Source organism: Rhododendron vialii, chromosome 12a, assembly GCF_030253575.1.
Source record: "Rhododendron vialii isolate Sample 1 chromosome 12a, ASM3025357v1".
Taxonomy (NCBI): domain Eukaryota; kingdom Viridiplantae; phylum Streptophyta; class Magnoliopsida; order Ericales; family Ericaceae; genus Rhododendron; species Rhododendron vialii.
Genome location: NC_080568.1, coordinates 21,322,864 through 21,394,952, shown reverse-complemented (window position 1 = coordinate 21,394,952; position 72,089 = coordinate 21,322,864). Strand labels below are relative to the sequence as shown.

The 72,089-nt window shown below is 36.8% G+C and overlaps 3 protein-coding genes and 1 long non-coding RNA gene across 6 annotated transcripts in view; 3 read left to right on the top strand and 1 right to left on the bottom strand.

Moving 5' to 3' along the window:
* Positions 1 to 3,368, top strand: part of LOC131310878 (protein NSP-INTERACTING KINASE 3) — a 7,403-nt gene extending 4,035 nt beyond the window's left edge. For both annotated transcript variants that reach the window (XM_058338130.1, XM_058338129.1), the window contains 3 exons: positions 44 to 385; positions 1,550 to 1,941; positions 2,749 to 3,368. In XM_058338130.1, coding sequence (XP_058194113.1) covers positions 44 to 385; positions 1,550 to 1,941; positions 2,749 to 3,069 — 1,055 coding nt within the window. In that variant the 3' untranslated portion in view covers positions 3,070 to 3,368. The remainder of the gene's footprint in view (positions 1 to 43; positions 386 to 1,549; positions 1,942 to 2,748) is intronic.
* A 3,998-nt stretch (positions 3,369 to 7,366) lies between these two features.
* On the top strand, positions 7,367 to 8,251 carry LOC131311669 (uncharacterized). Its single transcript, XR_009195537.1, has 3 exons — positions 7,367 to 7,624; positions 7,873 to 7,898; positions 7,959 to 8,251. It is a non-coding gene; the product is annotated as an uncharacterized LOC131311669 (long non-coding RNA).
* A 22,440-nt stretch (positions 8,252 to 30,691) lies between these two features.
* On the top strand, positions 30,692 to 62,635 carry LOC131311216 (homeobox protein knotted-1-like 6). 2 transcript variants are annotated; one of them, XM_058338568.1, is made up of 5 exons: positions 30,692 to 30,811; positions 47,529 to 47,651; positions 47,736 to 47,847; positions 61,566 to 61,801; positions 62,323 to 62,635. In XM_058338568.1, exons 1-5 carry the CDS (start codon positions 30,707 to 30,709, stop codon positions 62,479 to 62,481), a joined length of 735 nt encoding a protein of 244 aa, XP_058194551.1. In that variant the 5' UTR covers positions 30,692 to 30,706; the 3' UTR covers positions 62,482 to 62,635. The 2 variants fall into 2 exon arrangements, with proteins under 2 accessions (XP_058194551.1, XP_058194550.1); XM_058338567.1 differs by lacking the exon at positions 30,692 to 30,811 and adding an exon at positions 46,500 to 46,975.
* Positions 62,636 to 63,216: 581 nt separating this feature from the next.
* On the bottom strand, positions 63,217 to 70,058 carry LOC131311215 (cysteine-rich receptor-like protein kinase 2). The gene is made up of 8 exons (XM_058338566.1): positions 70,031 to 70,058; positions 65,429 to 66,242; positions 65,209 to 65,322; positions 64,868 to 65,007; positions 64,534 to 64,744; positions 64,177 to 64,411; positions 63,810 to 63,960; positions 63,217 to 63,699 (listed from the first exon to the last, which is right to left on the bottom strand). The coding sequence occupies exons 2-8, from the start codon at positions 66,198 to 66,200 to the stop codon at positions 63,358 to 63,360; spliced, it is 1,965 nt and encodes a 654-aa protein (XP_058194549.1). The 5' UTR covers positions 66,201 to 66,242; positions 70,031 to 70,058; the 3' UTR covers positions 63,217 to 63,357.
* Positions 70,059 to 72,089: the final 2,031 nt, after the last annotated feature.

The following is a 72,089-nucleotide window of genomic DNA, read 5'->3' as shown; positions in this document are numbered from 1 at the left end:
TCTAATTTGGCTGCGATTCTGCACTGGATTTATGACTTGGCAGATCAATATGATCCAGAGGTACGCTTGGGCCATTTGAAAAGGTATACCTTCAAGGAACTCAGGGCGGCAACTGATCATTTCAACTCCAAGAATATCCTAGGGAGAGGAGGGTTTGGAATTGTCTACAAGGGTTGTTTAAATGATGGGAGTATTGTGGCTGTCAAAAGGTTGAAGGACTACAATGCTATTGGTGGTGAAATACAATTTCAGACAGAAGTAGAGATGATAAGTTTGGCTGTCCATCGGAATCTTCTTCGGCTTTGGGGGTTCTGCTCGACTGAAAATGAACGGCTACTTGTTTATCCGTACATGTTGAATGGGAGTGTAGCTTCTAGATTAAGAGGTTAGTAATATTGAGCCTTCTCTACTTGTAGTCAGTTGTGTATTCCCTCTGTTGTGGTTCGTCCTTCCCTTATTAGTCTTGACATATCGCTTTAACAACAAAGCCTAAAATGATCATTGAAGTTTGTTTCTTGACTAATTCGAGGAAGTATGTCTTTCATTAACCCTGGATGATTTTTAATGATACCTTTCTGATTCTTTTTGTAAGAAGTTCAGTGGCCCTCTTAGAAATTTCCACTCACAACCTGCAAAATGGCCCATTCAGTTTTTCATTTATTGGACTGGCAGAATACAAATTTGGTCCTTTCGGATAACTTAGAACTAGTGAAATGTCACCTAGTCATGGGCGAACGAGACACATAGGAAAGAAAAAAGACTTTCTCGTTGGAGATTGGATTGTTCCTCTCTGAACTGGAGGGAGAAAATGTCCCTCTGTAATCATTCTTCAATTTGTGAGTTCAACTTTCTGCACCTCGTCTACCAAAAACGTGAATCCGACTTCAATTTCCTTCTAAATCTGTTGGTATTGTGAGAGGACTATTGCACCATTAGTTCCACTTTCAGCAGTTTTAACTGAAAAAACCATCGCTGCTGTATCTCATCAAGTGTCACATGCTGCAACCACCTCCACGTTAACGGCTTCTCACCATATCCTTCAAGCCATGGACATGTTTTCTTCTTCTGCTGTCACCATTTTTTGAGGGAACAAACCCTGGAGAAACTTGCATGCATCCAAACTTAGACAACTTATCCTTGACATTAATTGCATAATTATGATATTGACCAGTCATTCCGCTTTTGGTATCAGTTGCTATCCATATTGGGGAATTGACTCAACGTTATCTTACTGGAACTTGTTTAGAGGGGTTGGAATTTTAGGATGAGGAGCTTGCCACCAATATAGGCATCGCATTGAATCACTCCAAAGATGTGTACTCTGTCTAATGTACTCTGAGAAATCAAATTGCGCATGAAGTTGTTCAAGTCTTATTTATCATAAACATGTTCGTTTAGAATAGGTGCTAGTATTTCCTTCGGAGATCAGCTGTCCCCTTGCAGTTTTTACAAAAGCTTCTTGTTGAGTTCATTACCTTTCTGCGCCATCATCCTTTTGACATATGCTGAGTAAATTATGTCATTCAAACCAATTTGGTTTTTTTACCAGATCATAGTCATGGTAGACCAGTTTTAGACTGGTCCAGGCGAAAGAGGATAGCTCTGGGTACAGCAAGGGGCCTACTATATTTGCACGAACAATGCGACCCCAAGATTATTCACAGAGATGTTAAAGCAGCCAATATTCTGTTGGATGAAGACTTCGAAGCAGTTGTTGGAGATTTTGGGTTGGCAAAGCTTTTGGATCACCACGATTCTCACGTGACCACAGCTGTCCGTGGCACAGTGGGCCACATTGCTCCCGAGTATTTGTCAACTGGCCAATCATCAGAGAAAACAGATGTGTTTGGGTTTGGTATCCTTCTTCTTGAGCTAATTACTGGTCAGAAGGCATTGGACTTTGGGCGGGCAGCAAACCAGAAAGGAGTGATGCTGGATTGGGTATTTCTTCCTCATTTCTCTAATTAAGACATTTATTTTTTGGCAATTCTATAAATGCTCTCAAGGATAAATCGAAGTGGTCTATTTTGGCATACAAGAAGTTTTTTTTATTGAAGTGTTCTTATCTTGGCGCCTAAGACATGACACAAAACTGACAGTCCGGCCTGAAACTTTTTCAGAAAATGGACACCTTGGGGTCACATTAACAAATATGTGCGGGTACATTGTTGTATACTGGATGCATAAATATTACAAGGCAAAATAAACTAGTAAGGGCTCTAATTGTAATACAGATACCAGTACATCTTCATTTACGTACGTCATTACTCAGTTCAAAATAGCATCAAAGACTAAAAAGTTCCAACAAGAAGTGTTTCATCATCGTTTCACACGTGTCATTATAGTCTAGCTGCGATTTTCTATCCCATAAAAGACTCTTCTGAACTTTAACTAGAGCCTGCTGACACCGCCTACTTATCCCGCAAATGTCCATAGAGTATTGGAAGAGTGCCCAAGCAGAGTGTCGTAACGGAAATATAGAGAATGAAGCTGGACACTTCTGATTGGAGTGTCAGACTCGAGAGACACATGTCAAATATTAGTACGTAATCATTGGCGTGGTGTGCGTGCTTCATTGGTGGTCTTTTTTTCACCTTTGTATACCTGACTTTGAGGATAAATTCCTCAACTGTGCAAAATTGCTTTTTCGTTAACCTACTGCAAGAATTTAGAAAATCATTGTAAGTTTATCAGATTATCTCTGAAATTTTCAATATTTTGGTCGTTGAATTATTTTCTTTGGTGCAGGTAAAAAAGCTTCACCAGGAGGGAAAGCTAAATCTATTAGCGGACAAGGATTTAAAGGGCAATTTCGACCGGTTAGAGTTAGAAGAAATGGTTCAAGTTGCACTTTTATGTACTCAATTCAATCCTTCTCATCGTCCAAAAATGTCTGAAATACTAAGGATGTTGGAAGGAGATGGCTTAGCCGAGAAATGGGAAGCCTCACAAAACGTTGAGACACCAAGGTACCTCCGGTCATATGAAAATCCTCCTCAGAGATACTCAGATTTCATAGAAGAATCTTCACTTGTGGTTGAAGCAATGGAACTCTCTGGTCCCCGGTGACAAATACCAACTTATCTTTTTTTACTTTTTTACGGGTTTTCCACTCTATACAGTTTTTTTTGGTGTCGTTTAGCTACGAGGATTCGAAGTGTTATTTGATTGATGTTGATAGCTGTTGAATGAATGTATTGATCTGTAAAAAGGGGAAGTAATAGATAAGCATCTGGTTCTTTGTTGGAAAGATTGGTGTAGTGCTTGAGTTGATGGTGCCTTTCTAAAAAAGTTGGAATCAGGCTAGGAACTTGTTTGTAATTACGAATGCAAGCTCAATGGCATAGATCCACATGTATTTGAGCACACAGTCAATGAATTCTCTCTCTCTCTCTCTCTCTCTCTCTCTCTCTCTCTCTCTCTCTCTCTCTCTCTCTCTCTCTATCTCTGTGTGTGTGTGTGTTCCCAGAGCAATCTGGTGCCAGCATTTTTACACGTACCACAATACAAAATGAATGATTCCAGACAATTCAGATATAGGTTATGACTGGTAAATAGCTTTCTATGACGGTTGCCATGGAATTCTATTCCCTCCCAAAAGCCTCAATCCCTCTTTTTTGCTTACTTGTGAAGCAATCTTTGGGCAGAAGCAAATATAAGCCAATTTTCTGCTTCTAATTAATCCTCCTTTTTGCTTCTCAAGTTTGCATGGCCTTAACAAGATGGAGTTGATGTTGTGGATTCGACCCAAACCAACACATATCACGTGAAGACTAATCAAGCAAGCAAGAAAGCACGAGACAGTGGTTCCTCAATTGGGTATAAATTCTTGATTCACACCAATTTTCACTATGTATGGCATGAACAAGATTACATATGTGCTGCGCGTCTGGTAGACATATACGTATCCTAAGATTTAAAAAAAACAATTGCCGTGATACCCATGTGGAATCCGGTCATAGTTACAGTCAAGCAGCAAACCAAGTCCAATTTAGACTTCACAAACCGAACGGTTGAAGGATAAGTCTAAATTCGTTAGAAATAGAACCTACATAAAGTTTCAAGATACAAGTAACACGTGAGAGATAACTGATACACTAAAAAAAACCCACCACAAAGCAAGAACTGAACGAAGGTGATGATAATGAAACTTGAATGACATAACAAACTAACAATGAACTCTGGAAGCTGATGGTAATGAAACTTGATTGACATCTCCTAAGGGAATGTATATTTTTTTTTCTTCCTTTTGGATATCCTATTGAAATCAAAAGATGCATGCACCATTGACATTATGTGTTCCTCACAGAATTTGCGTCAACGCAATATCACATCAACAATGTCCATAGAATTTCACTATGATCGGTAAACAAAACCACCACGCGCACCAAGTCTGCAAAGAGAGAGTGATTGAGATAGAGAGATGGATGCAGTTATTTGGACCATAGAACAATACTGATACATCAAGAACACCAAACGCAACGAGTTTGGCTTAACTTATGCTTAGAAAACACACACTACTTTATTGCGATCCCACACAAAAACTACACCTCCACAACCACACAATAGCCATAAAGAGTCCTACAAGAAGTCCACCGCCGTTTTGTGACTTGCCGGTTCGTTAGGCCTTAACCACCAGTACTTGTGCCACGATTTAAACGAAGCTCCATCTGGTGGCTAAGCATAGACAAACTGTCTCGGATTCGGAGGAGGGCTATATTGCATATCCCTCTTCTCCAAATTGCCCTGCTTCTCAAGACCCATGAATGGATTCATCCCAACTCTATATATAGCCATATCTATCAGTCTCGATTAAGAAACTGATAAATTGGTCTTCTATGGGTGTATCCAAAATGGGCTCTCAAAAAATCAAGAGCAGAAGTTAGTCTATGCCCACATTGGGTTTAAATAGCCGAAGATTAAAGTGCTCATGACTTTTATTTTGTATTTTTTTTTTGCCCTTTTGGAAATTCACCACAATAGTTGCCTTGTTAAGAAATTCTACTTTATGTCATGCACTTGTTCAAGTTGAATGACAATCTTACCCTTCACCTTACATGAGTTCTTGCTAGTTAAATCAACGATGGACCAGTGTCGATCGCGTGGATAATTCGGTTATAACAGGGCTCCGCTAGCGGACGGTGGAATTGTTCCCTAGTGATTAGTTGAGCTAAGCGTAAGTTGGCACAGGGAGACTTGAGTTATCAACAAGAAGTGGATGATTTGATTAAGGTTGTTAAGATGTTTGACTTATAGTTAATGAAGGTCGGAAAAGGAAATATAGAGGACAAATTCATAAACAAATCCTTATTAGTAAGTTCTAGGTTTTCATAGAGCGGATTTCGTGGAAACTTAATTTGCAGAGATTAAGGCCATGTTTGATAAGTGAGTTAGGGGTTAGGATAGGATTATTAATTCTGGTGTTCTTCTAAACTCTTTGTTTGATTGCACAATAGGGGTTAGAATTAGGAATACCATGGTATTACCAATCCTCCCAATTCATGGGATTATCAATACCACCTCCCACTAGGTATTACTAATCCTATCCCAAGCTCTGTGATGCAAAAAATGTCCTTGCCCATGATATTTTCTGTTAATAACAGTAGTACCCTTATTAGTACTTACCCACGTGTACGACAAAAATCCTAGGTTTTGCTTCTTTTCTTTTTTGCCTTCACATGAGCACCATTTTTGCATTACAGACATGCTAGGGATAGTTGGGAGGGTGGTGGAAGCTTATGAGTTTGTCAGAAAGTTTAGGCTCACTGCACATGTCCACCGCACTCGTGTGGAGCCACTTTGGATCCCACAAAAATACAAAAAAATGTTCTTAAATTTTAATTTCTTATGGAGCTTTATAAAATAATCAGCTCCAACGGATATCGTTAAATATTTTTATTCTGAATTTGTAGAGTGAAAATTGCTAAATTGCTCAATTTCGTCCCTACGAATTCAGAAAAAATACTTACCGATATTTGTAAGAGCTGATTTTTTACAAGGCTCCATAAAAAATTATTTTAAAATTTGTGGATTTTTTTGGTATTTTTGTAAGACCCAGAGTGAGCCCCACACATGTGCGATAGACTTGGTGCCTTGATCGTAGCACTTACCAACTTCAGAAGTTTAGGATCTATTCTCGTGGCTTGCAGAAATCATGGAGAACTTGAATTAGGAAAAATACATATGCAAATACCAAGAGCAAAATACATACGGAGAGACCAGGTTATGAAGTGGCATTGGCAAAATACACAAGAAATTGGTTTTTCACCTATGGGTATTATTGAAAAATGCAATTTGTTATCCCATCCCTTGATATTCCAATCCCATGATTTAATCCTTATACAATCAAACACCCACTTGAAATTACATTTGAGATTATCAATCACATCTCTTTACGAATCCCACCTCCTTACTAATTCTATCTAATCGAGCACACTTATCAAAGAGAAAAGGTGATGGTCTCCACATACATCCAAAGAAAAGGTGCATTAGCCAGATAGATCAACTTTTTTTTAGTGCATTACTTTTGGCCGTTGGAGTGATCTTTTTTTTTCCCTGTTTGAGTCCACTAATACTCATGCCCATCTACTACTTTCTCCAACTCCAAATCCTCCTAATTTCCCACTAATTCCTTCTGTCGTGGCTGTCAATTCCACCAAACCTCCATTACTAGCTTCAGTATCGGCTTGTAGGAGTAGTACTTATTTTTCAAACAAAAATGATATACGTACCGACCATTTGTAGGGAAACCGTACCGACCATTTGTAGGGAAACCGTACCGACCGGTCGCGCCGGGCCGTCTCCGGCCACCGGACGGCCGATCCGAGCCGTCCAAAAAATTTAAATAAAAAAAACCGGGGCTTGCACGGGAATTAACGGCATCCGATGTGTGCATGGTGCTTGATCTAAACACCCATTTTTTCATGTCCGTTGATTCCCGCGCAAGCCCCTCGGTTTTTTTTTTATAAAATTTTTGGACGGCTCGGATCGGCCGTCCGGTGGCCGGAGATGGCCCGGCGCGACCGGTCGGTACGGTTTCCCTACAAATGTGTCGGTGCACATAGCATGACTCTTTTTCAAATAAGTAGTGTCTGTATTGTGACGTAAAAATGGAAATAAGTAATTAAAAAATAAGAATCTTAGCGAAACGAGACTTAATTTATGTCTGGTCATAAATACACGTAAAGCGTTTTTTTTTTCTTTTCCTTCTAGGGATCGGGACTTCAAAACTTCTTCTTGTTATTGTTAGTTGAGGACACGTGTCGTCACCTATATGGGCTGCATTGCATGGCTGTGAATTTTGAAGCCAGTAGTGGATTTCCATAGCTGTAAATTGAAAGAGGGAGAATATGAAAGTAATACCCGTATTTGTCTTAATAGTAACTTTACTTTAGTTGTGTATTTAGACAATATAGAGAACAAAACAAAAGAAAAGGCATTCGGTGCCTTGTGCAATGTGTAGAGCATTTTGTGTGGGCATTGCTGAGCCTTGAGAATTAAGCTGGAGGTGGAGCTCATAACGTGAACTTGGCTATTTGAATTGATGACTAAACATCAGTTACTATATAAGTTAACTTGAAGGCTTGAACCATTACGGTGGTAGGAAAACTTAAAAAATAGAGTAGTGCTAGCTGCACCGACAGTTTCCGTAGGAAAACCGTACCGACCGCCGCGCGCGGCCGTCTCCGGCCACCGGACGGCCGATCCGAGCCGTCCAAAAAATTTAAAAAAAAAAACCGAGGGGCCTTACGCGGGAATCAACGGCATCCGAGGTGTGTAAGGTACTTGATCCGAGCACCCTTTTTTCGTGTATATATGTATATTTCCCTACACTTTGGTCGGTACACATAGGATTTTTGAAAAAAATAATAGTCATTCAGAGAGCAAAGTTATGGACAGTGGGTTGAATTTTGATGGTGATGAGATCTTGTACGTTGTTCTTTGAAGAGGAATATAAGGTGGGATTATATCTGATGGCAAAGTGATTTAAGGGTGAATGTGAGATACATGTTTCTTGTACAATATTAATGTTAGGTTTTTGTTGGTTGTGTTATGTGCAGTGACCGTATGTTGTGGAACTGTTTGGTATGTGACGGGGTGACTAGGCTAATAACCTATGCCAAAAGACAAGTTGGCCAATAGGTTGTGGTGAGGCTAGTGAGGTGGTACGTCACTCGTCATATACTGAGGAGGACCGGATATGTGATTCCATTTATGTGGAATATGTTATATTTGAGGTTGGTGTTAATACGCAGTGATTGATGTTGTGCAGTTAATTTAGTGTTGATATTGTACACGTTATTATGTCAATTTAGTGTTGATATTGTACACGTTATTATGTCTTACACACTCCTGGGATCCTTTGGACTCCAGCTTGCAGGTTGGTTAGCGGGTCAGGTGCAAGCTTGTCTGAGTTGCTGCGAGAGTGGGTTGTTGTTTATTTACTTTAGAGAGAGTTGTAAATTATATAGTTCATGGAATAAAAAGAAAAATTGTGTTGTTATTATATCGTGACGCTTGAGGATCCGGATTGTTACAATAAATATCAAAATTACATCAAACTGGAAACAAGTTCACAATCATTAGTTTTAAATAACTTAAGACATTTTCATTTCTTGACTGTGACGGATGATTTACGCAAATATTTGTGTTACATATATGCAGCAGACGTGCCTAAAAAATTTAAATGAGAGACTCGGATTCATTCTGGGTGGTGTCCCTCTGCACCAAAGTTGAATCTACATCATACATTATTTTTTCAAGCACTTCTTTGGAAAAAAAAAAAAAAAACTAATTAAACAAAATTTTGTGCACTTTTTATCTTTTTCATTAGGAAAACGCAGATCTCCTCCTCATAAATGCAATCAATGCCCAGCAATGACACTATACATTGATCTTTCTGAACAATTTTTTGGAACTTTTCTCTGTGCCTCTTTATCTTTTTCCCTTTTAGGAAAAGGCAGTGATCTCCTCCTCAGAAATGCACTCAATAATTTTACACACTGACCCCTTCTTCTTTTTCCCCCTTTTCTTCTCTGGCTTTTCCTTTATTTAGGAACCACCAAAAGAAGTGAAGAACCATAACTTTTATCTTTCTTTTGGGAGAATCTTTGATGGATTTGTTTAATGAGTCGATCGATTGACAATCCGGTGGACTGCCAATAAGTTAAGAATGACAAAACACTATGCACAATCGATATGCATCTTTTACACTTTTTAATGCACTTCACACATTTTTCCGTACATTTTAATACACTTTTTTGAACGTAACAGCCCAATCGACTGTATTTTAATTATTTCCCTTCTTTTAATATGTCATAAAGTGTTGCTATTGCATATCATACTCCTTATAGAGGATAATATAATGTGTGTATGTGTATGTAATATCATACTCTTAATAGGGCAAGAGACGGCAGCTGGTTCATCATAAGAAAAACATATCCCTAACCATTATCATTGTTTATGAACATCATACTTTAGGTTAGATGGGAATACGTGGGAAAGCCATTATAGAAAGAAAAATATTCAACTTTTAGTCCCATATAAAAAGTGATCGCATTTTTATTTTTGTTTTTCAATTGATAGAGGAGAACGAAAATATAATTTCCACTACAAATACAGCAAATGTGTAGAGAGTGGAGCTCATTGATGCGGACCTAACTGCTGGTCGGTACCCGGATCTGCATGAAAGGCAAACGGAAATGCAGTAGCAAAGGCACGGCTCAACATTGACGGATCAATCTGTGCTCCGATGGTTGGCCTAAATAACACGACTCGTCATTTTGTGATGACCAAAGGGCTTTTTCGGCTTTTTGGCATCGTATTGGGCCTCCGAATCCTTAACTCCGTCGGTTGAAAAAATAATTTATTTACTTAGAGTATTATTTAGTCAAGACAAGTCTCACTATGGGCAAGGTTTAAGCTGGAATATCCGAACTGGACCCCTTCTGATCTTTTGTCCTTTCACATATTCTGAAACACTCTAGTCTCAGACTCTCAGCCACTCAAGCAATAAGCACACGAATTTCCATTTCAAGTTGGTAATCTCGTGAGTCATCAGGAAATATTTGGAACCTTCAAAGAGGTCCCATTTCTGATAAACATAATGCAATGATAGAGCAACCAAATGCTGCCCGCTTCAGCAATCAGCTCACCCGGGTGGTATAGGTTTGGACAAGTGGGCATGAGAAAATAAATAAAAAGTTTGCCCCCAAGAGATCCCAAATACGATTTCCACGAAGGCCAAATATTCCAAATCTTGTGCTCATTGGAGGTTTGCCTGGCCATTAACTTCACGGTCTCAGAATTAGTCGATGTGTCAAGCTCAACTGCTCATATGACCTTTACACCATACATTCACGCGGAGTTCATACAATTTGTTATGGGTCTCGCCTATATGCGTGGTACTACGAAGCCCTTAAAACATCACGTGGCAATGCTCCAGCCTCCGGGAGCAATTAATAATTTCTTGTAGTACGTGTACTCTACCAAGCCTCCAAATGGGCTTAAAAGATGAAACTTTGTCCGGTCACGACTTGAAATGGGCCTATAGTGACGGGCCAACTGGTGACACCTTGTGCCAATAGAAAGCATTCCATTCTTGAGCAGACAATCCACAATTGGGCCACGGCCACAGGCGGTCTGCCCATTAACTTCAGGTCCTGAAATTAGATGAGCTGTGCGCAAGCTGAGCCGAGCATTAGATTATCAAAAAATAATCCATGATTGGCTTCACCTCCTGTGACAGTTTTTCCTTAAGTACTTGTACTACACATGGGTGCGGTTGAACTTCTTCCCCAACACCTACGTGGTGTGCGTGTGCACATGAGTGTGAGAATGGATGTAGTTGTAGAATGATTGTTGCTAGAAAATCCAATTCTGAATAATCGCTGGGTGCTTAAGGAGATAGGGAGTTCAACATATAATAACAACAAAAATAGGATTGGAAAAAACGACAGAGAAATAATACTCCTAGAAATTTTAATAGTAACAGCTGATAGGTAAAGTAGATAATACTGTTGAAGTTAGAAATAAATAGTGGCTGTCTAAAATACTCGTATAAATTTGGAATGTTGACCGGCTAAATTGGCTAGTTGTTGTAAGCATATTTATGTTGAGTGTAATTTTGTTCACCCGCCAAATGGGCAAACTATGGCAAGATTAGTTGAGTTGGTTTGTTAGCTCATGTGTTTCCCCAATGGTGGCCGGTGTTTGAGCCCCACGGAGAGCAGGTTTGGGGTTCAGAGCTATGGAACCCTTGTTGACTAACATACTAACTCTCCACTGATATATAAACTATGGCAACGGGGGAATATCATTCATTTCTCTATGGGATTCATAGCATCGAGTCTCACTTAATTAGATGATCTAATCTGTTTTTTATTTTTTCCATTTTTGCCAAGCGATATACAACAGCGAGGCTCTTATCTGTACAATTTGTAGGATTCAATCTTGTAGGACTCTTGCAAAACCTTAAACCCATTTGAATATCCATACGACTTGCCGATAAAAAAAAATCCATACAAGTTTGATTGAAGCATTCAATTCTTGAGGTAAAATTACACTGTATATGTTAACATTTTGAACCAACACAATTAAGTATTGTTCGATAAAAAAAACTAACTGATCATTTGGGATTGAGCTAAACCGTACAAATTGAGCGAATTTAATCACCGAAACATGCTCGTTACACTTCTCACAGAGTAATGTTTATTCGCCTAGCTTGTAAGCAGGTAAACAATATTGTACTCTGTTAACAACAGGGACACTACCGGTCTATGATAAGCGCGTAAATGTTCACATTAGCGTTTCCTAATTTATCATTGCTAAGTCTTTTTATTTTATTACTTAGTGTTTTAATGCTTAATTTTTGTGTTGTAGGTATTCGGAGAGTTTGATATAAAAATATGCAAAATTTAAATATTAAACAATGTTCGACGTTGGCCCGTTCGAATTCAATCAAGTGTAAGATCTGAACTGCAGTCGGAGTAATTATTCGCAAGTCAAATTGGCAGAATTAATATTCACTTAAAATTGGACTTAGACTTATATCTACTGGGTGGGCCAAATGGTTCACAGTTAATTTGACTAAATGGTGGACCCCCCAAAGGCAATTCATAGGCTGATGATTTGGCATAGAAAATCACAGTGTATTTGCATAAAATAAAGTTGGACTTGTGAGTCGAGGGCTGCTTCTCCCCCCCCCCCCCCCCCCCCCTGACACACACACCCCCCGGCCCCACCTTCTTTTTCCCAATTGACCCCTCCCCCCTCCCCTCTCTCTCTCAGTCTGTCGCTTGCTTTTCTTTTTTTCCACTTTCTGCTTCTTTTTTTCCCTTTTCTTTTCCAGTTTTTTTTTCATTTTCTTTCTTTCCGGTTTGAATTTTTTTTTCTTTTTAATAATAGGTTCAAGTCTAATTCTAGGCTTTGTAAAGTAATTGAAAGAAAAAAAGTGTTTCAATTGATCATGTTTATCCCACTGTTTTCTTTTTCTTTTTTTTGTCCTTTATAGATTAAAAAATATAGTTACGAAAATAAGTGTTTCAATTTTCAATCCGTTTGAACTGGTGCAAAGTTGTTATTTTTCTAATCATTTCATCCTAAATGGTCATAATAAATTTTTGGCTCCAAGGGTTTTCAATGGACACCATAAGAGAGTCTTAAAACTAAATAATGAGTCTTAGGGAGTTTGTTGAAAAGTCTTAAACCAAAAAATTCATTATGACCATTTAAAATAAAATAATAAAAAAATGATATTTGCTCTGATTTAATTGAATTGAGAATTAAAGCACTTAATTCTTGAATTATATTTTTAAATATACAAATGGTGTATTTATAGAAATTAAATAAATAAGATATAAGTAATTAAATAAAAAAATAAATTAAAAAGTATGGGGGACCCGGGGGCTCTGCTGCCCCCATTGACATAGTAGCCCCTAAAACGTTTCCGTTTTAGTTATAAAAAAATAGAAACCATCCATTTGCAATCCTATGGAGTATAAACGTGATTTGAAGCAACATACTACTGAATCAGTTAAGAGGATCTATGCTAAATAATGGTTAACAAATTTATAAAATTGTACTATAGTTAAAAAAAAGTAATCCTGAATATAATATTTGTATTATGGATTAGTATGTCGTTTGCAAAATACATTTCGTAATTAGTTCCCGAACACTAATTGTAATCTTAATGAATTTTTTGCTTTACGACCTTTCAACGAGCAACCTAAGACTCATTATTTAGTTTCAGGACTCTCTTAGGGTGTTCATTGAAAGGCCTTGGAGCCAAAAATTTATTACGACCATTTAGGATGAAATGATCAGAAAAATAACATCTTTGCACTGGTTCAAACGGATTAAAAATTGAAACACTTATTTTCGTAATTATATTTTTTAATCTATAAAGGACAAAAAAAGAAAAAAAAACAGTGGGATAAACATGATCAATTGAAACACTTTTTTTCTCTCAATTACTTTACAAAGCCTAGAATTAGACTTGAACCTATTATTAAAAAGAAAAAAAAATTCAAACCGGAAAAAAAGAAAATGAAATAAAATGAAAAAAAAAACTGGAAAAGAAAACAAAAAAAAAGAAGAAAAGAAGCAGAAAGTGGAAAAAAAGAAAAGGGAGAGACAGAGAGAGAGAGAGAGAGAGAGGGAGAGGGGGGCGGGAGAGAGAGAGAGAGAGAGAGGGGGGGCGGGGGTAAACTGGGAAAGGGAGGTGGGGTCGGGGGGGGGGGGGGGGGGGGAGTAGCAATTTACTTGTGAGTCCAACAGGAAAAAGGCACATGTGTATTTGCTTTGTTACAGTGGGCCAAGGGGAGAATAGCAAGAAGGGCTTTTCAAGTGCTTCACGGCTGGGGCACTATCATAAAACGAGGAAAAAGGGCTTTAGGAAGATATTCGGACGGGAGAAACGAAGAACGGGACTGCCGACTGCCGAGATTCAATATTGTCTAGTTTTCAAGCTTTGTTCGATTACTCGCATTTCGATAACTCGTTTTAATTTATGTTTTTAATAAAAGTTGTTAATTTATTTTTGTTTGGTTTGGATCTCTGGTTTATTTTCCGTATCGAGTAGCAGGCTTCAAATTAGAGTTTCTTTTGTTTCTTGCGCAATGATTAGTGAGTAGTCATTTAGGTAGGGTCGCGGGCTGATTAGCACATTGTGGTAAGTCCGGGCATTGCTCCTATTTTCCAATAATGAAAAAGACAATTTTAGATTAGTAAAATACTTTCCGTAGACGAATCCGGACATTGTCGAAACCCATGTGAACGGGGGAATGGAGGTCCAAAACTCATTTTTTGCTGCGCATGAGTAAACGGAAACCATTAGGGTTCGCATCTTACGGGGTATCTTTTATAATCTAAAGTTGAATGTTTTTAAAAACACTAAATGGAGCAGGTAAATCCAGACTGGTTGCGAGTGCTATGAACCCTACGACCGTACCTCCTTTAATTATTTGAAAAGTACAATCAATTTCTAGGTTTTAATTAATCTCCGCATAAAAAGACCGGGATGGCTACCTAAGAGTCAGTTTAAATAAGTAACAACCCGAGTTTTTAGACAGCACACATTACCGTCTCTATGGATTCGACTCCGTTTTTACCGGATATTGTGTTACGTCGGTTTTCGCCCTACGCTTGGGGCAACCCATTAATTTAGGACTAGAAAATCGTCAAGTATTTTTGGCGCCGTTACCGGGGACGTCAACGTGTTTTAAGAATTCAAGTAATTATTTTTATTTGTTTTATTTTTAGTTTTTGTTTTGAGTTATTATAGGTTGAGGTAGGGCTGCAAACGAGCCGAGCCGAGCCGAGTTTTAGAGTGTTCGAGCTCGGCTCGGCAAAAATTTAGTTGGCTCGAGCTCGGCTCGAGCTCGTGACGAGCTGCAGAACTCGAGCTCGAGCTCGGCTCGATAGGTATTTACGGAGCTCGAGCTCGGCTCGTTCGGCTCATTTATGAAACAAATATATATAAATATATATATAAATAAATATAAATATGTAAAAATATATATATATAAATATATTATATAATCGAGCTCGCGAGCCAATTCGAGCCGAGTTTCGACTAGCTCGAGCTCGGCTCGTTTATGAAACGAGCCCAGGACTCGAGCTCGAGCTCGGCTCGTTTTTGTCTTGAACCGAGCCGAGCCGAGCCGTTATCGAGCCGAGCTCCGAGCCGCTCGCGAGCGGCTCGGATTGTTTGCAGCCCTAGGTTGAGGTAGGCAATTATCCATCGGAGAAAAGCAATTACCTCTAATCTGTTTTTTTTTTATTATTATTTTTGTAAAGAAAAAAAATTGTCCATTTTGCAAGGTATTATAGAGGTTATGCAAAACAATTTAATTGTTCATTGTCACTTCCTGTATTTTATGGTTTAGCGTCAGAAAATTCATTTTTGTATATTGCTAACCTTGAGAAAGCTTTTGCTAGCGATGAAGTGGCTCTTTTACATGTACTTTTTAGCATCTTTGCATGGTAGTGCTCAAGATTGGTTTAATTTTTTGAGACGTCGGAAAATTCATTTTCGTATATTGCTAACCTTGAGAAAGCTTTTGCTAGCGATGAAGTGGCTCTTTTACATGTACTTTTCAGCATCTTTGCATGGTAGTGCTCAAGATTGGTTTAATTTTTTGAGTTCAAGATCGACATGAAGTGAAATTGCAATACAATTTTTTAAAATTTTCAATCCCTCATATGAGACTCATATGCTTTTATAAGAACTATCAGATTTCTATCAACAAGATGATGAGTCTTTTTCGCAGTGTTGGGAGCAATTTAAAAATTTTGTATTCTTTTGGTCAAGTTTTAATTATGAGCTTGGCGGTTTTCTGGCTACCTTTTGCCATGATTTAAATCCTAAGATATGCCAAGTGGATTTTAGGTCCACTGACGAATTTCTGGATAAAAACGCTGAAGAGGTTGGGATTACCTATATGAATTAGCCCAAAAACTCGCCGAGCAAAAAAAAAAATTAGCCCAAAAACTCCAATTTTGTGAGTTGACTGAAAGTTCTGAAGATACTAATTCTAATGCGAGTGAAAAATAGGAAATAGAACCACTTGTCAATAGTAAACGCTATATGCCTTTTAAGGAGTCATTACCAATAATTGCACTGAATAATCAAATACTCTTAGCTCTAGATGGTGCCACCCCTCCAATTGAGTCTCCATTTTCAAGAGAGTCAACAATTTGAAAATTGATTTAGTTTGGGCTATACACTTGGTGGTACTTAAATGTTTAAAACGAATTCGACAAGTGTGCTACTCGAAGTATCTTATCTTGTGGTATAGCCGAGTTCAATTATTGATAAAATGTGTAAAATGGAATGCTATGTTCATTGTCTTAACTCTTGTTGGCATGATAAATGTTCGGTACCCGCGTTTGGCTGCTCGAACATAAATTTTATTTTTTTATTTTATTTTATTTTATTTTATTTGGGTCTGGTATAGCCACCCATTTCTCGCTTGATAAATGAGGAGAAAAGTAGTATCCGTGTCTTTCACGTGAAGAAAGTTAATGTTTTTTTTGTCTTTTATTTTATTTTTTGCGTTGTTTATTTCTTTTAGTTATTTTTCTTGCTGTCTTGGAGACCAACATTTTGCAAGTTGTTCGATCCAAGTTGGAGGGTCTTCCCCCTCTCTATAGTTTACTCTGCTTAGCCCTCCTTTTCGAGGTGATATATCTCTTCTCTTTTACGTTTCTGTTGTATCTTTATTTTTCTTATTTTCAATGCGGACATTAAAGAGTTAAAGTTAGGGGGATGGTTCACTTTGTTCTTAATTTTGTTAGATTCAATCAAAAGAAAAAGAAAAAAATTTGAAAAATACAAAAATAGTGGAATTTTTTTACATGAGACTGAAAGCGATTGAGATTGGCTCTTCATTGATTGAGTTGGAGATATGATAGTCATTGTTTGATTATATTTGTGGTGGCATTGTAGTTCTTTTTGCTAGCTTGTCGCGAAAAATTTGTCATGGCATTTATTATTAGCACCTTGCACTTCACTTTTATTTGGGCTTTGGTTACTTGTGAGTTATGACTTGATTAGCACCCAAGATTGTATAATCTTGGGGCTTAAATCCTCTAATTTGTAACTTTGATACATTTAAGTAGTTGTTTTTATCCCATTTTGCACGTAAGGTACGTTTTTGTGTATTTCAGGTAAAACGTGCTAATAAGGCGATTTTGAACACCAAGGGACGTCCCGGGATGAACCAAGCGTCCAAATGCCCGCCGGCACTCATTCCATCGCTATCGAGCCTAAACGGTCCTATAAGAAGTCTTGGAGAACGGCCGGTGGTCAAATACGGCATGGAGTGAGCCGAAGCTCATGAAGCAAGGCAAACGTATCATGGATGGTTCCGAGGGCATCCAAGAGTACAAGGCCATAAGGCATACCTCCACCAAGTCCCGTTGATCAAGAAATCAAGCAATGAAAGGTCGTCGGGTCACACCAAGGCATGATAGCCCCAGCTGAGCCAGTTCTGCAGTTTTTGCAGCAAGGTATTGGTACCTTGTTTTTGAGGTACCGGTACCATTTCTCTGATATTGCCAACAGTTGAGTTGGTACCAGTACCATGCTTTTGAAGTACCAGTACCAGTACCAATGCCCTTCGGCTAGTACCTTTTTGCTGAATTGTTCAATCTTCCATTAATGGAAAGGTTCTACTTTAGGCATGTTTTTGGGATATTTTGGGGGCCTTTTGATTCTTTGTATGGCTAATTGTTTAGGCCTATAAATAGCTTTTTATGCCATATTTGGCAAAAGATGTACTCTTTTACACTTTTAAGTCTTTTATGTTTGAAAAGCTCCTTAGTTATTGCTTTCAAGTTTTTGCATTCAATTCCTCAACAACTCAAGTAGGTGGTGCTTGTACATTAATTTCTCGAGTGTTAATGTTATAGCTTTAAGTGGGATCTCTATATAAATCAAGTTTGTTTTCAATTCTATCGGTTAATCATGTTTTCAATTCTTAGCATGCTTTCTAGTCTTTTTATTATGAGTGAGTAGTTAATCGGTTCGGTCATGGGGTGAGGTACACCCTATGGATTAGTCGTTTAAATGGTTTCTCTTAACTTTAGCTTAATCTCAAGGTTTTGAATGAATTAAACCCATGATTTCTAGCTTTGATCATGGGGTTGGTGGCTTCTTTGATCAATGAAGTCTATCGCCTTATGCTACGTGCTTGATAATCCTACGCGTGCGAATGATCCTTTTTCATCTCTCACTTGCGTTAAATGAGTTCAATTTGAATTAGAGCTTTGAATTAAGTTATAAGTAGTTTTCAGCTTTTAATTCTTCTAGTGGAATCCGGACGGTTTCGGTCCACTCATGAGTTAGATGAAGAAACCGTTTGACGGCTAAGTTGTGGGTAAATCAATCCCTTTGACTCGACCATCTTAACCTAGTTTATTTCCAAGTTTAATTTCGTCAATCGAATCCAAACTCCAAAGTTGGCTGCTTGAACGCCGCAATCTTTAAGCAACTTCTATTCCAAATTCGCTAAAGAAGATTTCTCTGTGAGAACAATCCGGTCTTCCAGTTTAAATGCTATCAACGACCTAACCCTACGCTTGGGGTGTGAGCCTTTCTAAGAGGTTAGGTTGCGACGAAGCATGACTTGATTGTTCTCGATGGCTAGTTTAGTGGAGACTTATGCCTATGTGAGTTTAGAGCCTTGTATTTTCTAGGAGTGGTGTCAAATAAACTCTTGTTGTCACAAAAGAGTAAATTTATTGTGGATCTCATTATTTTTGTTGTCAAGTGTTTGGAATGTTTTGAATTACCTACTTATCTCTTGGGTTTGAAAAGTTGCATAGTTGTATTACTGTAACGACCCTGATTTTTAGTAAATAAAAATTTTACTATATATTTGAATTTTATTTTTAAATACTTTGATTGCTTTTAAAATTCCTTTTAAATTTCTATAATTCATTTTAATTAAATTTCAGTCCTTAAAATTTATATCTCTTAACTAAAAATCCTACGGGGCAAGTAGAATTAGTTTTCAACTAACTATCAACTCATCTAATTACTTTTTCCTAACCCTAGATGAACCTTTTAACATTTACCTATTGGACAATAAAAGTTAAGAAAATTTTTATCCATTGGACAATAGAAAACATAGATTTTCCACCAAAGGTACCATCCTAGATTGTTTAAGTACATATATAAGACTATATATAGTCCTATGTACTTCATAGACTATTATAAGCATGCTTAAAGGACTTTAGTCCTTTCAAGGTATTATTCTAGAATATATTACCTCACCCCTTTAACCATTGGTCAATACATGATAGGGTAAATTTTACCCATTGGATAATAAGGTTAGTCTACCAACAAGTACTAGAATTTTATTAAATAATCACTTCCTAGATTTCCCATGTGATTATATCTTTAAAAATACGTATATGTACCTTATAAATCTATTGCCCTAGATTTTCTAAAGATATTGTTATATATAGATATGTGTACTAAAGTACTCTAATATAATAATGTAATAGAAACATATGCTTATTAGATTAGTTTATTAGGAAATCTTGACCTTATAATTTTTTATTGGATACTTGAAAATCTTAGTAGATTACATAGTACATTATGTACTTCTTTATTTATATATATACTTGGTCATACATATATATACTCAAATCTAGTACTAGAGAGAGAGAGAGAGAGAGAAAGAAAGAGAGAAGAGAGAGAGAAAAGTAAGGGAGAGATTTGAAGTGTACCTTGTCTTGATCTTCCATAATCTTTTTACACCCTTACAATCTATGATTATACACTTCTCCAAGCAAAATCTATCTCCCATTGTCCTTATATGTTCTTTTAATCACTAAATCTTTGTACAAACTCTACTTTCTTCCACAAGATCTTTCCAAACCAACCCTAGAAGTACTAAATCTAGCCATACAAGCCTAGAACTAGGTGGGAGATGTACAAGCAACTCTTAACCTAACCTATCAAGCTTTCAATCAAGCTTGACAAGTGAAAAAAATCAAAAAAAAAAAAAATATATATATATATATATATATATATATATATATATATATAGAGAGAGAGAGAGAGAGAGAGAGAGAGAGAGAGAGAGAGAGAGAGATTGATTTCAGGTGGGAGAGGGAAAGAGGAGAGCCTTGGCCTATAAATAACAAGCTCACCCAAGACATTTCTCACACCTTTACTCCTTACTCCAACTTCTCTTTAGAAATTCTAAGTTCCAAAGTTCAAGTTTCTTAAAGTTCTTGAAGTTCTTGAGAGCTACCACCAAACCACCTCCAAAAACCACCCCTAGATTCTTAAAGTAGCCTAGTTTAGTTAGCAAAGTTGTTTCTAGGAAGAGTCTCACACCTTCACTCCTTACTCCAACTTCTCTCTAGAAATTCTAAGTTCCAAAGTTCAAGTTTCTTAAAGTTCTTGAAGTTCTTGAGAGCTACCACCAAACCACCTCCAAAAACCACCCCTAGATTCTTAAAGTAGCCTAATTTAGTTAGCAAAGTTGTTTCTAGGAAGAGTCTCACACCTTCACTCCTTACTCCAACTTCTCTCTAGAAATTCTAAGTTCCAAAGTTCAAGTTTCTTAAAGTTCTTGAAGTTCTTGAGAGCTACCACCAAACCACCTCCAAAAACCACCCCTAGATTCTTAAAGTAGCCTAGTTTAGTTTGCAAAGTTGTTTCTAGGAAGAGAAATTCGAAGCACTTCAGAGCCGTTACGCCGCCGATTCGCAAAATCGACGACCTATTCTCAAAACCGACCAACCGCCAAGAAGAAAGGTAAAGTCCCTTTGTCCACTAAACTCAACGTATAACATAGAACCGTATGTTGGAAAGTATAATGTAGAATCTTCTTCTACCCTATCTTTAATTATATAAGGTTGTCTATCGTCTAAAGGGTTTGAAATGCATGATAGTTAGTAAACTTATTCTCGTTAATGGAAGTATGAGCACGTTGGAATAATCAACTTCTACTCTAATAAACATGTGTTATTTTGAATTTCTCACAAAAGAAGAAAGAACGATTTTTCAAAGGATAAGACTTTATCGTTGATAGAAGTATTCGTATTTTGATCTTTAGATGGTTATGAGCATGTGTTATGAATTATTTGTATTACTTGTTGTAAAACATAAGTGATTTTCACTCTAAAGATGTTCGTACATGTGACGTTATGCTTTAAATAGTGGTTTGAGCATGATTAGTAATATAAAGTTGGATGATCTTGCTAGTTTAGTTTCAAGATTACAATGAATGATTTATAATTACGTATGTGAAAAGTCCTACCGCGGAGTCGTTGCATGAAAACGAGACACAGAAATCGAGAAAGTAGAAACAAGACACCTAGGGTGTGGTTAATGAAAATGCGTGTTTTTGAAAAGGTGAAATGTTTTGGAAACCGCAATGTGGCCGGACGTGGTAGCCCATTGTGTGGTGTGTGTTTTGTGTGCCAAAGGGAACTCAGTGCGGCAGAACCATTGTGAGGATACTCGGGAGATCGGAATGGCAGAACCGAGGTTGGGTGTGTTAAAAATAATTTTGAAAACGTTGATATGGTTATGAAATGTGGAAATTGGTGACACGATCTACGAAGAGTCGCGTAGGAGAAACTCGAAAAATCATAGACACCAACGTTAGTTGAATAGTGAATGCGGATGTGTCATTGTTAACTGTTTTGTCAAATATGTATGAACTATGTACAAAGCATTGAATTTATGATCGTTTGCTCGTAAGTTAAGGGTTAGTGGGTATGAGTTACTCTATTGAGCTTTTGTAGCTCACGGTGTTACCTTTGGTGACCCTGACATATTATATTGATGGCGTTGTCAGATCTTATAGATAAACAGGGTGAATTCTACACCTTGGAAGCCTTTGGAGCCGAGGAGTTGACCAAGATGGAGGAACAGGCGGAGTAGTAGATAGGAACCCTAGTTCCTTCCCTTATTTGAATAAAAGTACTCTTTTGAGATTTATGTTGTAATATTGAGCCAGACTCTATTTAGATTCTCAATGAAATTTCCTATTTAACGTTTCCAAAATTCGGAGCATTACAATTACCCCTTGGAAAGGAATATAGGCAATCTTTGCTATTTTAAGCCGGTTTGTTTCTTCCTTTCATATATTTATCTTTTATGAGCCCATTTGAGCCTATTGCATGCTAACTTTTTTCTTGTTGAGCTCCACCATCTATATTGTGTCTTGAGAATGACTAGTTAATAATGTGAAGATGAACTAGTGAGAAAAAAGGGATGAATGGAGTGGAGAATTATGATTAATTGGTGGGTGATCTTTTATATTAAAGAAATAAAAGTCAAAGAAAGTGAAAAAATAGAAGGGAAAAAAAAGTAAAAAGGGAAGACACCAAATTATTGTGAAAATGAGAAATACTAGTTCTTAATGTGAGAAAGAAATGTAGGAAAGAGAGATGCGGCGGAGTTGAAAAAAGAAAAAGAAAAAAGGGGCACACATTATTATTAATATTTGGGGAAATGCTACGGTGTCCACCCGCCGTTTGAGATTTTTTAGGGATTTTAGGGATTATGCCTTTATAAGATTTTGGTTATACACATCACTGGTCTTGGTTATGCTTGTAATGGTCGGTTATACCAAAAATTATGGTGACTCCAAACGGCGGGTGGACACCGTAGCATCATCCTTATAGTTGTCCTATGTGAATTGTATGGTCATTCTCGGACACTTGAATTTTTACCTAGCCTTGAAACATTTTCTCTTACCTGACGTTATAACTAGAATTGAAGTCCTATTTGATCCTAGGGGCAATAGACTGTGGATTGGTGGATATAGAGATTTTCCAACACTTGGTATTCCTTTCTTGAGATCATGTGTCCACTTTATAGAGCGTTCTTTTCGTGTCATTATGTGCGGAAGTATTTTGCTTTCATTTACATAACGTCTTACTTCGTTTGCTCCGATGTAATGGAATAATACCCCAAGCGTAGGGCCTAATACGTCAGTTGAAGCATGATAATCCGGAAGTTCGGGATCGTACCCAAGGGAATAATTAATACGGCTTTGCTGGATTTGTAGATACAAGTAAGGGCTTTCGGCTTTTAGACAGCCAATTTGATTTTACGTGCGTAGTGAAAAGTAAAAGGGCTAAATTGGAACGCGAATAAACTAAGATAAAAGACAGGTTAGGTCTAGGAATTACTAAAACTCACGACTCAAGTTAAACTGCATTTCTCACCTAAATACACGGTTCAAATACACAATCATGGTTTCCGAATCGGGAAATAAAATGGCTCGATTACCAAGCTAGTTCTAAAATTTATTTAACAAATGCCTCGTGCATCAGAGCTCCAAGTATCATGTGTGGTAGGTAGGCGATACTCCCACCTACACATGATCAAGGAGATTAACACCTTAGCGATTTGACAAATAAATCCGAACCCCGCATCAATGATCGAAACCAAAGGTTTAAACTTTATGGTGAAAAACGCAATTCTACTTGAGCCATGAGGCGTTAATCACCCCATGACCTAACCTTGGTAAACTATTCACCCATATCTATTGAGATAGGAGCAAGCAGAAATCTACTTAACATAATGAAATAACAAGACTAGAAAAAAAATTGGAGATTCTGATAGATCGGGAGTAAAGCAACAACTTTAATTAAAGCGACAATATCAAAAACTAACAAATAAAGGCAGAAATTAAAATATTCAAAGCTGAAAATGAAGGACACTCAAGAACAATGCAAAGAGATTCAAAATCTATTCTAGATCTAAAAGTTGTACTACTCAATCTATTCTACTTATTTGTACAAAAATGATGACATGCATTTTATACTCTGGGGCTCCATGCGCAGAATATACTGCGAGATGCTCTGAAGATTCGCCCCTAAGGCCCTCAGCATCGATGGCAATGGGCTTAAGCTGCGTTGCTAAGGGGCTCGGCATCGATGTAAGCTCGTACATCCCATCGATGCCGAGGTAGGTAAGGAACTGGGGTACTAAGGGGCTCGGCATCGATGTAAGCTCGTACATCCCATCGATGCCGAGGCTGTTATCTCCAACGATTGGCCTTCCTTGCCTCGCCTGATCTTGCCTTGCCTTGCCAATTCTGCTCTGCCTTGGCCTTGCCTTGGCTGGGTGACTTCTGCCTTGGCTCTGCCTGAGCTGTTTCGCTTCTGCCTTGGCCTTTGCCTTGCCTTGCCTTGGCAATTCTAGCCATCGGGTCATCCTTGGCAAGGCTTGTGACATGCCTTAGCCTTTAAAGCTCCTTATTTGGTGGTTTTCTGCAAAACGAAACCAGCACACTCTACAGGCAAACATCGTTAACAATAACTAATTAATAATTAAATTGAACTAAAACTAGACACTAGCGCACCCTACATTACATTCTCGGGTGCTTATCACGTCTGCCCGCACATATTAAGAGTAATATGCACATTGTTTTGAGTGATTTCATTTGTTGAGTGCATGATACGGTGAGATTTGAAGTCGAAACTCGGTCCGGAGAGAACTTTTGGTTATTTGTCACTTGTGACCGAAGCCCTTGTTCACACACACAAAGTATATGTGCCGTGAATCATTTTTATGACTTGATAGTATCAAAACTGCTTATGTCGTTTTCTCTTTGCGATGGCTTCATATTCTATACTTGAGATGTCATTGAGTTGTCTTACAGGTTTTCGGGTTTCTTGTAAATTCACGGTATTTTGTGGGTGATCACTGCTGAAAATCCTCACGAGACTTTACTTGTCCTACCGGGGCCGCCTAGGTGTTTAAAATAACTATCGGTTTTAATTTGTTTTCTTAAGTTGCATTTTATTTTCTTTGCTCGGGACTAGTAAAGTGTAAGTTGGGGGGTGTGACAAGCGCGTAAATGTTCATATTAGCGCCTCCTAATTTATCATTGCTAAGTCTTTTTATTTTATTACTTGGTGTTTTAATACTTAATTTTTGTATTGTAGGTATTCGAAGAGTTTGATATAAAAATATGCAAAATTGAAATATTAAACGATGTTCGACGTTAGCCCGTTCGAATTCAATCAAGTGTAAGGTCTGGACTGCAGTCGGAGTAATTACTCGCAAGTCAAATTGACAGATTTAATGTTCACTGAAAGTAAAAGAATTAGATTTGGACGTATGTCTACGAGGTGGGCCTAATGGTTTACAGTTAATTTGACTAAATGGTGGACCTCACAAAAGCAGTTCATTGGCTGGTGATTTGGTATAGAAAATCACAGTGTGTATTTGCATAAAATAAAGTTGGACTTGTGGGTCCAACAGGCAAAATGCACATGTGTTTTTGCTTTGTGACAGTGGGCCAAGAGGAGAATAGCAAGAAAGGGCTTTCCAAGTGCTACACGGCTGGGGCACTATTATAAAAGGAGGAAAAAGGGTTTCAGGAAGATATTCGGACGGGAGAAACGAAGAACGGGGCTGCCGACTGCCGAGATTCAATATTATTTAGTTTTCAAGTTTTGTTCAATTACTCGTTTTAATTTATATTCTTAATAAAGTTGTTCGTTTGTTTTTGTTTGGTTTGAATCTTTTGTTTATTTTTCATATCGAGTAATAGAAGCATGTTTCAAACTAGAGTTTCTTTTGATTCTTGCGTATTGATTAATGAGTCGCAGTTTAGGTAGGGTCGCGGAGTGATTAGCACATTGTGGTCAGTCCGGACACTGCTCCTATTTTCCAATAATAAAAAAGACAATTTTAGATTGGTAAAATACTTTCCGTAGACGAATTCGGGCATTGTCGGAGCCCATGTGAATGGAGGTGTAAACGGCAACCATTAGGGTTCACATCTTATGGGTTATCTTTTCTAATCTAAAGTTGAATGTTTTTAAGAACATTGAATGAAGCAGGTAAATTCAGACTGGTTGCGAGTGCTACGAACCCTACGACCGTACCTCCTTTAATTATTTAAAAAGTACAATCAATTTCTAGATTTTAATTAATCTCCGCATAAAACGATAAGGGGTGGCTACCTAAGAGTCAGTTTACATAAGTAACAACCCGAGTTTTTAGTCAGTACACATCACCGTCTCTGTGAATTCGACTTCGGTCTTATCGGATATTGTGCTACGTCGGTCTTCACCCTATACTTGAGGCAATTCATTAATTTAGGACTAGAAAATCGTCAAGCAATCCAGAAATACAAGAAACAACAAAACAAAGCAAAGAAATGAAACCAAAAAGGCCGCTCAAATACAAGAAACAACAAAACAAAACAAAAAAATGAAAACAAAAAGCTGCTCAACGCTGAGCGGTTTTTTTGGTTTCTTTTTTTTTTTTTTGTTTATTGTATTTCTGGACCGATAGTGTCCCTGTTGTTTTTTCTTTCTTATATATATGATATGTTTTCATTTCCTAAAAAAAACATTGCCTTAAACGCATAAAAACAATATTACTCTAGCTTTAAAATGTCTCGGACCAAAACTTCTACGAATTTAGCCAAGCGGACATGAGATATATAGCAAATACTTGCTTGTTCTCCATGAGATCATTAGAGTTGCTTGTTCTCCATGAGATCATTAGAGGGCTTGTCCGGTCGTTAACTTGAGAGCTCTAGAATTATTTGACGTGCATATAAGCTGGTCCCAAACTTTTGGTTTTTAAAAAAAATAAGGTACACGTTTCTTTAGTAGAAAAAATTGAGGGGTGGGTTTGAGATGCCTTAATGGCATCTTAACGTGGCCTTAAAACCCCAATCATAACACGATAATTATTGACTTAACCGACCGTAATTAATATAACTACTCACATTATTTTTTGTCGGGTTCTTTTAATAATCCTGATAAGGCAAGTTACACCTTTTCGCTTTTAGAGTGCCCCTTTGTCCCCACGTTTTAAACGTACGTGGCTTAAGGCTGATCGTGTTATGTCGCATGAAAAAGGTCAAATGTTACTAGTAAACAAAATAGTACTAATCATAATTAGCCGAGAAATGCTAAGTGCAAAAAAAATGAACAAAGAAAATACCCTTAAAGTATACATGAACGGTTCAGATGCACTGCACAGTAAATTTGAGTCGTTTATGTACGTTTTAAGAATCTTTTCTTTGCTTATTTTTTTTGTCCCTAACACTCCTCTGATTAGCCATACAAAACTTCTGATAAGCTTCTCTATAAATTGACGGTCAAGGATGCTAGTCTTAGATTTAGCAGTATCTAATTATGCTTTTGACTGTCCCCAAGAGATTTGACCAGGTGTGAGAAAATAGATTGCCCTCCAAGTGTTAAGTTCGAATCTCACAAAAGGCCAAATATTTCAAACCGTATGTTACTGGAAGTTTGTTCGATCGTTAATTTTAGAATACTAAAATTACTCAATTAATGGTGTGTGCAGGTTAACTCAGAACGTCCAATTATCTAAATGTATGCTATGACTGATGATAATTAAGACCGGACCTATAGGATTAGAGTTTTGAGGAAGGTTTTAAAGTGTAATAAGTGGAGAGAGATGGATGAAAAAAATTTATTGAAAACCGTGCACATAGATTTTTTACCTTCTCAAGATTATCTCATACCAAGTTGTGTGGTCCCTTGCGTAATATAAAATATTAGTGTTTGTCCGTATCTACGACACTGTGCACCCCGGTTGGAATTGTCCGTGCTTATGGCATTTGCTAGCTAGTGACTCAAATACTAAATCAATTCATTAGTGTGTAGTATATGATCATCTTCTTATAGCTTGTTTTTTTTTTTTTTGAAATGTTCTTATGGCTTGTTTGATAACCTAAATTCAGTACTTAAAACTGAATCAATTAAATAATAAGTGATTTAATAAATTTGATAACGACATTATACATTGCTTAATAAATTAAGTGCTACTTAAAATGTAGACTAAAAAGTTGAAAAATATTAAGTAGCTTTGAGCTACTTAATTCTGGTTAAATTCATATGTACTTGCATTTAATTACCACAACCACTCCCACCACCACCAGCTTTCCTCACTCCACCACCACCACCACTTCGCCACCACCACCACTACCACCACCACCACCATCACACCTACCACCACTCCTCCACCACTTCACCACCAATCCACCACCACCACCATTACCACACTGTCGCCACCACTACTACCACACCATCGTCGCCGCCACTACCATAATGTCACCATTGCACAATTATCACTATATCGACACTACTCATTGTCACCATTATACCATCACTCCACCACCACCACCACCACCGCTCACTGCCACCATTACATCACCATCACTGCACCATCACCATTACACCACTATCATCAGCACTCCAACACTACCACCGCCGCCACCACTCCACCACCACCACCACAATCACCATTCTACCATTATTATAAGTATATTGTGACCATTAGTAAATTAAGAGAGAATCAAAACTAAAATTAATTTATCATTTTATTAATTCAGTTAATATGTTTACCAAACAGCTTTTCAACTTAAAAAATTCAACATTCAGCTTTCAGTACTTAATTTTTCAGCATTCAGTTTTAGTTTTCAGTTTTATCAAATAGGCCCTTAGTGGCACGAAAGAGAATTATCCGTACTTACGGCACTCCCCCACTAAACTTTTAAGCTAGCTACAAAAAAATATCAATTTGCTTATGGAATCTCAGTAAATATCAAGTAAAAAAGTTAAAATAGCACTACTATGCCCAAACGATAAGAGTTGAATTTTTTTTTTTATTATTATGCCAACGACAAAAGCTGGGTAAAAAAAAGAGATGACATTTTTGTAAAATATTTAGAAGATTGTGGCCACTTTCTTAAGAGAGTTGGAAAACACACATCTACTCTTGGATCAAACAAATCTAAACCGTTGTAACAACTTGTCCCCACACCCTTTTATTTTATATTAGAGACAGAGATGGTCCATCATGGTTCCATTTTAAATATCTGAATTATTCATTTCGTAGGTTTAGATATGCATATTGTTCATGTCATGAAAAAGTATGTTGATCAGAGATCAATAAATTTTTTAACCGAATCATAATATAAAGGAAAGGTCAAAACTCGATCATCCGTTTCATTCTATCTAATATGCTTCGTTCAAATAGATATGTATCAACGTGTAACCGACTTTATGTTTGCATGGATGACAAATTTATCTAAGAATAGTACAAAATAAATGAATCGGATGAAGCGTCCTCAGATAAAATGATTCTCTCTCCGGACGTTGTCGGTCGAGGTAAATTAGTTTTATATATAATAATTCTTCTTGTCCGATGCCCTTGTCATTGGTCTCTCCAAATTTTGTTAAGGTCTGGCGGAGCGACGGTTGAAGATTTTTCTAGCCATATACGTGGAAGATTATCACTGGCATGTATAATCAGTTGACAATTGCTCCATGACACAGGGAATAAACAATAATAAAACAACAGGGAAAAAAAGGCAAAGTTCATTCTATTGTGCCAGTGGACCCGGCTTAATTCTCTGCCGGTGGACAACAGATAAGTCTCCGTAGTTTCATTTTTGCATTTAACGGTTTAAATTTTAAAATTTGAACCGTTAAAAATACTTCTAAACGACTATGATCATGCGGACGACACTTTGTAGTTTAACAACAGACTACGGAGAAACTAGATTCTATGCCAATAGTCCTACAATACACGTGTTATCTAGATTCTATGCCAATAGTCCGACAATACACGTGTTAGGTAAGTCAAATGCTTGGAAAGCGACATTTTGAAAATGTCTGAATTGATTCTTGATTGTAATTATTTTAGGTTTGAAATGACAAAACAAGATTTTGTTGTGTTAATAAAAATTTTCTTCTCATTTTCACAACTCAATACTTTTTCTTCTCATTTCTTGTGATATCCAGACGAAAAAAAAAAATTTCTAAACAAAAATAGGGTTTATTATATAAGATAGTTCATATACTTTGATTTCTGTATTAACATGTATGAAGAAATTAAATTGAAACAATTCATCAGAACCTTTTTTGGTTCTTATAATTCAGGATAGATCCGAAACTTGTAAATTGAGCTAGCTGAAAGGCATGCTCTATGCGGAATGAGCTTTTGCCCCTTTCTAGAATATAGTTTGTACCTTTGTGGTGATGTTCTTTTAAACTTTTTTTCAATTTTTTTATTTTTGTTAATTAGAAAAGAATCGATTCTTAAAAAAGGCACCATGCAAAGGATTGCCTAAATTCTCAGAATATCTTGTTGCTAAATTAAAATATACATAAAAAGTTATCTTAAGTTTTTAGCGTAAGTATTTAGAAAATGTTTAACAAAGCTGATTCTAAAACAACGATAGAGAATTTTCTAATTAAAACAACTAAAGAGTTTTTCCAGCCCCCAGATAAAACCCGGCTAGATGAGTGGGGCAGCAAGACTTCCAATTGTAGCTAGCTCTCTATATATAGGACTAGCTAAGAGGCACGTACTCATAACAAAATGGCAATCTCCTCTCCATCTCTCTTTCTTTCCAACCCTCTCTCTAAAATGTAGTATATAGAAATAGAAGGTTTAAGAGTTATCACTTGAACAGTAGGTTTCCAAACCAAGTCTCAATCCAATTAAGTTCGTAGAATCTACCCATTTCGCCATATCCATTTAACCGACTATTTCTCAATAGTCGTTTGCGTCTGTAAATGTACGATGCATGCCTGAGTCTCTCGTATATCGTGTAAGATACACATGCATCAAACCAATTTTGTCCGGATTCGATCACCGTAGCACTGGTCTAAAATTTTACGCACAGTTCTGCTTCCCTCTTCCTGTATATAGTCTGATTGTATTATGGGGTTTGAGATACATCTACAGAAGGTCCAAGGTAACCTGGCAGCTGCTGGAGAAGTCTCAACTGGCAAGAAATGGGTTAGGTCGTCCTCTCCATGTAAACAGGTATGCTTGTGTATTGGTGGATATTTGTACATTACAATTTACACATCTGGCAAAAGAGAAAATCTTATTTATGGAGGAGCAATGAATAAGGTTTACGGCGCTCAATCTCGACCGTCCAAAAGTGTTTTGGACGATCCAGATTAAAAACAATCTATTAACGTTCATGGATTACGCGGAGCCGTAAATAAGTTTAAAACATATTTGCACATTTCCACAACAATTAGGGTTAGTCAGGGCGCCTGGTAGGTGTGCTACTTACACAATTGTTCAGGGTTTGACGATTAGGATCAAGTCGTAAGAAAGTATTTTCTAGTCTCTACGTGCATGACCTGCTTTTGGCTGAATCTGGGGGGAATAAGTTAAGCTGCGCGTAATTAGTTAATTAGCCCGGACACCTTTGACCGTTAATATATAACATATTCTGCACATTTTAAATTATTTTTTCTGATAAATTATTCTCATTAACTGACTTCATGCTTCAACGAGTAATCATGAGTCAAGAGGTTGATCCAGGGATTCTCAGGGCCCTAGGTGAATCCATAATATGGGGCCCTCTACCATGCCTTAACCGCATAAACAAATCATCGTTAATGCCTCGCTAGTTTTGCAAAATTACAACTGTCATTCACTATCTATAGCCTCTATATTATGTGTTGTGATCTCAATAAACTCCAATTTGTTTATATAACAATCTAAAGTAGATAGAGAGGGTCGCATCCAAATTTCTTGATCTTTTGGACCGTTTTGCGGCCCAACGTTGGTGAAAAGGCACAAAAATCTCATGATTGAAGCAAAATGGCCCAATAATTAAGGCCCATCATTCACTATACAATGGGCCCCGGTTGTTTTCCCCGATTCCATCATTTAGGTATGTGATTCGTCTAATTTGCTGCTTTAGGAAATATAACTAATTTGCTTATTACTTTTAATAGAAAATTCTGTTTTGATCGCCGTTTGTTTTGATAATTTTCCTTATTCAACTAATATTTGATTCTACAGTTTACTGTAGTTTTCTAGTTTAGTCTAGGATTTCCATGACCCTGTAAGTATCATTGTAAGCCTTACGGCAAAATTTGGTTGTTGTGGAATTAAAGAAAACGAAATTTATCTCAATATTGTCTGTTCGAAGAGGGAATATCTCTTGTTCAGATTTCTTAGTGTTTTCTTCTCGCAAATAATTTTGTTTGTCATACGCTTCCTTGCATTAGATTTATCTCAGTATTGTTTGTTAATTCAGAATTGTTCGTATTTTTTTTCTTGCAAATAATTTCGCTTGTCATACGCTTTCTTGCATCACAATCTCAACAATAAGTAGAATGAACATTATGTGATGGTCTTTGGCAAGAATACATTGATATTTACACTATCGGTACATATAGCAGTTCTCTCATTTTCTTTTCGCCATGTCCTTAAACATATATCTCCCATTATTGGTTGCCATAATTTTTTGCTACTCTTCCCCATTTCCAATTAAAAACTCTATTAAATTCACTTTCCATTGTCATTGGATTACAATATAAATAAAACTATGAGTTCTCACGCCGTTCACACCCCAAAAAATAAGCGCTACGTGGTCTCATTGGAAATGACTGGGATAGTTTAAAATATGTACTCTAGCTAATGTAAAAATGACATTTTTTTTTGCTAAAAAGTAGTTATTTCTCAAAATACTTAGGTAAAAGTAAAAAAAATAATTTACTTTTCCGAACCCATAAAAATTTGGTACAAAACTAACAAATGCGACAAGAATTTAAATAAATATAACTCTCATATTTAAGTTAAGTTCAAGAAAACGGGGCCTTAAAAAAAAGTATCTGTTTGTGATTGTGCAAAGAAAGGATAGGAGGAAAAGGGGGGTTGCAACTTGGTGAGGAATCACAAACGTTATGGTCCGTATGGTTTTGGTCGGTCTCTCTCAATAGACGGGTTCAAAAATACTCCACTAGCTGATTCGGTGGGAATGTGGTAGATCCGTTGATTACATCTAGTTAAAGTAATTGTAACGCTAGTTGGGAGAATTGCGGTGATGGCATCAAACAGCGTGCGACTAGGGCTGTAAATGAGCCGAGCCGAGCCGAGTTTTAGAGTGTTCGAGCTCGGCTCTGCAAAAATTTAGTTGGCTCGAGCTCGGCTCGAGCTCGAGCTCGGCTCGATAGGTATTTACGGAGCTCGAGCTTGGCTCGTTCGGCTCGTTTATGAAACAAATATATATAAATATATATATAAATAAATATAAATATGTAAAAATATATATATATATATAAATATATTATATAATCGAGCTCGCGAGCCAATTCGAGCCGAGTTTCGACTAGCTCGAGCTCGGCTCGTTTATGAAACGAGCCCAGGACTCAAGCTCGAGCTCGGCTCGTTTTTGTCTTGAACCGAGCCGAGCCGAGCCGTTATCGAGCCGAGCTCCGAGCCGCTCGCGAGCGGCTCGGATCGTTTGCAGCCCTACGTGCGACTAAAATTTACTTACGTTGGAGACACCAGTTTTCAAGTTAGGGATTTCTGATTTTGCTACGGTCACCTCCCCTCTTCAGATCGAATAACGACGATCCGAGTCGCTTAATGTAATCAGAACGTGATTTTAAAGGTGCCCGCCAAAAATCGACAAAAAAAATAACCGGGAAGGGCTTGATCGAATAGTTTTTTTATTGAACGGTTCATTTAAAAATTGCTCAAATCAAGTCATTCCGGTCATTTTTTTGCCAATTTCTTATTGATATCTTTAAAATTACGTTTTGAACATATTGAGCGGCTCGGATTGTCACAATTAAAGAAATGGATAATTAGTAGAGAGAGATAAAAATGAATGATAAAATAATAATTAGAGAAATAAGATAATAGTTGGAGAAAGAAATAAGATAATAAATATTACTCCCTCCGTCCCTTTTTAAGTGTCCTGCTTCGTAATTCTAACTTATTAAAAAGACATCATCATTATACCTTTCACATCAACTTTTTCCTCCACTTTCCCTACTTACCCATCATCATTACACTTTTACTCACTTACTTTTTAAAAAGAAATCTACTTTTGAAGGATAAAATAGACAATACACCAACTTTTACCCACTAACTTTACAAAATGGACACTTATTAAGGGACAGCCTAAAATGAAATACTGGACTCTAAAAAAGGGACGGAGGGAGTAGCAGAAAACAAAAGCTAAACTGAAATGGCAAACAAACGCAACTAGTTAGAGCCTCGGAAGAGCAATATAAATAAATAAAATGTGACTCTTCTTTTTAATTTGAGCTCTTTAAAATTTAGGCCCCGTTTCGGAACGATAAATAAGTATTTATTTTTTAAGAAAGTAATTTCAAGCTCAAAAATCACGTGCTTACGCAAATAATTTTTTGATCACTATGGATCTTGTTTGATAGATCTCATTGAGATCTTTAATACGGTGCAAAAAAAATTAAAAATTTATTTTTCATTTACATTATTTTTGAATTTAAAAATGTGAAATAAATACTTATTTTTTAAGAAGATATTCTGGAACGGGGCCTTTAGTAGTACTTCATGTTTATTTTTTTATTTGCGTGATTGACATTTGACGAGACGAATGCAAATTAAGAGTGGAAAAATCGACAAGAAAATCTTTCTGCAATAACTTTTTTATTGCTGTTTCGTGAAGAGTTGTTTACTTCGCTCAATTTTCGTCGTCCAAAAATGCTTTGGACAATTCGGATGTTAATGAATTTTTTTGGAAATAGTTAAACCTTTTTTGTAATTTTCTTTATTAAAATTCAAACTATCTAAAATACTTTTGTACGAAACTTGGGGGTGCTGTAGTGCATCCCCGCACTACACATGTAGTGCGGCCAATCCGGCCGTCCATCTCGACAATGGACAGCTTGAATTTTCATCCTAACAATGAACAGCTTGATTGACCGCACTACACAATGTATTGCGGTGGGTGCACTACAGGCCCTTCCACTCCTGAAAACAGCTCCTCCTAGAAAGAAACTCTCCCAAAAAGGGTGTAGTTCGGATTAATTTTTTTTATTTTAATTCAAATATTTTGAAAAATAATTATTTTTTAGTAAAATAAATGAAATAAGTTGACTTATTTTCCTAAAAATTGATTATTTCCAATACTTAAGTAAAAGTAAAAAAATTTAACTTTTTCAATTCCTCTTATCGAAACAAATCAATAACCGCAAAAGTTTAATATAAAACTAATACGAAAAAACGAAAAAAATAGGTAGGAAGGGAGTATACAGTATATCTGCAATACTCCTAGAAAGCTAAACGCTCCTGCAAAGTATCTCATTCCTGTTCTTTTTTTTTTCCCCTTCCTTTATGTCCAATCATGCAAATTGATCGATCATTCTTTCAATCAATCAATCAAAACGTCTTTGTCTCTTACGCATTCATTGGCAAACCAGAAGATGGGAAGATGAACCAACCAGAATTATATAATTAGCCTTGTTCTTTTCTATTTTCAAAAAAAAATTTCAAAAAATATCCCTTAGATTTTCCCTACTTCCAACATTTCTCTTTCTATCTCTCTCCACTTATTACCCTTATTATTTTTCAAAAAAAAATTCAAAACACAAACCAAACAAAACCAATTTTAGAACTTATCGAGAACATTGACCCAATCGAAAATCATATTAATTGGATACCATTTGACTAAATTTTGAAATGCATTAAGTTTGTAAAAAGTAAGTGTGTAACACTGGATTGCAACTCATATGCTCTCTTCGTCCCAAAATGTTAGACCTTTTTGGAATAAAAATTGCTACTTAAATTATATTCTCGGCGAGCTCTAAAAAATGAATGATTCTGAATCATTGTTGTGGACCCGAGAATGGCCCACGAATGCCCCAAACTTGGTCGGGACTGGAGGAGAGGGAAACTGGACTGGATCTCCGTCCAAATACTGTGCGTACATACACCTTGCATAACAAAAAGGATCAAAAAAATTTAAGATTAATGAACGAGTAATCTGTTTTTGTAAGCAGTAAGTCTGTCTACATAGATAAATAGTGCACAGATTTTGTTGTAGGGCCATCACGGGTCTCACGCAAATGATCCAAACCGTTCATTAAATGTAAAACATTTTTTCAAGGGCCTCTAAAAAAAATTAGCTCGATCCAATCATCTAACTCTTTGTGATCCCAAAATCTGAATGAAAAGCTTGATGAATAGATCGAGCACCTATAGGTATCGTATTAAGCTGATATTTCGCAAAGACCGTTGAAAAAATATTTCACATTAAATAAACGGCTCGAATTATTTGTGTGGGACCCGTGGTGGCCCCCACAACAAAATTTGTGCACAATTTGTGCACTATTATTTGTGTAGTTAGCGCTGTTGTTTTGTAGGACCCTCTCGAAAGCCCTACAAACCCATCTGTGCACTATGAGTCTGTTCCATGCTCTGACTCGTGGGAGCACCACAAGGCCTAGCTCTCTCCATATTCAACATATCTCTAGTCTCTTGTTACTCCCCAAACAGAAATTCTACACACACAGCAGATCTGTGCACAAATTGTGCACAGATTTTGTTGTGGGGCTCACCACGGGTCCCACACAAATCATCCGAGCCGTTCATTAAATGTAAAACATTTTTTCAAATATCCCCGTAAAAAATAACCTCAATCCAATACCTATAGGTGCTCGATCCAACCATATAACTTTTCATTATCCGAAAATCTGAATGAAAGGTTAAATGGTTGGATGAAGCACCTATTGGTATCGGATTGAGCTTATTTTTTACGAGGACCCTTGAAAAAATGTTTTACATTTAATGAACGGCTCGGATGATTTGTGTGGGACCTGTGGTGGGCCCCACAACCAAATCTGTGCACAATCTGTGCACAGATCTGCTGTGTATGTAGCAGGACTCCTCCCCAAACTCTTTCTTCCCAATCCCAACTGGGGATCCTGCGGTCAAGTGTGTTCTCAAAATAAGCAGAAGTTTAGCAAACAAAATTATTTGGGACATCTCAAAATATCGTCTATATTTTTTTATTTGTAATGGCTTTTTAACATACAATGTGGATCTTATTTAATAGATCTCAATTGGTTTTACAATATAGAAATTTTAAAATCATCATATTATAAATTAAAAACTATAAGAATTTTTATAAATGGTATGACTGCCCAAAATGAACTGTTATTTATGGACGGAGAGAATATATATGTTTAAGCTGTCCATTTTGTAAATAAAAAATTCTCATACTTGTTGATGTTCGACCAATATCATTTTTGACAAAAATATCTTCTCAATGAATGAAAGGTATACAACAAAATTAGCTATTTGAATCTTTTGGGTTTAGATGTGTCTCTTAATCCATCTAGTTGTAATTCTTGGCTTCCAAATGTCTGAGATTCGAGTCTATTGAGGTCTCGTTCTGCTAAGATTTTTTATTTTTTAAGTTTTATTTTACGAGACATGTTATTTTTATAATATATTACCTTTAATTTAAAAAATAAAAATATATTTATTTTAATTAGTGAAAGATACCCTGAGTCTATTGTTACATGTCAAACCTCCTTTAGTTGTAAACCTCATTTTCTTCTAACCTCATTGATGTATAGTACAATAGTGGCAATAAAAGTCTAAAAAATATAAAGAGAATAAAAAGTACACAACGCATTAGCCCAATGGTACACTGGCCTTCGGATTTTACAGCCCTTCAAGTCCCTCGGGTAGGCAAGATGGGTTAAGGTCCAGTCCAGTATTTCAAACCTTCAGTCCAGTCCAGTTTTGAGCCTTTGTGGGCCTCTCCTAGGCCCACAACAAAGATCGGAATTGTTTATTATGTAGAGCTCATCCAGAATGGTATCCATGCAAAAAATTAGCTTGATTTAACATCGATAGACACATGAACAAAACAGATTTGTACAAGAAAAATGCGATGACAAAAATTAAATTGAAACTCATAATTACCCTTTTTTTCTTGTACAAATCTGTTTCGTTCATGTATCTATCGATGTTAAATCAAGCTAATTTTTTCGTGGATATCATACTTGACGAGCTCTACAAAATGAACGATTCTGATCATTGTTGTGGGCCCTGGAGGAACCCACAAAGGTCCAAAACTAGACCGAACTGGAGGTAAGAAATACTGAATTGGACTTTAACCCAGGCAAGATAGATCACAACTCTTCCGTATAATTTATAATTTTTTAAAGTCGTGTAACGTGTTTCCGAGAAATTATTTTTGTAGATTCTAAGATTCTAGTTTTGCATTATCAGTTTCGAGTGTTACTAAAAATTCTAAATAACAGATTCTCTATTCAACAGGTTTTAAAAAGCTGAAAAAGTAATAAAAATTTGAAAATCCCAAAGCTGAATTGAGTAGTTTATGGAGCTTTTTGAATTAGGGTTTAGGTTTTACGTTTTTTAAAAAGTGATTTTTCAGTTTTTTTTTTAGTAAATAGTACCATCTTTTACTGCAGATTAATCATCCGGAAACTATGGGGTTTCCACCACTATTACTTTGGGCCCCACAATATGTTAATTGCCGATCCAAATTATTCATCTTGTAGGACTCGTAGAGTAGTATTCTTATTCAAAAAATTAGCTTCATTGAACATCAATAGGTGTATCAAAACTTAAATTTTGATTTATAAAATGGATGGTCATGGACTGTTTAATTTGACAAGATTAGACTGTCCATTTTATAAACTAAAATTCATTTTCATAGATCAATCATATCCAATCAAACTGGTTTTTGTTTTTGAATGATCTACATTGTTGATCCTACAAGATGAATGGTTTGGATTATAACAATAAACGTATGGTGGGGTCCGTAATGGGCAGTGGTGGAAAACTCATAGTTTTCGCTGTCGGCGGAAAGAATAATCTCTAACCATAATTTCATAGTTATAGTAAACATGTTTATTTGCTTCTACTAAAATCGATAATTTGTAGCAAAATCTGAACTTAGAATCTAAAATCTGTATCTATAGCTATCGCAAACACGTCCCAATTTTTAAATAAATTACACTAATTATATGTTATATACGTATCTTTAAATCTAGATACTCAAACTAGTGTAAAATAAAAATATTACACGAATTTGTATCCAAAAATTGCACAACATTCTCGAGGAAGGTTGGAAGGTCCATCAAATTTATAGATCATAGCTCTATGCAAATCTTTTAATAAGGGTGTATATAAAAGATGCATTCAAAAGGCCTTAGATTTGCTTTCTATCCAATGGCAAAACTAAAGAGAGGCTGGGTGGGCCAGGGCCACCTCCACTTTTGAATTTTATTTTATTTTTCTTGTTAGTTTCAACTGGGAAGTGGGATGAGGCTATGAACCAAATTCAGACAGGATAGAGGATCTTCAATCCTTACCCTGTTATCCATAATCAAAATTCGAGTAAAAGTCTAAAAGTTCATCTTCAATGTCATATCCATTTTCCTCCCCATTTTAAGTTTTACTCTTGTTCTCAATTAAATTTGGAGAGACCCAAACCTATACTCATTTTTCTCAAACCCTCTTTTCACTATAATTAATTACAAGTGTGTCATTCAGTAATAGATTTAGGTAAAAATAAGGGTTTAGCATTGGAGATGTTTTACTCAAATCAAGCTTTTAACCCAAATCTATACCCAAATTTGGGGGAAGAAAAGGGCTAGGGGCTGGTGATGCTCTTAGTTTGTTTTTTTTTTTTTTTTGAAATGGTAAAATATTATTAGGAAAACTTGATAATGGATACATCAAGTGGGGGGAGAGGTGAGGGAAAATCAAAAAACGGTTGATAGAAAAGACCAAGAGGGACGTCAAAACCCAAACACCCAGGAGGGCCAAACGCCAAACTCCAAAAAATGGGCCAAAGCCCAAAACCCTAAGGGCCAGAAATTGCCCAAATAAGACATTACGGCCCAAAAAAAAACTCAGCCCAAACAAAAAAATGGGCTGAGCCCAACCCAAGTAAGCCCTAAACCTAACCCTAACCAAAAACTACTCAGAGCCCGTTCCAGAAACGAAATAAGAACTTATTTTTTGTGTAATAAGAAGGCTTGTTCCGAAAAATAAGAAGGCTGCTACTTATTTTGGAAGAATTTATATAGGTATCGACCGGCCGGGGAGGGAAATCATACTGGCAGCCCCGCCGGGCCGTCTCCGGCCACCGGACGGCCGATCCGAGCCGTCCAAAAATTCTATAAAAAAAAAAGGAGGGGGCCTACGCGGGAATCAACGGCATCCGAGGTGTGTAAGGTGCTTGATCCGAGCACCCCTTTTCCGTGTAGGGTGCTTGATCATATATACACGGAAAAGGAGTGCTCGGATCAAGCACCCTATACACCTCGGATGCCGTTGATTCCCGCGTTGATCCCCTCGTTTTTTTTTTAGAATATTTGGACGGCTCGGATTGGCCGTCCGGTGGCCGGATACGGGCCGGCGTGGCCGCCGGTACGATTTTCCTCCGCCGGCGCCTATTATCATAGCAACAATCTTATTTTTTGTATAAGGTAACTTCAAGCTCAAAAATTAATGTGTTTATGCAAATAATTTTCCTACCACTATGGATCTTGTTTGATAGATCTCATTGAGATCTTTAATACGGTGCAAAAAAAATTGAACTTTTTTTTTTCATTTGCATTATTTTTGAGTTTGAAAATGTGAAAGAAACTTTTTATTTGAATTTTGTGGAATGACCCTTCTTATTTTTTGAATGAGAAGTGGCAAAATAAGTACTTATTTTTCAAGAAGGTTTCCGGAACGGAGCCTCAGTTTCAGCAGTAGCCACCCACACTCCTAACAGCACCACTCAGCCGACAGCCACCACAAAACAAAGAAGCATGAACAGTGCGCTCCACCGCGAACCCTAGAGAGTGGACAACACTCCTTGATGCTCTTAGGTTTACACTAGTCCATAAAGTTTTAAATTTTCCACTTAAAACAAAACAAACGCAAGTTCTATTCTCTTTGTAATTTACCCTCATGCAACCTCTGCCATTCGACCTCGATATAATAAATAAATAAATAACCCACCCACACTCCGAACAACACCACTCAGCTGGCAGCCACCACAAAACAGAGAAGCATGAACGGCGCGCTCCACCGCGAACCCTAGAGAGTGGACAACATTCCTTGATGCTCTTAGGTTTACACTAGTCCAGAAAGTTTTAAATTTTCCACTTAAAACAAAACAAACGCAAGTTCTATTCTCTTTGTATTTACCATCGCACAACCTTTGCCATTCGACCTTGAAATAATAAATAAAAAAAACTCTTCCATTCGAATCGGATCTGTCGAACCATGCACCGAACTCGAAAGTTGATCAAAGTGAGGATCGCCGGTGGTCAACTAGATTTTGTTCGAAATGGCTCCGGAGATTAACGAATGAGGAGCGATAGCTGCATCTTCATCTTTCTCTCACTCAATTAGAAATTACCCGATCCCCCGTCTCTGTACCGCTGCATGTTTCCGCCTCTCTTTGTTGCTAATTAATAAATTTGTGTTGATTTTCATAGGCATAAGTTTTTGTTTTTTTTTATTACTAAACTTAATTTTATTACGAATGTTCATTCTAATAGAAGAATTGAGAATTGCGTTTTTGCTTTCTAGACTATGGATTTCTCAATTTTGGGCCCCCGAGAATGTGCAAAAAAGGCTTACCCTAACTAGAATACGTTGAAAAACCAAGCTTGTTAAGTTGGTCTTCTCATCCTCCAACCTTAGTGGAGGCAGGAGTTCAAATCCCGCGAGGGGTAAGGGTGGGGTTCAAGGCTACAAACAGTCTTTGAATCTCCTATGAGTAACCTAGTAACTCACTAACTCTCCTGCCCATACCTTTGCACCCGTGTTTTGAAATACCCTGTGGGAAGCCTGGCATCCAAGGCCTTTTTGACTCTCTTTTTTGTGTTTTGCAGTCATGTGATGTTCATTTATAGTAGTAACCCCACAGTTTGAGAAATACTATGTTTTGCTAATGGAGTATATCATACTTTATCAATGCGTTGGTGGAGTATTCATAGATTCAAGATCATTCAACCAATCTATAGACGTATTATTATTTAATAGTTTAAAATAGCTCAAAATTATACTCCTATATGCAGATTCAAGATCATTCAACCAATCTATAGACGTATTATTATTTATTAGTTTAAAATAGCTCAAAATTATATATGCAGTTTATATTTGGTAAAAAAAAATAACTCAAAATTAATTCCATCATTATAACATGATTGATTACTTTTTTACTAAAAGAAAAACTTGACAATTGTCTTGACCACGTTGAAGTTTGTAATTTGAGAATTGCGAGGACAATTAATTCAAGCTTTCATCTAGCGGATTATTCAAATAGAGAAAAAGACCACTCGAAAGAAAACCTCAAGATTCTAATGCAAAAACTTTTTTTTGTTAGTGTCAAAATTATTTTTGCATAAAAGATTGGTACTTTGCATATTGTACAAGCCTTTTGTGCACTAATTTTGGCATTAACAAAAATAATTTTGGCAATATCACTACTCTTCTAATACTCCTTCTGTCACATATTACTTGTCGCTTATTCTATTTTGAAACTCCGAAAATATTTGTCTATCTTTGAAAAGTCAAAGGAAACATGCATTGATTGAATGTCCCTTTAGTATAAATTTCCCTAGCTTGTTTGGCTGGTAGATAAGGTTTTGTTAGATAAGGAAAGGAGGAGGGATAAGATGTGAATATGGTATAAGGAGATTAATTAAGAAGTGAGGATCAACTAAAAATTGTTTGTTTGGCAGTTAATATGGGTGGATAATAGTGCCACCACAAAAAGAAAAAATCATATGAGAAATAACTTAGTTGAACATATAATTTTTTGTAGCGTACTAATTTTTCACACTCCCCTTTATTATAATAACACCCTTTTTTAGTTTTGTTGTGATATACATTTACAATGTTGCCCTCCTAAGTGAGAAAGAGTATACAAATGAAACGTTAATTTTGTAATTAATTCACATCATAAAAAGACAGAGTATACAAATACCCTTTTGTAATGGAAATATAAAAAGGATTTGAAGGGATTTTTTTAGGGCACACTAATAATTCCCCTCATCTGGATAAGCTTATAATGGGGTGTGGGGTGGGTTAAGAAATATGAGTAAGTGCGAACGAAACACTGTATAAGAACCCTCCCTTATTAACTTATCCCGATCTTACCCTTATCCCACTATCTTCTCCCAACAAACAAGCTATTAACGAAGATGGGAGATAAAAGATGGATATAGTACAAGGGGAGATCAACTAAGAGCATCCACAGTGAAATAATCAAAATTGGATAATCAAAAGTTTCCACATCATTTTTTGGTTATCCATTTTAGGGGTTGCTAAGATTAGCAATGTAGAAGTCCACAATGGTACAATCAAAATTGAATAATCAAAACTTGCTACATCACCTTTTCAACTTATAAAAATCTAGAAATTGTGACATAGGAAATAATTTTTTTAAAAATAGTTTTCAAACTAATAAAAACAGGTTATTTTTTAGAAAAAGAAAAATAGTTTTTTTGAAACTTTGATCTAAAAAAAAACAGTTTTTGGGAAAAAGTTAAATTTTTTTTTTTTTTGAATAAAAGAAAGTTTTTGAAAAAAAAGTTTTAATAAATAAACTATTTTGAAATAAACTATTTTTTTGGCAAAAAAACTGTTTTAGGAAAAACAATTTTTATAAAAAAAACTATTTAAAAAAAATTGTTTTGGCAAAAAAATAAAAAATATTTTTAAAAATATTTTTCTTAGAAACATGTTGAAAATGGAAGATGGAGAATGTTTTTGTGTAATGATAGTGTACTTGATTGAGGAAATGTGGGGATAACTAAATTTAATTATTGGTAAAAGATTATTAGTTTTGAATATTCAAGAGCCAAAATTTGATGAGTTGCTAAGAGGTTACTAAGTTTGGTTATTCCAATGTCAGATCTTTTTCGAACAAATGTTGCTAATATTTGCAACTTTTTGATTTTGATTATACTACTGTGGATGTTCTAAGAAAGAGTTTGTTTTGGGAGTAGTTAATAATGGTAGATAGAAGCGATATTGGACAAATCTTACCCTTAATATTGAACAAATCTTACCCTTTTTTCAGAACGGCGACAAATCTTACCCTAAAAATAACTAAGAAATCTATAAAAGAGAAGTAGGGGATGGAGGGAAAAGTAGTTTTGGGTAACCCGGATAAGTTAAGAATGGGGTGGGGGTGGGTCTCACTTATCCCACGCTGGAGTCTTGCTAATTCCGCTCGGCTAAGCAATCCGGGCCATGTGGTGCTACCAAACGCCAGATATAGATGGGCACGAGATAAGTTTCCTTTATCTCCTCCTTCGACCTCCAAGAGCATGTACATCAAGCATAGCAATTTTACCTACTCAAGATGTTATTTTTATGTTTTATTTATGCACTTTTTTCTTTTACCCTACACTAGACTCTCTATCATCTCCTCTCTATCCATCAAATTTTCATTAAATATACCCTATTCACTTTTATGTTGCAGTCTTGCAGAGAAGGAGAATGAGAGAGGAGGGAGAGAGAGAAACAACAATAAACTAAGGAATACCTATGAACAGTACATCGGTATTTCTACCGAGCATTTCCCCCAAAGGTAGTTTAGCTTCCAGTTTACCCATTCTGCTGCAATTGATTTTTGTGGGTTTGGTTCTGTATTTTACCAATCAGGTATAGCTACACTGATGTACATGCTCTAACAAATGGCTAATGGAGAAGCAATATGACATAGATGGAGCAGTAATTAAGCAGTATTTATTTTGGTTCGAGAGTCCTAGGTGCTCGGTCTCTTTTTCTTCTTCAAAATGGTAGGAGATTCATTGATAAAAATAAGCATACATCAAAGAGGGTTATCAATCCCAATCAGAGACAATAACCAAGAGGTTTAGATACACATGCCTTAAAGTCTAGAACCTCACAGACCAATACGATGATCCCTTGATCATCAGCCAGCAACAACCTCCTAGAAGAAGACAAGCCGACACAAAGGATAGCCGACAAACCCTTGCGGCCACGACAGCCACATGAAGCATTCAAACAACCGAATCCCAAAATCAACGAATAAAATCCCAACAAAATCCCCACTCATAAAACATTATTGGCCACCATCTAGAGAGATCAGAATCTGGGTAGGAAAACCAAATTGGGGGAGACCCAGCCGGGAGAAAACTCACCGATAGAAACTGGTGAAGAAAAACCCTAGCCTCTTGATGCCAAACTATGAATCAAAGAACAGACGTGCAACAAGGAAAATCACAAACAAGATAGATTTAGAGAAACTCTATCTAGACTCTTTTTCATTCAATTATAATCAAAAACTCCTTATCCGCTTACAACTTATTATATAGGTAGCAAACCCCTAACCCTAGTTGGAAAATGAAAATTTACCAATTTCGAAAAAAATCAAAATTATTACAAATTTAGAAAATAGAGAAAAATTTGAGATTTCTCTAAAAAGAACAGACTGAAATGAAATTTCCTACTAAAAGTTACTCCCTTTGTTGTTTTTTAAATGTCCCAAATTGACTTTCATGCAATTTTAGGAGTCAACATAATTGTATCTTCAAAATATTACTTTTCATACTTATCTTCTATGAAGATATCATTATTATACTTTTATTCATCAACTTTTCAAAAGGGAATCTATTTTAAGGGCAAAATAAAAAATGTACCAATTTTTATCAACTAACTTTACAAAATAACACTTTTTTAGGAACAAACCAAAATAGAATGCAAGACGCTTAAAAATGGACAAAGGGAGTATAAACAAAACAATTATTTCCCAAAACGACAAAATTGCCCTTTCGAAGGCACAAACGGCTAAAAAAATACACGGCATATGGCCAAAAGGCGATGTATCTTGACTGTTGGACCAATTTCGGATCGAACATAGGTGGACCCGACTCGTAATTCCATCATCCCATATTTACGGTTTTGCCACTCTCGGCTTAAATTGCTTAAAGTGGTACTCTTCTTCCATGGCAACCACATCACCTCTCCACCAATCCTCGATCCTTATTAGCCACACCGCTGGTTCCTAGCTCACCAGATCTTTAAACTTTAGGATGAAGGATAAGTAGGGGACACCAGACGGCGACGAATGGCCCCCCACGAGAGGGAAATCATTTTTGTTTTTACTTTTTTTGAAAACTAATGAAAAAAATTTGTTTGGTAACAAGTTTCTGCCTTTTGTTTTTCATAATTTTTTTTAGAGCTTTTGTAAATTATGGAAATTACAAAAATGTGTTTTCCCCAAATTTTTGTTGTTTGAGAAACACAAATATTACTAAACATGTTTCTTGTTTTGTTTTGAGAATAAATTCTTTACACCGCCGATGTAAACATTTGTTTTCTCCAAATCAATTACATCGGCCCACGTTACAAAATAGTGGTCCAAATCAATAGAATATGACGACGTTGCACAATATAATTGATTTGGAGAAAATAAATATTTACACCGGCGATGTAAAAAATTTATTCTCTTTTGTTTTTATGAAAACATAAATCTATTTCTATTCTAGTTTCTTAAAAATAAAAAACGAAAAAGATTACCAAACACACCCTTTTATTTTTTTCCGCTTTCAAATTCAGGGAAATCAAGCATATTCGTCTTTACTTTTTGCGTAGGAGACCTGATCATTATATTTCAAAAATCCGAAAATGGTAATTCCCCAAAGTTAAAAAACTAATAAAATAAAAACAATGGAATGGGCGCTACACCTTGGGCCTCCAATAATAATAGCTTCAGCATCTCCGTGTCCATAGTACTCTCTCTCTCTCTCTCTCTCTCTCTCTCTCCCTCCAAAATTGCATACATACATACATACTGTGCAATATTTGTGAGCACGTATGCACTCGGAACAGTCTCGACTAACAAAAGCGTAGATGGTTTAATCTTCTGCAGTTGGTTGCTCTACAAGACATACAGTTAATTAACGAATGGAGGAAATGTGCGGCTTCCGCCATCCAACCACGAACGACTACGCCGACGACAAGGTGCTGTTTTCGCCGGAGAATCTGACGCCGGCGGAGTACCGGAGCTTCTACTACTCCTTCTCCTCCCCCGGCGGCTACGATCTCCTGTACGAATCACAGGATGAAGAAGATCGTGATTATGATCACACGGCCAGCGTCATCAAAGCCAGGATCGCTTCGCATCCTCGTTACACCAGATTGCTACAGGCTTACATCGATTGCCAGAAGGTTGCGGTTAATAACAGAATCTGTTAAAATCGGCTGAATTGACCGCTTTGAAACCTTGATGTGCTTTTTGTGCTTGATAATTCCACTCGAGTTGCGTTGATCCATACCGATGAGGCCTAAAGCTAGCCCTTACTGTTTTTGTGCGGAATCGTGTTACAATATGTACCTGTTTATCAAACTCGTGAACGAACTTAGTTGATACAAAGCTACACGATAGTACCGAATTTTTCGTATCTGTGCTTTTCCAGAAATCGAAAAAATTACTCGGTTTTCGCTAGGAATATTTAGATGTTTGTCCTCTTGGTTTACAACTGTATCTTTCCAAGCTGTTTATATCAGAATCTTTTGAAATTGGTTCAAGTAATTGTTTTGAAACTTCGAAGTGCTTAATTCCGTTACGTTTGTGATGGATCGGTGCTGGTGAAGCCTAACTTCATGTTTGGATGTCTGATTATCCGCGAAAATAATAGAAGAAGTTTCTGACCTCGATTTTCTCTGTGAAAATGAATTCCTGGAAAATAATTGGAACTTTTTTTCTTTTTCTTTTTTTCAGGTGGGAGCGCCTCCGGAGATATCGTGCGTGTTAGACGAAATCCGGCGAGAAAACGACGTTTATGAGCGGGACTCGGTTTCCACGTGCTTATTAGGAGCCGATCCTGAGCTCGATGATTTCATGGTCCCCCCTCTCTCTACTTCTTTCTTAATTCGTGATTTTCTTTATATCTGCCCTTCCAGTATTTAGCTCTCTCTCTCTCTCTAGGAAGCTTTGTGTGATGTATTGGTGAAGTACAAGTCGGATCTCTCAAAGCCTTTTGACGAAGCGACCGCCTTCTTGAACCAGATGGAATTGCAACTCAGAAATCTTTGCATAGGTCCGTCAACCCCTCTCTCTCTCTCTCTCTCTCTCTCTCTCTCTCTCTCTTTGTGCGCGCGCGCGTGTGGGTATTTGTGTGTGTAGATAAACAACCAAGAAGGCAAGGATCGGTGTACGGACTAGTTATCGGCCAATTCTGGTACCTTGGATATAGGAGTACGATAGCATAGCGCAAGGCTCACGTTAGCATATAAACCGCCATGGATTGGAACACCGCCATATCTCGTGTAGCAGTTCTAGGAATCTAGCCCTAGCCTCCAGTTGCCTGGTCGCGTCTTCTGCGTTTCTGGAAAATCCTACAATGGTAAACTTGTTACCATTAAGTACAGGCTTTACGGCAAAGAAGAATCATATAATAACACTAGGATAGAGAACTATTGTGTGGTAGAAATGAAAGGGAAATGGGAGTATCGTTTTGGATTTGACACTGTTTCCTAACTTTTCCTTGCTAGTACTGTCCATACTCATAGCTCTTGAAATTGTTGAGTAACCTGTCAAACTAAGAAACACTCAACGGGCCGAGAACAATCAAGAAAAGAAATAGAGAATGCTGGCGCTCTCCAACTATGTAGTTGAGTATATCTACGATGCACATCAATTTTTACAATATATTGAATGAAGAGCACAAGTTTCATCGGATGCCTGTAAAAAGTATTTATGGTATAAGGTTACATCATCAATTACCGTCGGCAAAAAACAAGTATTTATAGTATGAGTTTACATCATCAATTACGTAATAGTTGGCAAAACGCAAATTAGACCAGGCGAGGCTTCATAAAGCCACAAAGCCAACATAACTGTTTTACTTCCTTTTTGTTATTTATGTGGTTAGGACTTGGGATGTATAGATGTCAGATGAACAATATTCTAGGTTTAAGTCTTTCAATGCTGGTTTTTTTTTGTTTTTTGTTTTTGACATGGTCTTTCAGTGCTGTTACATTTTGATATATAAGTGGATGAAAATCGCATACAAGTCGGCGGATTCACTATTTTGATCAGCCTGTTTTCGGTTCATGACTCCCGATACTTGACCGTCGCAACTCACGAGTGCTTTAGATAGTCTAAATTGTTTTTTGTAATTTCAAGACTGTTACGATAGATTTCTACTATGTCTCGTTCATACTTCCTACACTGTTAAACCGAGGCCGCTACCATAATCTGTTAGTAGTATTTAAACCTTAGGTGTTATACGGATTAACTCCTCATGTGTCACTTGAAGCAGTATTAAACACCTGTACTTGTTGTCTAATCTCTTTTTCTCATACATTTCTTTGTTTTCCTCTTTTTTTCTTGTATAATGTTGTGCTATTATTATGTATAGAAAGTCTACGTCCATCGTTCAACTTTTACCGCTCCTCTCACCGTTCTCAATCTCACCGTCCGAAAGTGTTTTGGACGGTCAGGATTTTAAAAAACTATTTCAGAGGAGAAAGGTGAAAGAGTTTTTTAAAAATTTGGACCATTAATTGCTGAAATGATGGCTGAGATGTTGAGCGGTGAAATAAAGCGGTGGGCAGAACACTGTTGTATTATATACTATACCTCTGTCAGAGATGAGTGAGACTTGGAAGTACTGAGCCCATTTGTTTAGGTAGTGGTGTACCCCTAGTTTATTTCGGATTCAAGATGCAGAAACCTAGTCAAAGCTTATCAGAATGTAGGTCCTCTCTTCTTTTTCTTTTTTCGACGGGGTAATTGTGATAATCCTGTTACGTACTGTTCTTAGTAGGAGTAGTAATTCAAGTTCATCCTTCCAGGTTTAACATAAAGATTAAAGAGTACTATAATTTTTTTTATTGCTTATATATATATATACTATATATACACACACACTTGCCCACCTAAATTTAAAAGCCTGTCTTTTTTTGAGGAGGAAGAAGAAGAAGTATAGTATTTTATTTTGATAAAGTTAGATAGAAACTGCAGTGCCCATACGCAGCAAAAGCAAGAGGATCAACCCCCCGTGTCTTGATTGTACCATGTTTTTTCTTTGTTAGTCATCTCCAGTACAGTATATATACTATGTGGGTGCTTTAATTTCTGACGAGAATATCGTCTTTTAACACCGGCCATCATTTGCTGTAGTCTCGTAAATTTTCCTGTTTGTTATACTACTCTTAGTATGATTATTACTATTTGTGGTAGCGGGAATTATGTAGTATCTTGCAGTGAACCTAGAGCTACGGAGTTTAACGGAATTATATTTGGAAGTGAAAGGCCTGATCATTTTGGGATTTTGGATAATGAGTGGGGAGAGATAGATAGAGAAATGAGTAATAATCGAGAGAAAATTGATTAGGATCGAACCATGCGCAGAGCGAGAGTCCCAAATCCAAAATTCCAAAAACAAATTGATTAAAAGATAGGTTGCGAATGCCTTGTCACTGATTTCCCCATGGAGTAATTGGCTTCTTAAGTACAAAATGATGAACCCAAATGCATTTTAATGATGTCTGGTTACTTGAAGCGGTTCAAGTTCCAATATTGCATGCATCTGTGTATGGAAATTAATACTAGTACTAACGGACATAGGGAAATGTCCAAGGACGAACTGTACTGCAATTAAATTCTCTGTGGGAAGATGTGTTTTCTTATCTTATTATGGATGACCTTTTGTTTTACTAGGTGCGAACTAGTGGAGTAGAAAATTAAAAGAGTACTAGGGTTAGTAAAAGAAAAGAGTGATTAAGATAGGGTTGCAAACGCCTTGTTATAATTAATTTCAATTTTAAATAGGGTCCTACCATTAGGTGTCCCAGGTGTAATACTAGGGGAACATAGTATTGTGAGTGACAAGTACTTAGTTAAAAAAAACCAAACAAGTTACCCGTTATCCGATGCTCGACATGGTAGATTTATGTAACTGCAGAAATTATCACGTAGAGATTTATGGAAGCGTTTCTCATTTCAATTATAATCAATCTTCAATCATTAGCTCATTAGTGGATGTTCCAATATTGATCACTATGATCCCATATACTCCTACTATATATGTTCCCATCCTCTTTGTTTTCACACGCCAAGTCTAACTCTTAGGTCGAGGACATGACACGGATCAAGACGTAGCACAACTCAAAGGCATAGCATATATGGCTCAAGTAATAGCATGTCTAAAGAAATCCCCCTATTATTCCGAATCTAACAATTTACAGAACATGATGTTCTCTCGTACACTATGATTCCATCCAATATGCTCTTATATGTCAAGTCCTACTCATCAAATACATAGAACAATGACACGGCTTAGGACATGGTAGCATTGCTTAGGACATCCCCTTACCCAGTGATTTAACAATGGATCGAATCATGCATCATCACTCCTGGATCATGTGATTTTTTGTTACCTAGTTCCTCCCATCTAGATTCCATTCCAATGCTGTGGCGTACTAGTAATACGCAAGTCCCATGAATAACTTGACACATTGTCCGTCTAACGCATTCATTCCTACAAGCCCTAGAGGTCTAACCAAGGAATAACACGAACGAAATTAACCAAGGTTACAGTCAGTCCCAACACAGTTTGTCTAGACAATCAACCGTCCGGACGAGGAAAACAGCAAGTCCAGGTTTCAGTTTCCAGGCACGAGCGTTCTGACTGAAGCGTATTGCGTGACAAAGATTTCTGGGCTAGCGGGACACGACCGTCCAAACGGCTCATCTTGGCGTTTGGACGGGAAATATAGGCAGCACACATTTAAGCTATTGAATCCTAGTTTTTCTCTAGTTTCATTAATCCAATGTGCGATCGGCTCATGCACTAAGATCATTAAGGTGCTTCCTTAGACCCTTACTAGCATAATCATGCATCAGGTCGTCAAGATGTGATCGAATGCAGTCAAACATGGTAAAAGGTTGTTTTACTGTAATTTTACCTTATCTTTCGGCGTGAACTACGCGTTGGTAGGCGAAATTTGAGAGAGACTCTGAAGGGGTGAGACTGAACTTGTAGAAGAGGACGAACAGACCGGATCTCCAAGCTTGACGATGATTGGAAATGTTTGAGCTTGGTAGAGTGAAGTGTAATAGGGTGTTTTGTAGCAAAAGAGTGGGTATAGTGTGGTGGAGTGTTGTGGTGTTGTGATGATGAGAGTTGGTGAACGGGTTGGTTTAGGCCAAGTAAGAACCGTCCTTAGGGGGAATGGGCGATGCTGCCAAAGAGCACCCCACAAATCAGTGTAGAGCGGTCAATCCAGTCGCTTATCTCGGTAATTGAAGACTCGGATCTTAACCAAACAATAAACGGTTCAGATTTGTTATGATTTGGATGCGCTTAGATTCGCTCTGAGCCATCCTGCTGAGATGAATGGCCGGATCGACCGCTCAGCATGGAGCTGCTCAGCAGTAGTTCCGCGTAGGGGCCAATTTCTGAATTTCGCTCTTAGGTTTATTGATTGAAACTTGAAAGGGCAAATTGAACAAACTAGTAGGCTTTATCACAAATGGAATTAGTAGTTCATTTTTTTATTTTTATTTTGTGGTGAATCACTTTATTTGGTTTCGATCTACAGACTACACATGAATAGAATATGATTTATCAGTGTAAAAGTAGTGTCGTTTTAAGCGTATCAATGGTAAGACAAAGCCGATGTTGTCTCCATGTCCTAAGGAGTGGATCGAGATTGGCGCAATTTTAATTTGTTCAGCAGCCTTAGAGCCTTCACTGGGGATGATTATATTATTATTAATCTTCTTAAATTATATTATTAATATAAGTTTATAGAAAGATATCAACCAGAAAAAAAAAAAGAAGAAGAAAAAAAAAGTTATCAGGGTGGCATCTATTACGGAGTATTATTTTTGCATCAAAGTACAGATTAACTTTTCCGTGATTTTGCCGTCCTCTGAAACTGGCAACGTGTTCTATAAATCCTCGATCTTCATGCTTAATTAATTAATCATCTTTTCTGGACAAAGATTCTCTGGTAGGCAGATGCAAATGTTTTTTTTTTTGAACCGCGATGCAAATGTTCACTAGCACGTAATGTCGGCATATGTTCACGTGCATATCTATCTGCCTCTTCTTTTCTTTTTCTTTTTTTAAAAAGTACCACAAAAAGAAAAGGGGGATAAATTTCACTAACCTCCTTGAGATTTTTCTTAATGAAAGGTACTTTTTGTTTTTTTGTTCTTCATTCATTAATCCTAATTTACTCTATCCTAGGAGATTTGGGTGTGCTTACGGGAATTGAATCCTGACTATGTGCATGTGAGTATAAGAGATGCATCAACTGTATTCCACTCCACTTCACTTGCGACAGGTTCTTTCTTCAAGTATGAGAAATGGCTGTGGTTTTAATGTTTATTTCACTGACACCTAACAAACAATTGTTCGACTAAACATGTGATGACAATACACTTTTTGATTGCAACATAGATGCTAATTATATAAAGCTCTGAATTCACAATATTTTGGACCCAAAAGTAATAAAAATTTCCATTTTGACCAAAATTGTTCTTTCAACAAGTACATAATGAAGGGCTATTAGTACATTTTACTCTTTGATGAAAAACAATTCTTTCAATTAGGATTTTTTAATTTTGATAAAAAGGGAGTAATAGTTGATAGTTTTTGTATTGCTTTTTATAATCAAAAAGTCCATTTTTTTAATATAAATTACTTTTGGGTTATTTCATCACGTGTTTGGACATAAATTTTCTCGATCTGATATGATGAAATGCACACATAAATCACATAGAGCACAATATAATTTCTCATGCGCAAGGGGTACCTGTCATTAAAAAAAATCTCGGGAGGTATCAGTCAAATCTACTCAAAAAAAGAGATGCATTTGTTCTCTTTTTCTTTTTTTCTTCCCTTTTTCGGATCATTAAAAAAAAGAAAGGACAGCAATTGTACGCTTTTTGTTGTCCTCTTGATGCATAATGTTTGCTTTTTGACATCCGTATATGTCCACATCATCTTCGATTCGTTAGTCTCCAGCATGGAAATAAAAAAACATTTTATGAAGATGTATAGTATGATTTTCCGTATCACAGATTCTTCTGCATAATGGTTTTCTTTTTGTGTATGCATTGTTAGGAGTTTAATCACATAATGTGCGTGCGTGAATCCGAGCAAAACCAGGAGTACTGCGAGTGTGATCAAAAGAGTTTTTTAAAAGCATCACAAACTATTATAATTCGTGAGAGCGAGAATAACTGAGAGATGTTGAACGCGTGAGCTGGCCATACTCAATGATTATTATATGTTACTTGGGTTTGGAGTACTTGTGGAGTTGTGATGGGTTTAAGATTTCGTTCAAATGACCTGTCTAAAACCAAACCAATCCCTCCGTGCTTACAGTTTTCAATAATTTTTTTTTCCAATTATTACTTTTATTTCTCTCCCTGCTTATTATCCAAAAAAACATCCTTCAAAACGCAAACCAATTCTCATATACATTCCTTTTGTTCTGGTGATTATATATATGCGGAATATTCTTTTGCTGTTTTTCTAGGTCAAAAAAAAAAACTATGAAAATTTAAGCTTCTAAAAGCTGTTAACGGGAGTTAATTTAGAATACCGAACAATATATGTTTCGAATGTCATGTGAATTGTATTTAGTGCATTGGTAGAATGGGCTTCAACTTGTTGTGTTTCTTACCTCAGCAACCAGCCAAGTCCCGTATTCTAACTAGCTAAACCGGTAGCGTCCGTTTCTTTTTTAATTATATATAAGCTCCAACTTTGGCTGATTACACCCCCTAGCATAAGAAACGTAGGGACAAAGCTAGATAGTCAAGGGGAATTAAGCTGCTCTAAGAGGCCAAAAAAGAAGGGTTTTTGCATACGTGGTTGAGTAGTCAGCTAATCAGCTTCGTTCACTACAGTGTTAACTCCTCGAAACAGTAGCACCCAACTTTGTTTGCTACGATGCTATGTTAACTCCTCAAGCGAGATGGGGAAGGGGATATCCGTGCACGGCTAAAGCATTGCAAGTGAGAAGATGATCAAAATAAGGACACAATACAGTAACAACTCACCTAGTTTATCAGAAAATCTCATTTGATATCCAAGACCAAGACAAGGGTTTTTGGGTTCCTGACAAAAGTATAGAACGGAATTGAGTGGCCATCTTTTTTTGAAGAGAAAAAATTGTGTGGCTATCTGATTGTCAAAAAATGAGGAGAGAGAGAGAGAGAGAGAGAGAGAGAGAGAGAGAGAGAGGAATTGTCTGGATAGGCATTATGGGCGACTCTGGATATCCGGGGGATAGAAGGTGGGGTACCTGAACCTTTTTGGAAACCCCGGATGGGCCGTGGGGTGGGAGGTCGGAGTTCACATGGACTCCCGCTATTTCCGCTGCAAAGTTTTTGGATCAGAATTCAGAAAAGACCCCCACATTAATTCTCTCTCTCTCCCTCCTTCCCTCCTTGCACTGAGCTGCAACTTGTGCTCAGTCCGTGTCATAACCGAGGCCGTATTCGTCCTATGACCCGGATGACGTGGATGACACGTATTTGCCATCTTGTTTAGGGTTGTGTGTTCCGGTTTACCTTCTTAAAAAATAAGTATTTATTTGTAATTTTTAAGTTCAAAAATAATAGATTTACCGAAATCTAAATATATACAATATGAATTTTATTTGATAGAATTTCATCGAGATGAGATCTATCAAACTCAGCAAAAAAAATTGAAAAATTATTTTCGTAAGACTATTATTTTTAAGCTTGACAATAGGTCATTATTTTGTTAGTACTTATTTGAGAAAATAGAACGGGACCAATTTACCAAAAAAAAAAAATGTCACTTGGTTTTTGGGTTTTTTTTTTTGGTCTTTATCTAATTTTGTTTTCGTGTTTTGCGCTAAATTTTTATGCATTGTCAATTCATCTGGACGAGAGGAATCAAAAAAGTAAAAAAATTATGATCGAAACTCAATTTTTTCCCCATTTGTTGGATGTTTTGGGTCTCAGTCATAATTTTACTTGTCTGATTTTTCTCGTCGAGTTGAACTAATAATCCACTATAGTTTGATGCAAAACTAACATAAAAGAAGTTAAATTTTTGCAGATTGTTTGATTCATTTCGATGAGACGAATCGAAAAGGTTAAATTTTTTTTATTTTTACCCAAACATTTTGGGAAATAATCACTTTTAAGCAAAAAAAAATGTGAACTTTTTTTATGTTTTGTTTTTTTATACTTAAAAGTGGTTATATCCCAAATTATTTGGGTAAAAATAAAAAAAAATTACTTTTTTGAGATGAGTCAATAATTTACAAAAATTTGGCACAAAATTAACAAACGCGAAAAAAATTCAAATAAAAACAACTAAAACTTGTAGGGAAAGTTAAGTGGAATGGTAATTAACCCGGATGGACCAGCTACGCTCTTCCCCGTTAGGTGAAAACTTTCTTCACTACTTTTATAGGGGTTTCCACCCCCTTTTCTTTTCTTGAGAGAACATTTGCGACCGGAAAATTTTTATACTGATTTTTGTTGCATGACCTTTTTGGACCTAATTGAGCTTGTTTTTTTTCTTGAATTACCACATTTTTTTCAATGATTTTGACACTTCATTTATTTATTTTTTAATTATATACTTCAATATTTGTCTTTCAATGTGTTATTCATGTGTATTTTTTATCACTAAATGATAAAAATTAGAATGTGGTTATCAAAAAATCAGAAAGTCTGTGGACACAGCAAAATTGTGCACAGATCATCAGGGCCAGCCCTGAGGTGAAGCCCGAGGTGCAGCAACTTTAGTCCTCCAACATTCGGGCGAAAACTGGTCTTCATTTTTCATAAGACATAAATATATTATATCTAAGTTATTCCGAGTTCTTGCACAAGTAGAGTTCCAGCATTAGCGGTTTGTGCATAATGCTTAAACTGAGAGGTCCCCTGTTTTGAGTCCCACAAGGCCCGTTTGGCAAATTTTCTCTTCTATGTTTTTTTAGTTGGATCTAGGTAAGACTGTACTTTGTGCTTCAGTTGTTTTAAATGTTACTCACACTAAGAGTTCAAATCTTTTGCACACTACTATAAATGTTTGAATAAGTTTTCTTTTTAATTTAATTTTTTACTTTTAATATCTAATTCACAGAAAAAAACACTTTTGACTATATAAAAGCATAATAATTACTTCGAACTCAACAAAATTTGATAATTTTTTTTTAAATTAATTAATTCTCATATTATTAAAATAACATTCTTACAATTAAAGTTAATAATATAATTAGTCAAAAAAAACACAATGTATGAGTGATACGTTTGATTCATTTTTTTCTACGGGTATAAATTGTTTTAAAATTTTATTTTAGTTAAATTAAGAAGTTAAAAGTTTAATCTTTTAACTTTATATTATACACATACATTGAATTTTTTCGTTAAAAATATAGGGCCTCATTTTTAGAATTCGCTTTAGGCCTCTAAAATCTCAGGGTCGGCCTTGCAGATCGTGTTGTGGGGCCATAACGGATCTCACACAAATGATTCGAGCTGTTCATTATGTTTTAATAAAAAATTCAAGGACCTTTGGGAAAAATCAATTCAATCTAATAGCTATAAGTTATTGGATCTAATCATATGTAACTTTTCATGATCCAAAAACTGGAAAGAAAGTTAGACGATTCGATCAAGTAAGTATTTATAGGCATCGGATTGAACTGATTTTTTATAGGGCTCATGAAAAAATATTTTAAACGTAATGAACGGTTCAGATCATTTTTGTGGGACTCATAATGAACCCTACAATGCAATCTGTGCACAAAATTTTTCTGGGTTAGCAACAAGATTCTCAAAAAATAGATGCCGAAATCAAATACTACTCTTACTATTTTTTTTCCTCTTCTATTTTACGCTTTTACCTGTCCTGTGGTTTCTTTACAGTTTTAGTGGGGTTGGAGAACCTATTATTCTGTTTGAAGAATCAATTTGTACGTTTTTGTTTCTTTCATGGATTTGCGATTAGAAAAAGGAACTCGTGAAGTTGAATAGACAGTAGTAGTGTCACAGTGGGGAAGGCCACGCCGGAGATATATACTACTGGTCAAAACACTATTTGGGGATTTCCTTTGGATTTGTCCTTCTTTGCGTGTGCTCTACCACTCTGATTTGATCTGATGGCCTCCTCCTCACCTTCTCGCTGACTAAGAAATGACCCGACAAGCTTTATCCACGCAGCTGAGTGACTGGCTGTCAGTAGAAGCCCCATCAAACGGAGTGATTATTCCACGCTAGCTGCAGCAGCTCCTGCACCACCCATTCCTCATCAAACCTCAAAACCAAGGGATCCTTGGGGAGGGGGGGCGGTTAGAGTTCCTATAGAGTAGATCTGGGCCATTCATCTCAGCAACTAACGACTTAGATCACTAAGAGTTCGGACTAAATTCGAGCAGTTCATGCCGAAATAGACAGTCGGATCGGCTTTTCTACAGCCCTGTAGGGCAGAGCGCCTACTTGATTTTCCCTACTTGATTTTCCATTCCCAAATTTTGAGGTGCAGAAAGATAGAGAGACATGAGTCTTGCTGTGGGTGACACTAGTTGTTGTACACCATCTTCTATTGGACCCACTTAGGGGTCTCATACAAATGATCAGAACTGTTCAAGGTTTTTAAAATATTTTTTAAGCATCCCTATAAAAAAAAATGAGCTCTATCGGATATCGGTAAAGACTTGACCAATTCTATGCCCAATTTCTTGTTAGCAAATCTTGGTCGTAGAATCGATGAAGGTGGTTTTTTACAAGGATATGCTTAAAAAAGTGTCTTGAAAAAGTTTGACTGCTCCGACCATTTGTGTGGAATTCGTAAGTGGGTCCCATAAAAGGTGGTGTACATTTGGTGCACACCAAATGGTGTACTCATAGTTTTATTGAAAATTCTGTTGAGAGAGGGGGTGGTTTTGGGAACTCCAAGTAAAAAAAGCCATTAAATTTTGCACATTTTTTTGTACCATTAATGTGTGGGTGATTCCATATGCTAGTTTTGTTATCGTTTTTGGGGTACTCATGGGATAGGACAATATGTCTCTTTTCCTTTTGGAACAACAATAGGACAGGGTCACATGACATGTTTTGCAAAATGCGTTGTCTGTAGATTTAGAGTGAGATAGGACTTTCCTTTCTTCCTTTTTTTGGTCTGCCCGACAGACGGTTCCTGAAAATAAGCCCACACCTATCCCGGCCCATTTGTTGCCATCCCTACATGAACAATGCTTTCTGATATATAGGTAACAAGAAAACATATTTCGTAATTGAATGTGATAGCAACTGTAAAGAATAATAAAATAAGAAGACTACTACCTAAACCCAAACTCTCGATATGGGAGCTAGCCCAACTGACGTCTTGCGCCTAGGTGAGTTGGTAAGTGAAATTACCCTCTTGACCTTCATAAAAAAAAGAAAGAAAAGAAGACTACTACCTCATGAAATAGGAGACTTCTTTATATAGACTCTAAATAGTGGTAGATTACTGACGTCTTGCGCCTAACACCTTTAAGTTCCTTGAATCACAGCCTGCCCTCAAGCTGGAAATTCTAAATAAAGAGAAGGCTCTGCAACGTCGACTTCGAATTGACCTTTCCTAGAGCGATAATTGTTACTTTTGACATCAATGACCGGGTTTAAAATCTCGTCACGATTAAAACAAAGGCCCTTCTTATGTCCTTCATTCTGTTCTTTCATTTTTTCTAGTCCAACGATAGAACTTGGTTTTATTGATGATAAATGGAACGACATACTATCAAATTGAACATCCATACCTGTGAAGAGGAGGCATAAGCCACAATAGTGGGCTAAACTCACAGCTCTTTGGGCAACGCTATGAGCAGCCCAATGCCACTTATCTTCACAAAGCACGTATCAGCTCTCATAGACCTAGCTAGTAGGAGAAGAACGTTTTTGATGCTTTCCCATGTGCTTCTGATTCATCTGCACCAAATGTGGGGAGTCACCTTCACCTATAATGTTGTCCAGCCCACATTGTCACTGTGAACTGGATACATTGCCCTCTCACACATATATGAGGCCTACTATCAGGCCTGGTTGTAGACAAACCATGGAATCATGAAAGACTTGGCAATAAGGCCTAGAAGTGGGAAGGCCACGACTTCTACTTGGAATGCTTACGATAATGTTTCAAGCCTACTCAAATAGCTCAAAAGGCCTTCTTCACCTCTACAGAGAAGGCCTACTATCACTGTGATAAGCATTACTCAATGATTTGATAGGCCTCAATGAACTTGGCTAAACTTTTCTTGATATGTGCATTGTAGCTTTTTGATAGGCCTCAATGAACTTGGCTAAACTTTTCTTGATATGTGCATTGTAGCTTTTTGCATCTCAAGGCATAAATAGGTGTTCAAAAAAAATCTCAAGGCATAAATAACTTTAGAGATGTTTGTTCGGCCTACGAAGAATTTTTTGTTATTTAAGACTTCTTGAAATTACTTTGGCGTTTTTGTGTAAGCCAAGTGACCAAAACTGGCTTTGATGTGTTGCACAAGTCAAACAAGGGCGCAATTGTATGAATTTAAAGCCTCCAAGCGGTGGCCTGGTAGTTTTGACTTGGGATTTAGGTATTTGCTCCATCCTAAAGTCTAAAGTTCAATTTTCTTTGCTAACAACTATTCGGGCCACCAACTAGTGGGGAGTTGGTTATTATTAGGCCCATGATGGAAATAATCCTCGGAACCAAGGTTATGAATCTTGTACTATATTGGTAATGTCCAAATTCAGTACCCTACACCACTAATTCCGTTCCGCCTCAAATACCGGCCAGTACCAGTCAATACCAGACTACTTTTAAATTTATTTTATGCTTCCATTACCGAATGGTACCGGTAAATACAGGATTACTTATTTTTCTTTTCAATAAATGTGTATATTATACTAACAAATTCTTTTATATAGGAAAATAACATTAATAGCAATAAATCAGAAACAGTACCTAGTGCCTCACCGGTACCGGTACGTACCATAAAAATAAAAAAAACCCGGTATTCTAGCCGGTACGGTATTCAGAACCTTGCTCGGAACATAAGAAGTGGGTTATTTGGTAACCACTTTTTGGCTCTAAGAGAAGTATTTCAACCGCTATTTGAATCATTTGATCTAGGACCACGGCGAGGTAGCCTTTATTGTACATAGAACATGGGACAGATGTTTGTGCAAGCACATTTTCAGGTACGAATCTGATTGTCTTGGCCTATAAAAATGAGGTTCAAAGGCAAAATCCAGGTTCACAACACCAAGCTTCCAGCACTCCTTTATTTGTTCTGGTCCAGCACCTTTCTATTCCGGTTACCTTCGTCAGTTTACTCAATCCGTTGAGCCTTACTCCCATTTTTGGCCTAGTTTAGCCTAGCGTAGTTATTACTTTCCATGTAATTACCACTAGTGATTCCATGTCCGTAATCTTTGTTATTTCTACGATGATGAAGTTGTTTCCTTCAGTTTAAGTGTAATTTCTTAAGTTGTTCTTAAATTTCCTTGTTCATTTCCGTTTTCCACAACAGTTGGAAAATTTCTCCAAAGTTAACAAGATAGAAATTGGAAAGAATAACAAATAAGAAGAGTTCCTGACAATGGTTGAGACTTCGTAATATCGACTCTTAATGGAAGTACAAGTTGTTTATTAACATATGATGAGTAGATGACAAGGGTTTTGGAATCTGGATTTCTTAATTTTGCCGATGATGTAATTCTGTTCATGACTATTGTGGATTGTCTGGACGTGAAATTTGAACGTATCTGTGGTCTTTTCAGATGAAGGTTCTGGATCATCAGATGAGGAATTTAGCGGAATAGAGAACGAAGGACAGGAGGCGCACACGAGTGAAGACCGAGAGCTCAAGGAAAGACTGTTGCATAAATACGGTAGTCATATTAGTAGCCTGAAGCTGGAATTTTCGAAGAAGAAGAAGAAAGGAAAGCTTCCTAAAGAGGCAAGGCAAATGTTACTCGAGTTTTGGAACCTGCACTATCAATGGCCGTATCCAACGGTGCGTATATCCTATCTCAGAACGCATGGCTACAAATCATGCATTCACACCAGTCGGGTCCATGAATTTTTACCCGATAGTCATGCGAAGTATTAAGGAGAACACCTAGGTTAGTGTGTTTAATAAAAATGTTGAAAGTTTATAGTCCAAATTGATTCGGTTAACATGATTTTTGACATTGAAGATCTGGGCTAGCTCTGAATGATGAATAGCTTTGTCATCGAAATGGGCCCGAGAAAGGCACACAAATGGCTCAATAGGACGAATCATTCATTTTTCAATGACCGGACTAAGTAGAGGATCTCAATTCTCATCCTGTAAGATAAAAGTCTAATTAATACATATATAAGAAGCCAGTAGATCACGACGGTTGCTTTATAATCTCCTGATATTAACTGCTACTCTTCCATTCCCAACATTTTGCTTCAACTACAATGCTAAACTGTAAACCTGACAAATGGTGTTTGTCTTCTTCGAAGTATTGGTTTCGATTCTTTTTTCTGGGTCTATTTACCATACAGGAAGCCGATAAAATTTCGCTGGCTGAATCAACCGGGTTAGATCAGAAGCAAATCAACAATTGGTTCATAAACCAAAGGAAGCGGCACTGGAAGCCATCAGAAAACATGCGATTAGCCGTCATGGGTAATATTTCAGGACAATTATTTACAGATGACTGAGGGTGCTGAACTGAATGTACTATGTGTAAAAATCAGATTCATCGATGAATTGATAATCATGGTCGGTTCATGTATATTTGAATATTTTGATGTCATTCAAACAATTGGACAGCAACCATATTCTGAAATAACGTGGTCTAATTTACTTTGTGTACATTCTGAGACTGATGTATTAGCTAGTCCTTTTTGAAGGATATGCCGCGGACTCCTGGTAGATTTGATACTTCTTCTCCAGTTTTGTATGGATCGTGTGAGTACGGTAGACCTTGAGATTTCTGGTACGCCTCGAAAGGTGCCGGTAAACGGGGGAATCAGAAGTTTCTAACTTTTCCTTTCCCTTTTAACCTGAGAGTTTCTAACTGAGCAAAATAATGAAGAGTAAAACATATGAGGAAACCAAAACAAATGTCACTTCTTCTGGTTAGCTTTCAGATGAACTAAATACCCATGAAAATAAGCAAAATTTTCTATCGATGATTCACTGTATTTTCAGTCCATGCACTGTCAACTTCAAATATATATCCATTTCAAAAAAAACTTAAAATATATCTCAAAGAGATGTCTCTAATACCACGAGTCTCTCTCTCATCTGTGTGCGTACATATGTATAAGTTCTATATCAGCTCAAAAATTGTCAAGTGCCAACAAAGATCCACTCAATACTTTTTTTTTTGATAAGCTATCCACTCCATACTTCTTTCTTCACAAACCCAAATGGCCGTTTCATATGACATGTATTGACGGTTACCACATGCCTATCCATCAATAAAGGTCGATATTTAATCTTCGATGTACTTCTCGATCTTTTCCTTTTTAATAATTTCCGTTTCATTGGGAAATTTCCCATTCAACTTCAAAACCCAGCCCGCTAAAGTGTCACCGTGGGTAAAATAAACTATGGGATACAGTGGCAACCGAAGCAGAATTGTCACCAATAAGGGGATGCCCGGGGATTTCACACGTGACGTTAAGTTCCATGGTTTTCTGGTCAACAAACGGAGGATTACTAGGTGGAGGAAGGTGTTCGTTCGTCTTTGCCAGCATCTGTAGTGTCTTCGACATCGATGGTCTTAACGAAGGAGCCTCTTGGGTGCACAGAAGCCCTATATGTATGACTCTCAAAACCTCGTTTTTTACGCTGGGATTGTGGTAGTTTTGTAACATTAGGTTTGGGTCGAAGAGTTCCTCCACTGTTCCTTGCTGGAAATGCTTCCATGCCTGTTTCAACCAACACGACACAACACACAAAAAAGAACAAAATTGGGGATAATTAAGCTTTTACTACTTTTATCCAAAAAAATTTAAATGACTAGAGTATTTGAACTTACAATTATGACTAGACTCTCGTAGTATTCGGCGGATTTGTTCTTGTTGTTTTGCCTTCCTGTGACAATCTCTAACAAAAGAACACCAAAACTGTATACATCTGCCTTCTCTGTTAACTGCCCATGGGCTAGGTACTCTGGTGCCATATATCCCCTATGGATAAGCAAAGTCATAAAATGGTTAAATTAAACAAATAGTAAGGTCATGTTCTGCACTTGGTTTTTAATTCAAGTTTTTCTTTTTTGCTTGAGCAAAGTTTTTGATATAAGTTAATTAACAGACATTTGACCTAAAAGTTAAGTAACTATTCAATTTTAATTTTCTACTACTTTTCGAACTAGTATATTAAAAAAGGAGAGCGATTCTCACAGTGTTCCTGCGATTGCTGTGCTTATGTGACTCTTGTCTTCTTGGAAAGACCTTGCCAAACCGAAATCAGCAATTTTGGCGCAAAGCCTAGAATCCAACAAGACGTTACTGGCTTTTATATCTCTGTGAATGATCCGGTTCTTGTTGTTTTCATGAAGGTAAACCAGGCCTTCCGCTGTCCCAATAATTATTTCGTATCTCTTCTCCCAGTTCAATGTTTTCCCTCTGTCTGAATCTGTCAATTCGAATGAACACGTCCATTAAAGTCAGTTATACACCTTGAAACAATAAAATATGGCTCTATATATGCATGCAATGTTGAATTTCAAACACAATACGACATTTTCTAGTGCTTACTAAAGATGAAGCGATCGAGACTCCTATTTGGCAGGAATTCATAGACAAGAAGGCTTTCGGGTCCTGAACAACTGCATCCCAACAACCTAGCCAGGTTTTTGTGCTCCACGCTGCTTATAATGTTAACCTCGTTGTAGAAATCTGCTGCTCTGTGTCTATTGTTGAAGAATAGCCTCTTCACAGCAATCTCTCTTCCATCAGGCAGAACTCCCTGCATTGGAGTTTTATTTGTTCATCACAATAGCATCCAGTACAATCAACAGGTTGTTTCAAAGATTCTTAATCGCGTAAAGCTGTCCGAACTTGATTGCTTTTGTGTACTTTTGATACGTACCCTGTAAACTGTTCCGAATCCCCCGTGACCAAGTTTATTTGCCTCATCGAAAGATCCGGTTGCTTTCTCAAGTGTGGAGTATTTGAAATTTAAGCTACTGTCGTGAAGTGTCTTCACCAATTTCTCTGCATCTTTTGAACCTGTGGAGGGAGAATGATAAATAAGGAACGAGGAATTTTGAAGTAAGGTAAAATCTCCATTATGATTGGCTATTCTATTGCTGTTGAATCAAATTTGCAACATCTGGGATGGGCAACTATGCATTTCTTTGTCATCATAACCATTGAAAGTTTCATGTACCAGTATTTGTGATGGAAAAATAACGTTCAAGAAGCTTGTACCTCTTCTCTTCTTCTCAATGACTCTGTGCTTCCACATGTAAACTCCAATAACTCCCCCAACTACCAAAACTAAGACCGAACTGACAACCGCGACTACTATCACTGCCACCGACACTGCACAACGCATCGAAAGGAAGACCAAGAACATGCTAAACTCAGCAGCATAGAGAAAAAAGAATTATTTCACAATGTAGGAGAAGATCTGAAAAACTTCTCTTACCTCTCGAATTCCCATTTCCCACCACTGGATTAAGAAAATCTGTATCCGAATACATCAGGAAGCATCCAGTGTTCAATGCCCGCCCCTCGGACCAAGGCAAGCACCCCAACACCGACTGGGAAGCGTTCTCCAAACAGGCCCTGCAAGAATTTGCGCTCAATGTCCTCCAACAATCCGCCAAAACATAAACTGACTCATTCGTTGCCCCAGAAACCGTCACCTGAGCCCGCGCAAACCCATTACCCTTCGGCCCATTGTGAACCACTTGCGTCACGGCTTGCCTGGCTGAATCCTCGAATGCCGAGTTTTTCTGCGTCGAGTTTCCACACACCGACGTGTCCTGGGGCCCCCTATACTCCTGGAAGAAGTTATAGTTTTCGCATCTCGCGAAGCAGCCGTTGAGGAAAAGGCGGCCACCGTTGAACGGGAAGCACTGGCTGCCGAAAGTACACGCCTCGGCGTAGCATTGGATGCAGTCGAGTAGGGAGAGATCGCCGTAGCATTGGGCCAGGCCGTAGGTAGTGTCGTGTCCCGAACCGCTTACAGCTATTCCGAAACCAGATGTTCTCATCTGGACACTCACGTTCTCCATTATCGCGAAGAAATTGAGGGCGTAGACGGTGGTGTTGTGCTCGAGTTGGTTTCCGCACATGACTCGAACTGTTTGGGCTCTCGGATCTCCTAACGATGCATCTGGTAATAATAGTAGTAGAGTTGCAGCAAGAATGGAGAAAAGACATGGGACTGCATTTGATTGGATTGGTTTCTTCATCTTCTTGGAGAAACTGATGAGCCTTCTTTTTTACTTGCCCCCCTAAACAATCAGCAGAGCGGATTGACTAGCTATCCTATAATATGTCGAGATAAAAGAACAGAACTGAAAACAATCACTTTGTTTGGTTCAATTTTTTGAAAGTAAATGTAATGCCGTTTCAATTTCTTAAAAATGAATTTTTATAACAAAAATGTAATTTCAAATTCAAAAATTTTATATTTACGTAAATAGTTTTTCTATCAATATAAATCTTGTTCTATAGATTTCATTAAAATTTTTTAAACGTTGTAAAAAACTTAAAAAAGTATTTTTTATTTTTATTATATTTAAATTTAAAATTATTTTTTTAAATTTTTAAAAAGAAAGCGAAACACCGTCAAAGAGCATCGATGGAGTTGGAAAAAGGGGGACAATGGGCAATCTTTGGTCTTTCGGAGTTGACTTGATGGTGGAGTTTCATTGTTTGACCCGTTGACCCTTTTTGTCCAGTAGGAGTTGATTAGAGAAGCAATATTCAAGATGAAGACAAAGGTAGTAGTAAGGACCGTTCCGGAAACGGAAATAAGTATTTATTTTTTAAGAAGACAATTTCAAGTTTAAAAATTATGTGTTTACGTAAATAATTTTTCTATCAATATAGATCTTGTTTGATAGATCTCATTGAGATTTTTTATACGGTGAAAAAAAAATTGAAAAATAATTTTTTATTTATATTATTTTTGAATTTGAAAATGTGAAATAAGTACTTATTTTTTAAGAAGGTGTTCTGAAACGGAGCCTAAATGACGCACCTTGTCTGAAGTATGACGTTTTGGGTGTGAAAGCATTGACGGATCCTTTGACACCTTGTCTGAAACAGTTGATATTTTGCACAAGTCGTCACTCGTCAGGAAAAAAAGGCCGTGAGGATAATGAAGAGAGAGAGAGATACTGGACAGTCCGAATGTGCCCTACACACGCTCAGCAGCATTTCCGGATCCCAAATTTGAAGATAGATGCATGCGCGATCTACGAACAATTTTGAACACATCTATATCTGAACATGCCGAACAACTCATTTCAATTAGCGCCAGTTTAGAGTCGTCGTTTTCTTAACGAAAATGCTAGAGGCACATCGGTGTGGTACACTTTAACCACATCCCTCTCAGATACAGATAAGACCCACTGAAACGGACCCCATCTATATATGAGAGGAATGTGATTGAGATGTGCCATACCTGATGAGCCCTCAGCACTTCTCTTTACTTAATCAATTCAAGAACCTACAAACTTGAGGTGGTGGCCCACAATACGTGTTAGATGATCAACAACGTTTGCTTTACCAAAAAATAATAAAAATAAATTATGGATAGAAAGCTGCTAGCTGAACAGATTATTTTGACAAGACTTTGTGCACGAATCGCGGTGTGGTGGCCACTATAGGTCTCACAAAAAATCCAAACCATTCATTAAATGTAAGTATTTTTTTAGAGTCCCATAAAGCTCTTTTTCGAGGGTCCCTGAGAAAAGACAGACTTAATTCGATACTTATAGGTATTCGATTTAATTATCTAACTTTTCATTCAGATTTAAGGATAATGAAAAATTAGATGATTGGATTGAATACATATAGGTATTAATTAAGCTGATTTTTTACTGAAACTCTTAAAAAAATAATTTGTGTGGGATCCGTAATTGGCCATATACTGCGTTGTGCAGTTAGACTTTCTATTTATAGATACTTCATCTATATATAGTATATACCAAATGTACACCAGAGTACGTAGGACCTAATTTGGAGCCAAAAAAAATGATAAGAGTCATTCAATTTATTTAAATATATTTTTAAAGGTCATATACACATGGCTCCGATTATTTGCGTAGGACCCAATCCTATAGTCAGGGCTGGTTGCTTAAATGAACTCAACTGCAATTTGTGTGAATTTTTGTCCCAAAATAAATTCAATCACCACCCTATTCATGTAGGGTCCAACATTTATAAGAGAGAAACTTATTTCCGGAACAGCCGCAAACAGCCTATTTACGGAGCCGTGCAATTTTAATCGTTTGTTTCAGTAATCAATGGTCCAAATTTTAAAAAGACTATACGCGCAAATAGTTTTTGTAAACAAAAGTGTTACACATACAACGGTTGTGTAAAATACAACACATGACCAATTTCTAGCCATTCATTGCCGTAATAAATGGCCAGAATTCGCTCAAACTCTTCCCCATAAAAATTAAACTTTTCTTTGGAAGAGTTTTTTTAAAATCTAGACCGTTCAAATACATATGAACGGTCAGAATTATGCACACAACTAACACAACGGTTGTACAAGAAGCATTTTTATTTTTTAAAATTTGAACCGTCCAAAATACTTTTGAACAACCAAAAATGAGTTCCGTAAATATTTATTTACAGCTCTCCGCAAACATGATTGTTTTCCATGTATAAATATTACAAATGGATGTGCCTAAAATTGTACAGTATTCCAGAAGGCGCAGTTGGTGCAGTCAATAATTACAGCTAAAAACACATTTACTAGCACATCGAACGGTAAAGTCCAAAACACAAGTTTTCATTTTTTTCCCCGCTCCTTTTTATTTTTATTTTTTTTATAAACCACACTCCTTTTTCTTCCTTGAATTTACATTTTTTTCATTCTAAGGCTCTATTCTCCTAAATTTTCTGTTTAAAATTTTTCAGTATTTTTTATATTTCGCAACTTTTTGTTGAGCCTCTTGTCATAATTTTTGGGGTCAATCATTTGTTTTGACGAGAGGAATTAGAAAAGTATAGAAATGTGGGTTGATGGTAGAAAAAGTTCGTATAAAATTATACTTTAGACGAAAAAACAGCTAAAATGCCTGGGTTCAAGTCTTATCGCTGCGAATTGCAGCACCCTTTCTCCTATCCCCTCCTATCGATTGACCAAAAAAAAAAAAAGACGAAAAAACAGCTAGTTGGTAATTTTTTTCATCTTTAATGATATTTTTTCTTTTAGTCATATTTTTTAAAAACTTTTTAGACTTTTCTCATCGAAATGAATAATTAATCCGAAAAAATATGATGTGAATCAAACAAAAATTTAGGAAAAGCAAACAAAATACACAAGTCGTATTTTTTAAAAACTTTTTAGACTCTTCTTATTGAGATGAATAATTAATCCGAAAAATATGATGTGAATCAAACAAAAATTTAGGAAAAGCAAACAAAATACACAAAATGAAATAGACAAAAAGTTGAGGAAAATGGTAAGTGTCAGACTATACAAAGTTTGACATTCCAAGATTTGATAATCATACTCTGTCCTTTAGTATTTAAATAAAATACATATGACACAAACACTAAAAAGACAAATATTATAATGCAGTTATCAAAATTTGGAGTGTCAAAATTATTATTTTTTCGTAAATTCACATAACCAGATGACAAAAAGGGCGTACGGTCATAAAAAAAAAACAGCGGTGCTACAGTTCCCAGCTAAAGGGATCCCAATTGGATTCCAATGGCGCTCTGGGCCCACTCCGGCCACCGGACGGCTAATCCGAGCCGTCCAAAAATTCTAAAAAAAAAACTGAGTGGGCTTTCATGAGAATCAACGGCATCTGATGTGTGTAGGTAGCCGATTCAAACACTTTATTCTTTTGTATATAATAGAGTGTTTGAATCGGTCACCTACACACATCGGATGCCGTTGATTCTCGTGTAGACCCATTCGATTTTTTTTTTAGAATTTTTGGACGGCTCGGATCAGCCGTCCGGTGGTCGGAGTGGGCCTGGCACGCGATCAGAAACCTTAGACTTTCTATAAATAAATAAAAATAAGAAGGGTGAAATCGATTACCTTTCATGTGTCAGAGCAATTATACATTTGTATTGTCCTTGCTTTTATCCTGAAAGATAAAAATAGCTTCATTTGCGAACATCAAAAGCTTTTAGTATCCAAACTTAATTACTGTAAGGTCTCCACAAGTAGGTGGTAGAATTGCTTTTCACGATTAATCGAGGTGCACGTAAGTCAGCATGAACATCATAAAAAAAAAAAAATTTACTGTCCTAAGATACCTCAAAAATTTCTTTACCATTGAATTTGAAAGTTTCATTTATGTAGTTATCCAAATCACTGTAACTAAAGCTAAGACAAGGTTTACTTATCCAAAAAAAAAAGAAAGTTAATACAATGTTAACTGTTCCAAGAAAGAACAAAGACCATCTTTAATCTTTCTGTAAATCATATTTGCCAGGGCCACCCCAGGGGCAGAGTCCCCAAAAAAATTGCTAAAAAAGAAGGCCCTTAAATGCATAATTCTCTTACATCTGAGTTGAATCTTGACTTGATTCACTCCTGGTCTGTGATCGGACATCCCCCAACTCCTGATCAAGTTGTGGGTTTTTTTTTACGGTCTTGCTATTGTCAGCTCATTGGGCTGACGATAATCACACTAGAAGACAAAAAAAACACGTATTTCTGTTTACCTTTTATACCTTTTAATACACATTCACAGTCTCGTTATTGTCAGCTCATTAGGTTAATTTTAGAAATTTCTTTTTTTTTAACTAACTAAAACCCCACCAACGTACTCTGTTTAAGATTTCTTTTTCTTATCACTTATCAAGAAAAACAATCTGTTTAAGCATCTCAATTACCCATCAAAAAAATTACCCATCAAAAAAGAAACAACAGCAGTAGACAAGGAGAGAGAGAGAGAGAGAGAGAGAGAGAGAGAGAGAGAGAGAGAGTTTGGGTACCTGTTTGTTTTTTGAACTCTGAGTTGGATGTAAAAGATTTTGCGCTGGTTTTGATTCCGATCGAATAGAAATGCAGAGGAACAAACTACAAGCAGATATATATATATATACACACACGGGATTGTTTCTGTGCTTGATGGCACTTTAGTGCTGAAATCTGACAAAAACCTTTACTATTAAGACAGTTTATCCACAATGCTCCCATCATCAAATAATCTGACTAATTCAATAACACTTTGGTCAAGAAAACACAGAAAGAACTCCAATCTAGCGACTATGCCAGTGCTTGAAGGCACGGTGCAACACATTCGCAACAAATAAGCCTATGTCCGAAGGCACTTATTTTGTTTTTTTCTCATCATGAAGGCACTTATTCAAAAGTATTAACCTAATACAAAAGTTTAATGGACTCACAATAAAAAAATCGCCTATGCTCAAAATCACAAAGCATGCACTAAATCAATCAAAAGAGTTTTCAATATCACTTAATATTATTAAATTAAATTTAGTATGAACTCTAAAAAGTAAAAAAATTATGATCCAATTTCAAAATCTTGTCTGTAAAGCAACAATAATACAAAAAATTGTCTGCTTTACTTATTTTTTTATTCATTTCCAAAAATTTAAGTTTGGTTAATGATTTTTTTAATTATCTAATTCTTGTCGAGCTGTCGTCGAAACCCAACTACTAATCAACAAAAATTTAACGCTAAAGTAAAAATGAGGAAAAAATAAAGAATAAAGACAAAAAAAAAAAAAAAAAAAAACCACCCAGTCCTCTTCTTCACCTTTATTTTCCGCGAAATTTAACCGTTGATATAACTTTTGCAATTTTACCTGTAATACCCCGACTTTTATAAACAGATAAGACGCTATAAAGAATTAGAAGAAAATAATAATAATAATAATAATAATAATAATAATAATAATAATAGCTAACATTTAGCAAGCCGCTTAGAGCATCCACAGTGGACTAATCAAAATTGGATAATCAAAAGTTGCCATATCGTCTTTTGATTATTCATTTAAGGGGTTGCTAAGGTTAGCAATGTAGATGTCTACAGTAGTATAATTAAATATTGAATAATCAAAACTTGCTACATCACATTTTCAACCTATAAAAATCTAAAAATTGTCATCATATAAAACATTTT

What these genes read in the sequence shown, in the direction of transcription:
- LOC131311216 (XM_058338567.1), top strand. Translation starts at nt 46,712, where the DNA reads ATGGAGGAAATGTGCGGCTTCCGCCATCCAACCACGAACGACTACGCC. An exon ending in CTTACATCGATTGCCAGAAG is followed by an intron (nt 46,976 to 47,528) that starts GTTGCGGTTAAT and finishes TCTTTTTTTCAG; the next exon opens with GTGGGAGCGCCTCCGGAGAT. An exon ending in ATCAATGGCCGTATCCAACG is followed by an intron (nt 61,802 to 62,322) that starts GTGCGTATATCC and finishes TTTACCATACAG; the next exon opens with GAAGCCGATAAAATTTCGCT.
- LOC131311215 (XM_058338566.1), bottom strand. Translation starts at nt 66,200, where the DNA reads ATGAAGAAACCAATCCAATCAAATGCAGTCCCATGTCTTTTCTCCATT. An exon ending in CATTGAGAAGAAGAGAAGAG is followed by an intron (nt 65,008 to 65,208) that starts GTACAAGCTTCT and finishes CTCCCTCCACAG; the next exon opens with GTTCAAAAGATGCAGAGAAA. An exon ending in ACAGCAATCGCAGGAACACT is followed by an intron (nt 63,961 to 64,176) that starts GTGAGAATCGCT and finishes GCTTATCCATAG; the next exon opens with GGGATATATGGCACCAGAGT.